The sequence below is a fragment of the Lygodium microphyllum genome, chromosome 4 (genome assembly GCF_053477565.2).
Source record: "Lygodium microphyllum isolate KBCC chromosome 4, Lygodium_microphyllum_v1.1.10, whole genome shotgun sequence".
Taxonomy (NCBI): Eukaryota; Viridiplantae; Streptophyta; class Polypodiopsida; order Schizaeales; family Lygodiaceae; genus Lygodium; species Lygodium microphyllum.
In genome coordinates this window covers 146317036-146389124 of record NC_141138.1, presented here as the reverse complement: position 1 = coordinate 146389124, position 72089 = coordinate 146317036, and the positions used below count along the sequence as shown (strand labels likewise).

The window sequence follows — 72089 nt, the reverse complement described above, 5'->3', positions numbered from 1 at the left end:
ATCCTCATCTACCCATGAAGCATCTTCTTTAGGATAATCCTTCCACTAGACAAGGTATTCTCTAAGGATTCTACTCCTTAATTTTCTCTCCCTTACATCAATTACTATGTCAGGTTGTAGCTCAAGGACTCCTTGGCTAGGTATTACAACTTGTTGATCATCAAGGATATGGTTAGGGTTAGCTATGTATGCTTTCAATAAGCTAACATGAAATACATTATGGATTTTTATATTCTCAAGGAGTTGTATCTTGTAAGCACGTGGTCCTAAGCACTTGAGAATCTTATAGGGTCCACAATATCTTGGACTTGGCTTCTTAAATTCTCCTAAAGACAAAGAACTCTTTTTTGGATGGACACGAATGAAGACCATGTCTCTCTCTTTGAAGATTCGTTCTTGCCTTCTTAAATTAGCATATGCCTTTTGTCGGTCCTTGGCAACTTGAATATCCTGTCTGATAATCTTGATTTGATCATCCATTTCTTCTAAAAAAATTCTTGAGGCTTCTACCCTTAGAGTAGGATCAAAAAAATTAAGTGGCATACGACAATCTTGACCGTATAGTGCTTGAAATGGAGTCATCTGAATACTTCGATAATAGGAGGCATTATAGGTAAATTCCACTAAGGATAGATATTGAATCCACCTTTTAGGTTCCTTGCTACAATATGCACGTAGAATATCCTCAATTACTTGATTAAATCGTTCTGTCTGCCCCCATCAGTTTGTGGATGATAAGCAGTACTGAAACAAAGTTGGGTTTCAATGGCCTCAAATAAACTCTTCCAGAAGTGTGATGTGAAAAGAGAATCACGATCACTAATGATCCTTTTAGGTAACCCATGTAACCTAAAAATCTCTTTTACAAAAATTCTAGCAATATCTGAAGCTTTGTAATTAGTTTTTGTTGGGATAAGATGAGCGACCTTTGTTAGCATATCTACTATCACCATTACTAAGTTATATCCTCCTTGTACAGAAGGTAGCCTAACTACAAAGTCCATGCTAATAAATTCCCATTTCATCTGGGGAATGTCAAGTGGCTGGAGTTTTCATGGTATCTTGACACGTTCAGATTTTACCTTTTGGCAATTTAGACATTCAGTGACATACTTAAGTACATCACCCTTGAGTATTTGCCAGTAATAACTTTTTCTGACAGCATTAAGAGTTTTTGCATACCCTAGATGTCCTGAAAAAGGAGAATCATGTGCTTTCCAAAGTATCATTCTCTTGAGAGTCTGACTTGAAGGAATGCATAGTCTCATTCTGAAATAAACAAGTCCTTCGCCTAAACAAGTCTTTCGCCTTCATCTATAGAGAATTCCTGATACTTAGTCTTGAGTTTGGGATCTTGTTCCTTATTTTGAACTTCCCAAAGCAATTGTTGATAGTCTGGGCCCTTATTTGCTTCATCCTTGGTCAACTCAATGATAGGATTAGTTGGCATTGATACCATTGTAGCCAAAGTTTCTGACCTAGATGGTTCTTCAGTGATAAGAGCATTAAGGAAAGCTTTACAGCTAAGGGCATCTGCTACTACGTTTTCTTTACCGGGTCTGAACTTAATTTCAAAGTCATACTCCTGTAGAACCTCGATCCAACGTCGTTGCCTCATATTAAGATCAAGCTGAGTAAAAATCCACTTAAGACTTTTATGATTTGTGACTAAGGAAAATTTATTTCCAAGCAAGTAATGTCTCCATAATTTGAAAGCATGAATCACAGCTAATAACTCTAGGTCGCGAGTAGCATATTTTTGTTCATGGGTTTTCAAGTTTCTTGAAGAGTAAGCTACAGGATTTCCTTCCTGCATTAGTACACATCCCAATGCAAGAGAGCTAGCATCTGTGACAACTTCAAATTCCTTGCTTAAGTTAGGTAGCCTTAAGATAGGAGCAGTTACCAAACTATGCTTTAGTTGCTCAAAGCTAGACTGTTATATTGGCTTCCAATTAATGGCAACTTGCTTCTTAAGTAAATTTGTAAGAGGTCCTGCAATTTGAGCATAGTTTCTTATGAATACCCTATGCCATCGTGTTAGACCTAGAAAATTTCTCACTTCCTTGATAGTGGTTGGGGGTGGCCAATCTTCAACATCCTTGACCTTGGCAAGATCTACTGATATACCCTCAGCAGACACTATGAATCCCAAGTATTCAATCTTCCTTTTGAAGAACGCACACTTCTTCTTCTTGCCATACAACTTGTGTGTTCTCATTGTCTCTAGGACAATGTGAAGATGTGGTTGATGATCTTCTTCCTCCTTAGAATAAGTTAGGACATCATCAAAGAATACAAGAACAAAATCATCAAGATGAGGTCTAAAAATGTCCTGCATTAACTTGTTGAAGGTAGCTAGAGCATTTGTCAACCCAAATGACATCATGATGAATTCGAAATGACCTTATCTTATGTTGAAGGCAGTCTTTGGAATATGTTCATTCTTGACTCTAATCTGATAATATCCTGACAGAAGATCAATCTTAGAAAAGATATTATCAATCTTAGAAAAGATATTTGCTCCTTGTAGATGATCAAGAAGCTCATATATCCTCAGGATTGGAAACTTATTCTTTACTGTCACCTAGTTTAGCCCTTGGTAGTCGATACAAAGACGGAGAGTTCCATCTTTTTTCTTTTGCAATAATATTGGGGCTCCCCATGGTGAACTACTTGGCTGGATATACCCTCATTCTAGAGTTGCTTGAGTTGTTGTTTTAGTTCGATGGCTTCAGGAATAGAAATTTTGTAAGGTCTCATTGCCATGGAGCGGCTCCTGGAACAAGTTTGATCTCATGATCAACTTCTCTTTCCGGAGGTAACTCAATTAGCTCTTCAGGAAATATATCGGCATATTCTTTTAACCAGGATGGTTCTTCTTCTGCATGACCATCTTGATTTAACTTGTTAAGCTTAATCAAGTAAACAGGTAATCCTTTCTTCAAGCCTTTCACAGTTCGAGAAGCTTTTGCTAATTGAACTTTAGGTTTCCCTGTTTCACCTTGTGTAGTTGCTATTTCACCATTAAAATCTTGAAATGTGACTGGACCTTTTCCACAATGGATATGAGCATCATTGGGAATCAGCCAATCCATTCCTAGTAAACATTCATAGGGTCCTAAGTTCTTTACTCTAAACCTCATACTTGAAAGGTTTTCTCCTAGGTTAAACTCTACCTTGCCAGTTTGCTATGTAGAAAGTACTTCCTTTCCATTTGTTAATTCCACAAGTAGCTTTGATACATTTACTATATCTATTCCTATCTTTTTAGCACACTTGGGTGAAATAAACGAGTGTGTACTTCCATAGTCAATCAAAACTTTAAATGATTTACCTTGGTGATTAGCCGGTGTCTGTATTACCGAATATTGACGATTTGGTCCTTTCCTGTGGATGTAGTATGAATAGTTGCTCTTCCAATATTTTCTTCCATAGTAGGGTCTTCCTCCTTATTAGTCTCTTTTAGAGTAATATTTGACGTTCTTCCTCTTGCCATAGCTACTTGACCACGGCCTTGGGCAGCTCTGCCTTGACCTCGAAATTGGCATTGGTGACGGTTCCTACCAAGCTTTGGACAATCCCTCTTGAAATGTCCTGTCTCATTATAGTGGAAACACCTAAGACCATCCCTGTTTCCCTAGGTAGGAATAAAATTTCCAACTGTGTTGGATTTTGCCTTCTTCTTCTATCCTTGGAAAAATTGGCCTTGGGTTCTTTTTGATTGACCTTTGAATCCTCCTTTGTTATGGTTATTGTAGCTCCATAGCTTATTGTTGTTAGGCTTTGATTGTACTTCCCGCAAAATAGGAGCAGCTCGAATCAAAGCATCCTAGAGGTCTATGGGGCGCATTGATTCCAAACGAGTGTTCAGAAGATAATGTAGCCCATTGCAGAACTTGGGGGTGCATATTTAAGAAGAGAAACAAACTTGGAGTAGTATGCTTCCAAGGTCAATCCCATTTGCTTCAAATTGAAGAACTCGTTCAACTTTTGGGTGTGATAAGCTGGAGGTAAATACCTTCCTCTTACAGGTTCTTTCAACAAATCCCAAGTAATGGTATTTTCAAGGACACCTTGATCTCGGCACCACTGCTTCCACCAAAGTTGAGCTTTGCTGATTAATTTTAGCTTAGCTATCATGGCTTGGTTGGCTGGGACAGTTCCAGCAGCAGTAAAATAATCTTTCATAGATTCGATCCAAATCTCTGCATTGGCTTCCACATTTTCACCTTTCCCATCAAACTCTAAAGGTTTGACTTGCTTCAAAAGATTCCTTTTCTCTTGAGCTTCGTTGGGAATTATTATGGGTGCAAGATTCTGGGAAATTTCTAGCAATTCACGAGTTAAATTTTACAAGTCTATATAGTGTCAATAATAGAGTTCAACACTCACATTATCTCTCGCTTAGTTTATTGAAACAAATCGCTAATAAAACTCTCTTCCGATTCTAAAGTTAAATTGCAATTTCAGAGGTTTCAAGAAAAAAAAATAAGGTTGCACTATTTCTTTGATTGATAAAGTATCAATCAATCTTTTATTACAACGGATGGACAAGGTAACCAGATGGAAGGAAATACATTATTCAGATGGCTCGCAGGCTCATCTTATTTTCTTTCAGGAAAGGATTCCCTACTACAATCTAAGTATGACACTCGGATACATCCTTTATGAAGTAACTTGGATTTGGAGAGTAAATATGTAGGAATCTATATTTTTCAGGGAGTTCACGAAATCCATCTTTTTTGTAGTTGCGACAGCTAGAGCAACCTATGACTTTTATTCTGTCAACCGGAAGGATCTTTGTAATTTCCCCATAGATATATTGGTTTAGTTTGATCTTCTTGCCTCTAGTATACAGGGTTGATTTTACACTGGCCTCATGAAATAGATAAATCTTGACAACTTTAAGATCTTCCATCCATTTTACCCTTTTCAGATTATTTTGAAGATAAGCTAGACGGCTTGCGTCGATATAGCAATATCCTCCGCTAATCATCCACTGCCTTTCATGATATAGAGGCGAGGGGTTCTACAATTGATCTAGTATCCGCATCATCTGAATTCTCCAAGCAAAATTGGACGAATACATAGATGACATAAACATTACTCGAAAGATCAAGAATCACTTCCAAGATTCGTTATTCTGCCATAATTCAAAACATACATTAATAATGACAAGAAAACATGTCCTAGGCTATGCTTCGAAAAAATATTTTTCTTAAGCTTACATCGTAATCTATACTAACATGCGCTCTGATTATAACAACTGTGAGGTGTTCGCTAGTCTCAATCCACGGCACACCTTTTAGTAGTCCATCAGTAGGTTTTCCAAAAATGATGCTACCAGGTGCTCCCTTGGGACATCACGAGGTTTGTCACTTAGGCCCTACTGAGTCTACTTTGCAACAGGAGAGTTCCGGGCAAACCCACTAGGATCGACTTGAAGTTTTGGGTTCCTAAAATTGGATGGGTCTCCTAGCAGCCAGCTAGCATCAGTAATTTCGAGTCCCACTTTTAGAGGATTACTCGATCTGAAGCGGACTTGCCATTACACTTGGTTCAAAGAGAATGGGAGTTGGAGGGGAGTGCAGTATATCAACCCTCCTGCCCATAGGGCAAAATCCCATTTCGGCCCCCTAAAACAATGCAAGTCGATTCTACCTAACGACTAGTTTCTATTACCGATTTAGAAAAGCTCCCAGCTAACCGGGACCACCCTACCATTGGATGGACCCATCGGGGGTTACGCCCACCCGCTTTCCTCTGATGATGGGTCATATTTAGTTTTTTAATTACCTACAACACATTTATTGGAACATATACAACCAGCTTCCTTAATTAGTCCATTAAGTCACAGGTTCCTTCACATAATTTATCTCACCAACACGCATACAATTTGAATAGTAAAGCAACTTCTTTATTATATTGGAAGCTTATTACAATTTCCATCTTTCTGCCCCAGTGAAAGATACATAGAATTCCATAAGGATATTCTGTCCACCAAGATTCTACCCTCATAACTAGTATTTAGGGTTCCAGGATCCCATCTTGGTCACAAAGGGGCTCGTCAGATTCTTGGAACAATGCAGGATTTACAGTCAAAGCCCCCTCTGGCACCTACAATTCCTACTATCCGAGACTATCCCTACTGACACACCTTTCGCCTACAGAGCCGGTCCAAGTCTCTCGTAGCAATAATCATGACCCCCTTGGAGTAGGGTCTCGCCGCTAGCTTGGGGGTAGCCTAGCGCGATCCTTCCTTTTATTCAGTTTGACAATAATTTCAATCAAAGTCTTTGCTCGCGCTCTCATTAGCCACACCCGATGTTTCGTTGGTAGTGGCAACTTTCGCAACCTCAGCCACTCATGTATCATTGACAATACCCATTGCTTGACTAATTGCATTGGTCCCCATGGGTTTTCCACTTCGTCGCTTTGAAGCCATCTTCCACGAGTGGTTTGAGAGATAAGGAAGGTGGAATAGATTTGAGATGAGAGAGCATAAGAGAATATGGATTAGTTAAAGATCAAGACAAGGGATTCTCTCTCTCTCTCTCTCTCTCTCTCTCTCTCTCTCTCTCTCTCTCTCTCTCTCTCTCTCTCTCTCTCTCTCTCTCTCTCTCTCTCTCTCTCTCTCTCTCTCTCTCTAGCTTCTTCTCCCCGACTCACATTTGCTTCAACTCTACTTTGAATTCCTACAACAAAGATTTTCATGGCAGCCATAGCTCAAGCTTCGAATGGTATGTGCTCTTGTTTCCCTCCTCCCCGCCCTTTTTCCTTTACTCCCGCACTTCAATGAGCTCTCTTAAGCTTGGTTTGGAGCTACATTTTAGCTCAGTCACAAAGGCAGTTCAGATCTGGAAGAACATAGGGCAGCCATTACACTCCCATCTCTCATTTCATATGTGGGCTGCTCTCCCCTGTTGCTGGAGCTTGTTTGAGGCCTTCCATGGCCTTAACTAGACCCCTCTGAAGCTTGGCCACCATTTTTTGCAGCCCCAGGACCAGCATTTACAGTTGGCGCAATCACGCAACCCTCCCATATGTGTCTTCAGCATTAACAATCATAACATCAACTCTCCCCCTCCTTTGGCACTTGATTTTGACTCATTTGGAAATCTCGGGCACTTGGCATTGAGCATTGACACTTGCATTTGACTTGGGTGATGTTTTGGGTCTGATTTGCACAGTCCCAGGACTGTTTACAATAGCTCACAGACATTACACAGCAGTGGTACATTGGCATTTGTTGCTTGGGCTTAGTGGCATTGGCATTTGATGCCTAAATGATCCCATTTGGTGCTCGGATACTTTGAGGATGATGCGCCATTGTTTGGTTATGATTTTGGGGCTAGATTGAGCCACTATTTGCTCTATTTGCTCAGGATTTTACATGCTGAAATCAACAGGGTTGAAGGTCTTTTATAGGGTATTTCATATGCCTATGGCTTACCAGCTATGCTTCGAGTACTATGCATGATGTATTGATGCTTCCCATGGATGGAATGTACCCGGCTATGCCTTTGGGGATATTTTGGGACTGAAATTGAGCTTGGTATTTATGACATTGGTTGTGGTTAAATGCTATTACAGGTTGTTATGAGCTTGAAGATGCTTATGTGGTCTATGCTTTCGCTTTATGCTCCATGGTTGATCATGTCTCCTTCATGCTTTGGGCCGACATTGGAGAGTTTATTGGGATGTATGTCTTACTCATGGATGCTACCTACAGTTGCTTTGTAGCCGTCATGCTCTTGGGATGCTATTGAGGTATTGTCTTGGTCACCTGTCTTTGGAATTTTGACTTGGTTTGATTGAGTTGTTGAGCTTGTTTATCCGCCTTTTGTGCCAGTGGGAGAATCTTGTATGCTTGACTGACATTGAGCAGGAAGTTTATGCTATTTAAGCATTTTGCAGATACTTGAGACTTTGGGATCTCTTACACTTGGATGTTGCATGGTTCATGCACTAATGTCTTGGAGTTGCTTTTGACTTGAGCTTGGGCTTTGCACTCTTGTGAGCATACACCTACTAGTGTCAAGTCTTGCCAGTGTTATGTATACTTTGCCCTATTGTATAGGGGATATGCCTACTCATCACTGACGGATGCTTTGGTGACATGTTTGGGTGTTTGCTCAGGGTCTTGATGACTATTTGGTGCTGATTTATGCCCGTTTATGGCTGGTCATGTCTTGGCTGTCATTTATTGACTTGGTGTAGTGATTTGGTCAGCAGTTGCCTCTCACAGTACCCTGCTGTCATTTATTACAGCAAGCATATAACTCCGGACTGACATGGATTTTTCATGCTTAAATATTTTGAAATGGTGTACTTTCACTAGTAATTGGTGGGTTGCAGCTTTGATTCACTTTTCTCGCCATTTTCTCTCGATTTTTGTGATTTTTTAGTCATTTTCTGTAGTAAACAGCAAGAAGTTTTGAACTGTCTACAATCTTCCAGCCTGCATTATGGCGAGTTCGTCCACTGATCATGCTATTTTTAATATCACTAAGCTTGATGGTATGAATTACTCTTATTGGAAGAGCTAGATTTGGCAGGTATTGGTGCAAAAATCGCATATCAGACCTTTGAGGTTGAGCGGGCATCCACCTAGAACTATGCCAAATGAGGAATGGCTTGAGCTTGATGAGTTATGCAAGTCCACTATTCTATTATCTCTCACAGAACAGGTTCATTACAATGTATTTGAGGAAGAACAGAGTGCATGGCAGTTGTGGGATAAAATCAAGAATCTCTATGACAAGAAAAGTCCAGCGAGTCAGATGTATTGGCTGAAGTAGCTTATGGATGTGCGCATGAAGGAGAATGTGACCATGTCTACTCACTTGAGCCAGTTCTATGCTATACTCAAGAACTTGACTTTGTAGGACATCACTTTTTCAGAGGATGTCACTCCTCTTTTCTTGCTTGGTACTCTTAATGAGTCATGGGATATATTCCGCACTGCATTATCTGATGTTGAGAGTGCTCTTCTGCAGGAAGAGGTTAACCGTAAGAATTTGGATGCCTCTCATGTGTCGCATGCTATGACAGTTAGAGGCAGGAATGATGGATATGGAAATCATGGCAGTGGCCGTGGACGTGATTCTCAGAAATCTCGGTCCAAGTCTCGTGGGAAGTCACGTAGCAAATCCCGTGGCAGAAATGTAGATGTTACTTGTCACCATTGTGGGAAAAAGGGCCATATTAGGCCACAATGCCATGAACTGCGCAATGAAAGGCGCAAAGATAAGGGGAAAGACAAAGTGCGGGATAAGTCTTCTGATCACAGAATAGTGCCTGCAAAGTCCAATGTTAAAATTGAAGAGATCAATGTTATGCAACCTGAGGATATTGATGATGATGATTATATCCTTGTAGCTTCTTCTAATGCTTTGCAGATGACAGAGATACACTCTATGTATGCACAGTGTTGGCTCTTGGACTCATGTGCATCCTTTCATGTGACACCTTGCCAAGAGTGGTTTCATTCATACCGTATTGTTTCGGGCTCTGTGCGCTTGGGTGATGATAGCTCTCTTGATATTGTGGGCATTGGTGCTATTAGGTTGCAATTTCCTTCTGGCAGTAGTTTTGTTATGCAGGATGTACATCATGTACCTGCTTTGACATGCAGTCTCATGTCACCTGGACAGCTTGATGCAGGATATCGTGTATGTTTTGGAGACTCTGCATGGAAGATCACTCGTAGAAGACTTGTGATTGCAAGAGGTGCTAAGGCTAGCAGCCTCTATCCCTTGATTGTATCAGCTTCTTCCCTTGATCATGTTTTGTCTGTGGGTTCTATCCCACATGTATCTCTTTGGCATGCCCATTTGGGCCATATGTCTTTGAAGGGAATGAAAATGCTTTCTGGTTTGCAGTACTTACTGCCCCTTGATTATGCATGTTTTGATTCATGTGAGCATTGTCTTTATGTGACAAGTATCTAGGTCTATGCATAAGAAGTCTAGTAGGCTACGCATGAGTGAGCCCTTGGCATTGGTACATTCGGATGTCTGTGGGCCCATGCCTTGTCAGTCTATGGGTGGTGCCAAGTATTTTGTTACTTTCATAGATGATTTTTCATGAAAAGTTTGGGATTATCCCATTAAGCTGAAATCCGATGTCTTGGTTGTGTTTTAGAGATGGCTTGCATTGGTTGAGAACCAGTCTGGGTATAGGCTAAAATGCCAAAGGACAGATAATGGGGGTGAGTATGTCTCACGTGTTTTTGAGCAATTATGTACTAAGAGGGGTATTAAGCGTTAGTTGACCGCCCCCTACGCCCCCCCCAGAATGGTTTGGCTGAGCGGATGAATAGAACCATCCAGGAGCATGTTCGCAGTATGCTTAGCCATGCAGGCCTACCATAGAGCTTTTGGGCTGAGGCAGTTAGTACAGTTGTGCATGTCATAAACAGATCACCTTCTAGTGGTTTGGATTTCCAGGTTGCAAAGGAGGTATGGACTGGAAAACCTCCCTCTCATGCGCATCTCCGTGTCTTTGGATGTGAGGCATTTTGCCATGTATCCAGGGACAAGAGAAGTAAGTTGGATCTTAAAAGTGTCAAATGCATTTTCCTTGGTTATGGGGATGCATGCGAGATGGGTTACCGTCGCTGGGATCCGCATGCGCGGAAAGTCATCCGCAATCATGATGTAGTCTTCCATGAAGACAAGATGCATCAACAGCCTGAGAGAGCTGTTAAGATCCGCAGGGTCATATTTCAAGAGGAGTCGAGAGCTCCCGCACAGCCAGTTGGACAGCCTACAGCTACAATAGATGCTCATGGTCAGGGTGTTGGACAGGCAGTTGGGCAAGCAGCAGAGTCTGCCGTGGTCTACTAGAGACAGACATCCACCTGATAGATTTCAACCCTCAATGCATTATGTCTTGGTTATAGATGCAGGAGAGCCTTTCACTTATGATGAGGCTATGCGCAGGGGTGACAGTCACTCCTGGGAGAGGGCTATGTAGTCTGAGATAGACTCCTTGCATAAGAATGACACTTGGGATTTGGTTTCCTTGCCTATGGGCAAGAAGGCTTTGCCATGCAAGTGGGTGTACAAGCTGAAAAGTACCCTTGGACACCCCAAGCTGGCATACAAGGCTAGATTGGTAGCAAATGGTTTTAAGCAGGAGCATGGTGTGGACTTTTATGAGGTCTTGTCTCCTATGGTTAAGATGACCACCTTACGCTTAGTCTTGGCTTTGGTTGCTCAGCTTGACTTGGATTTATACCAGATGGATGTCAAGATGGATTTCTTACATGGGGACTTGCATGATGAGATTTATATGGAGCAGCCTAAGGGCTTTGCAGAACTTGGCAGGGAGCACCTAGTGTGCAAATTGAAGAAAAGTCTTTATGGCAGGCACCTAGGGAGTGGTATCATAAATTTGATGTATTTATGCAGTCACAAGGCTACAGCAGGAGTGCTATGGATCCGTTTCTTTACATGAAGAAATCCTGTGATGATTCTTTATTGTTTTTGGTCCTCTATGTGGATGATATGCTGATAGCAGGGAAAGCTCGTGATGAGCTAGATGCTCTTAAGGCTCAGCTCAAGAAGAGCTTTGAGATGAAAGATCTGGGACAGGCCGCTCACATACTTGGTATGCGCATTAGATGCGACAGGCATCAGGGACTCCTCTACTTGTCATAGAGAGAGTACATTCATAAAGTCCTTGAGCGCTTCTACATGCAAGACGTAAAGCATATTGGCTATCCATTTCCTTCTTATGTGAAGGTATCACAAGCTGATTGTCCACAGATAGATGAGTAGAGGGCCGAGATGGCAAAGATTCCCTATGCATCCACAGTGGGCAATCTTATGTATGCCATGATAGCCACTCGTCCAGATATTGTCTTTGCAGTTGGTGTTGTGGCACACTATATGGCTACACCTGGCAAGAAGCATTGGGATGCCATGAGGGGTATCATGAGGTACTTGAAGGGCACTGTAGATATGTGCATATGCTATGGCAGACAAGATACAGGAGTCGTGGGGTACACTGACTCTGATTATGAAGGACATGCAGATAGTAGGAAGTCCACTTCCGGCTATGTATTCACCTATGCTGGAGGTGATGTTTCTTGGATGTCTAGGTTGCAAAAATGCACGGCCCTTTCTACTACAGAGGCCAAGTATGTTGCAGCCACACTGAGGCTTGCAATGAGGCCATTTGGTTGGGTCGTTTGGTTGCTGACCTTGGTATTGATGCTATCCCTACACTGCATTCGGATTCTATGAGTGCTATTCAGTTAGCCAAGAATCTGGTCTTCCATGCCAAGAATCTGATATTCCATGCGAAGACGAAACACATTGAGGTGAGGTATCACTTCATACATGGGGTCATTGAGGACAAGTATGTTGATCTTGTCAAGATCTCGACTGATCAGAATCCTGCAGATTTGCTCAGGAAAAGCCTCTCTACAGAGCACTTTGTCTTCCTCAGGAGGTTGATGGGCGGGATGAGATGACGTCTTTCCTCATCCTGTTGTACATGTGTACATGTTGTATTTTCTTTTTCTTTTTCTTTTCACTCCTCACTAGGGCAGATTTTCCTTTAAGTGGGATATTGTTGGAGATAAAGGCGCCTCTGCCTAGCTGCCCGTGTATTACTACACTGACAGTCACCGCCACTGCACACTGCAGGTGGTGGGCGCCCGTCACCATCACTTTATTCTTTATTCTTTTAGTGACAGTTTGAATAAAGGAAGGCCTGATCACACATTGTGACTGTTGGAGTTCCCATTTCTTGTCTCTCTCTTTCTTGCTCTTGCTCTCCCGCCATAGCTCTAGAGTGCAAGCTTCAATCCTTCTCACCTTTCAATTGAGGTTTGTTGTTGTTCTATAGTCATTTATTGTAGCATGCACTCTTGAGTTTTACATTGGTATCTTTTTATTATGGCTAGTTCTTCGAATGGTAGTGTCATTTTCAATATTGAAAAGCTTGATGCCACTAATTTCACCTAATAGAAGATGCAAGTGTGGCAAGTATTGGTTCAAAAGAAGCATGTTAAACCTTTAAAAATCAAGACTGTAAAACCCAAAGGCATTGATCAAGATACTTGGGATGAGTAGGATGAGCTATGTAAATCCACTCTTATATTGTCACTATCTAAATAGGTTTATTTCAATATGGTGGCATATAACAATAATGCTTGGAAGTTATGGAAAAAGATTTGCAATCTTTATGTCAAAGCAAAGTCTCGATTTTTCGCAAACATATTGGTTGAAACATCTAATGGACCTTCATGTGAAGGAAGAGACATATGTCTACATATTTGAATGAGTTGCATTCGATTTTTAGCTAGTCAACTTCATAGAGCATTAAGTTTAAGGATAATCTTCCTCTCTTATTCTTTCTTGTGACACTTCTTGGGCCATAGAACAATGTTTGTACTACCATGTGTACTAATATACCTAGAGATGGTTTGAAACTCCAAGATGTTGAGGGTGCCTTACTCATAGAGGAGATAAAACATGAAGAATGTGGATGCAACCCGTACTTCTCTTGTATGACTATTAGGGGAAAACATGATGATAAGAGTGATAAAAATCACCATGGTAGAGACTCACAGACATCTCAATCTCAAGGCACTCTTGCAATAAGTCCTATAGTCATAAGGCCCCTCTTACATGTCATTATTGTGGGAAGTAGGGTCATTTTAAACATTAGTACCATAAGATGCATGATTATAAGCACAAAGAGAAAGGCAAGGGAAAAGTGCAAGATAAGTCTAATGATCGTAGCATTTTCTGTAGTAAGTCCAATGTAAGAATTGAGAAGATAAATGAAGTGCAACATGAGTCCAATGATGAGTACATATTTACAGCTTCTTCTCTTAATGCTAGTTAGTTGGATAATACTTCATCCACTTTTCCTTGGTATAGGATAATTGATTCGGGTGCTTCTTTCCATGTTACCCCACATGGGGATTGGTTTCATTCCTATCGTAGCATGATAGGTTCTATTAGACTAGGAAATGACTTGACATTGGGGATGTAGGGCTGATGTTTACTTCAAGCAGTACTTTTGTTTTGCATGATGTATGCCATGTTTCAACTTTGACCAAAAGCTAGCTAGAAAGTTGGATGATGCAACCTATCATGTATCTTTCTGCATGGAAGATTACCCATGGGAATCTTGCCTTTTCTCAAGGTGCCAAGGTTGGCAACTTCTATCCCTTGCTTGTACCTTGGTCTATAGACCATGTTTTAGTTGCAGCTAACATACCACATGTATCTTTATACCATGGTTTCCTTGGATACATATCCTTAAAGGGAATGAAAATGATTACTCGTTTGTAGTATCTTTTGCCTCTCTTGATTACAAATTTTTTTATTCTTGTGACCATTGTCTTTATGGTAGGTAGACGTGCAATTCTCACAGAAAGTCTAGCATTATGCACATGGGTGAGCCTCTGGCTCTTGTTCATTTTGATGTATGTGGTCCCATGCCCTATCAATCACTAGGTGTCACAAGTATTTTGTGACTTTCATTGTTCATTATTTGCATAAGGTCTAGGCATATCCTATTAAATAGAAATCGGAAGTCTTATCTACGATTCAGCATTGGCTTGCTCTTGTTGAGGACTAGTCTAGGTATAGGTTGAAGTGCCTAAGGTTTAACAATGGGGGTAAATATGTCTCTAAGGTATTTGTTCAGTTTTGCAATGAGAGGGGTACTAAGCATCAGTTGATCACTCCCTACACCCCACCCTAGGATGGTATTGCAGAGTGCATGAATAAGACGATTCAAAAGAGAGTTTATAGTATGCTTAGCCCAGTAAGCTTACTATAGCATTTTTGGTTTGAGGTAGTTACTACTACTATACTTGTGATAAACAAATCCCCATGCACTCCTATTGGTTTGTCAGGTTACAGAGAAGGTATGGTTTGGAAAACCTTCATCATATACTCATTTGTGTATCTTTGGATATACGAGGCTTTTGCTATGTTCCTAGTGCTATATGGCTACACCTAGCCAATGGCATTGGGACATTGTGAAGGGTATCATGAGGTACTTGAAAGGCACTACATATATATATGCATTTGCTATGGTGGTCAAAATACTACATTCATGGGTTACACTAACTCCAACTATGTAGGACATGCAGATAGTAGGAAGTCCACCTCTAGTTATGTCCACCTTTCCTAGAGGGGTTGTTTCTTGGATGTCTAGGGTGAAGAAATGCACGGCCTTATCTACTACTAATGAGGCAGATTATATTACAGCCACACTGAGGCTTGCAAGGAGACCTTATGGTTAGGCCATCTGACCTTGGTATTACTGTTACTTTTGCATTACATCAGATTCTATGAGTGCTATTTAGTTGGCCAAGAATCCAATCTTCCATGCAACGACAAAGCACATTGAGGTGTGCTATTACTTCATCAAGGAGGTGGTAGAGGACAAGTCCGTTGAGCTTGTCAAGACTGATAAGAATCCTGCATATTTGCTCACTAAAAGTCTCTCAACAGAATAATTTGCCTTCCTTAGAAAGGCGATGAGTATAGGATGAGATGAAGTTTTTCCTCATTCTATTGTACCTTATGTAAATTTATACATTGTCACTTTTTTCTTATTCTCATCTTCCCACTAGAGACACATTTACCTTTAAATGGAAGGTTATTTGGGAATAAAGGTGCATGTACCTACATCGCCTGTATTTATTTCACACATGGTAATTGCACAAATGTATACTACATGTGGCAGGTCACTTTATTATTTATTCTTTTAGTGACTATTGAATAAGGGAAGGCCAATCACACACTGTGATTGTTAGAGTCCCACATATGGTGTCTCTCTCTCTTGCTCTCTTATTCCATCTGCCATAGCTTGCATCTCTCTTGCTTTCGCTTGCTTATGCTTCTACTCAGGCTTCTCCCTTTAAGTGACATTAACTCTTTCAATTTTAATCCTTTGACATAGACATACAAAGATGTTAGAGGAAAGTAGGTAGCTTAGTGTGTGAAGATAGGATGGATAGGCACATAGATATGTCAATGGAAATAAAATAGTTGAGTGTGAAGATAAGAGTGCATAGGAATAAAATACATAGACTAGATAGTTGAGTGTGAAGTTAGAGAGGTCAAGGAGGGAAATAGATAGTTCACTTTGTCAAGGTAGACTAGATAGATGCAAAGAAGAGGTCACAGTAGAGCTATGAGAGAGTATGGAATGGAGCAAAATAGCTCAGAGAGAGAAGGGATGTCTAAGAGTTCTCATATGTTAGAAATTTCTATTTTACCTCCAAATACATTTCTAAAAAATGAAAAATTTGACTAATGAAATTGTTTCTAAACCAAAAGATAGAATATGAAAGTCTCCCAAAATCTTAAAAGTAGCTCTTGAAATTTTATTTCTCTTGTTTTTTGTTAAAAATGAGTGCTCCATATTTACTAATGATCTTACATTGAAATTCAAGCACCACACTCCTATAACTAATTTCTATCTGAATATAAAATTTGGTTGAAAAAGGATCATTGAATGAGATGACAGAAGGAATTTGATCAAATCCTTTGTGGATAACATCAAATAGACAAAGCAAGATTGGAAAAGTGGAGAGATATGAGGATTATTATACTATTCTTCTCTCCACTCTTCCTTGTTTTAAGGAGGGGAAAGGGGGGAGGGCTAAGAGTCCCAAAAGAGAGTTCCTTTTTCTTCTAATAAGATTAATGATATACTATAACAATACTTGCAAAAAACATGCCAAGAATTGGCAACTATGTCATTGTCTAAGGGGTTTTTTTTTAATTCTTGGTTGTGGATATCCAAATCTTTCCTTGTCATTGTCTAGTTTGTGGCCACAAAGCACATTTAATTGCTACATTAGAGTATTGATAAAACCTATTTCCTCTTTGTCTCTTTAAATACTACATTACTTTGTTAGCTCCACATATTCTTAGTGTGTCTTTCATATTGGCTCTATGGACAGGGTCTATTGGTTCTTCTAGATAGGTATCATTCTTGACACCTCTATCATGTCTTGTATGGATGAAATAACCAAAAGGAGCTTGATAATGGGTTTTTTCTTCATTCCTTGAGTTGATCAAAGTGGCAAACCATCACATTCATTAGCAAACCAATGGGTGTAATTATATATAACGGGTTGTAAAAGCATTAAAAATGTGTGAATTATTAAAGCAATTGGAGTCAAACAATTGAAAACTTTAAGAACATAAAGTACATGTACCAAGTGACCTTTTGATCTATCCATGCACTAATCATTGACTTTTTGAACTCATCCAATGTTGTTTCAAGGGCTTGATAGTCATGTCTATTCTATATTTTTGTGTCATAATACTTAAAAGATTTATCCAAAGACTTTCAGACACTAGTCTTCAATGATCGTGCTTCACCATTGTTGACATAGTCTACAACTACACTATGATGAATGCACTTTTATCTATTGCATTGAATCCTTTAAGTGGATTGTATTCCTTAATGGAGGGCTATTATCTAAGGCTTGTATTTTCACAACTCTATTGGAAAGATTCTTAGTCAAGTCTAAATCATCCTTCTATCATCCTTTTCAATCTTTGTATTTCCATTATATAAACCAATGTGTGACAAGGCCTTCTGAAGTGTTGTAATTGCCTTAACTTGTGTTGACTTAGGTCATGAAATTTGGGCAAAACAAATGTACAAGAACAATAGTGTCTCAATGTTGTGTATGGAGCATATATTATGTAAATATGGACTCTCAAAAATGGAATATCCATAATGGCCCTAAATTTTGGATATTTTAATGTCTATCAAGTATCTTTTTTCAATTCCTCTTATCAAGTACCTTTTCTCTACACATGCAATGTATACCTACACTCTTTGGATTGATACCATTTGAAACACCTTACAAGCCTTCCATCTCCAAGATTCTCCCATTTCTTAGCTCATTAATGATTTTGGGATATTAGTCTTATGGAAAACCCAATGTAAGATATCGAAATTCTTGGATGCAACCTATAATCCACACAAATTATAAGCATCTACCACTCTTCATTTGGCACATTCAAACCATAAAGACAAGAAAACCTCCAATATAAATGCATTGTTTATCTCAAAGGACCTTAGAGAAAAATGTTGTGGACACTAAATCATTTTGTATCTTTATTTATACTTGTTGGATCAAGTGCCATGTTTGTGAAGGTGAAGGTAACCTGTTCTAGCATGTTCTCCTTCACAATTTACATTCATCGCGCTTCAACACAAATTTAGAACACCATTGCATTCATCCATAGTCACTTCAAATGCCTCTAAGTTTGTAAAATATATCAAAGCTCATGTTTCTCTATAGCATGTATCTTCAATGTGGAATGGAGCTCCCAAGACTTGTTAATGAATTTCTTATTTCACTTGTTTTCACATTCTTTTGAGTGATTTTGGATTTAGCAATGTCAATCCATGCATCCTAGATTCTTTCATCTTTGATTGAAGAGATGTGTAAATAAGTGCATACCCTCTATTGGATAGACATGTCTCATCCACCCACCGATACCTACATGTCACATGGGTCAAGTTGGTTCTCTTTTATGAAGGTCTTGATCTCCTATTTCGTAAGCATGTAATAATTTTGATTCTTTAGGATTGCCTTGATAGTTTCCCTTTCCACAGCATTTTGATTTGTGCAATTGATGGCTCTAGGCTTGAATGCGCTTATTCATTGGAATGCAAGATATCTCTCTATTTTCAAAAGAAAAATGCTTAGTTATCATATAAGAAATCAAGATAATGCAAAATCTTTTTTTTAGATACAAAAACAATGAACAAAGAGCTTACTTTATTGCATGTATCTTTTTCTTTACTCCATCACTTCACAACTTCAATATACACAAGTTTTCCATATCATTTGCACCAAAAAAAAAAATCCTTAATTGATCCCTTTGTTTCTTGAGCTCTAAAATGGTCTCCCTATTTTGTAATTTATTTTTCTTGTATTGCTCTAATATTAGCCTCAAATCAGGAATTCTCTCTCTTTAATAGATTTCTTTCAAACATGTCCATATTGTTGATTGCATCTAAATGTTGTATATATCCTAGGAAGCCATTACACCCATCTCCAACAAAGCTAATCAAGGATATTATATCCCTGAACAAACTTGTAGATTTTTGTAGAAGATAATTTGGATGCAATTTCACCTCAGTCCATAGATCTATCTTCCTAGCTAATCAAGGATATTACATCATTGAACAAAGGTGTAGAGTTTTGTAGAGGATCATTTGGATACAATTTCCCTTCATCCATAGTTCTATATTCCTTTATTCTTGTCATCCACACATTTCTTTGGCCGTGGAAGACAAAAGATAGGGTTTATTTGTCTTATACAATGGCTCTTAATCACGATTAAGCTTGAAGTGGAGATAATACAAATCTCTCTTATACCTCTTTAATGATATGATGTTGGTTTGGCTCCAACCATCTTCCTCAAGATCCTATATGGTTTTTGAAGTTGCTTCCAAAAAATGAAAACATGTCAATTGAGAATGTGTGAAAGTATAGCTCGAGCCTTTGCACCAAGTTTTGACTCAAGATTTGATAAAAAGAGAGTGCACCATTAAGCCAAGTCAATGTAGATACACGCCATCAAAATTTGAGTACTAACAATATCTATTCTAAATATTGAACCTTAGACTCTTAATTAAGGCACATGATAGCTTGAAAGTTCATGTTGATTTGTGCTTGTTGAAAAAAAGGAAGATAATTTGATTTCTATGTTATTTTATTAATGTTTTAATTAGCTCTCTTTATGTTGAGGTGGAGTTTCTTACAAGGCCCAAACATGAGTCCAAGTTTTCTCTAACGTATACGTGCGCGCGCGTGCGTGCGTGCGTGCGTGTGTGTGTGATAAGGTGCAAATTGGTCACCAAGGTTTGTCTAGGTGAAGTCAAACAGTCTATTGTAATGACCAAGGTTTGTTTAGGTGAAGTAAAATAGTTTATTGTCATGAAAACATATAAACATGGCAGAGGCAATGTTTGAGATCTTGTTTTGACCATAATTATATGTATTCAGGATTTGGTGTGGCCTAAAGATCTCAATGATTTGTTATGTTCGCATTTGTGAATCCTAAACTTCCCCATTCATAGTATTAAATCATGATTACAAGCACATATCATTGCAATAAGCACCTAATTACAATGAAACTTTGCTCATTCATGTTGGAGTAGCCATTCATATCAACTTTGTTTGTAGACTCTAACGGGAAGTCCTAGGTAAGCTTGATATGGAGCTATTCCAAGGACTCACCAAATCTATCTCTACCATTTCGCCCCGAGTGGCCTCCAGCTCTTCCAGCAATTGAGCAATGGTTTGCCATGCCTCATCTCTTCCTCTATAGGCATCAACAACTTTCTCTTTGAGGTCAACAAGCTCCCTAAGTTGATCCATCTCATTTTGGAAAGTGTCATAATGCTCCTATGACATTGTAATTGCATGATGTGCATGGGTGGTCAATTCTACCTTTGCCTACATTAGTAGGCCTTCCTCTTGTAGATGTATTGAAGAGATAACTGGATCACTATCTTGTAGGCATTGAAGTGTGTCATTTCTTACACAATTTTGGTATAGTGATGTATATGATATCTTTTAACATTGTATTTGAAAGGACCCTCTCTTGCTTTTCTTTAAACCTCTATCCCTTTGTGGTTTTTCTATTACTATCTACTTGAAAAGGATACCCTAATATTTAAGAAAAGTATTTTGAAAGATTTCTTATAATTGTTTGTTGTTGCATTTGCAATGACTGATGAGCCCTATTTTAAGCATGGAGAATATGAATTTACCATATACATGAAAAGTTACTTATCACTACGAATGTTATCCTAACAAGAAATAGTATAAAACCAAAACCTTGCTACTTTGGCTTCAAGATTCTATTGTTGATTTTTCTTCTTTTTTTTAGCAAAGCTAGACAATTTGTTTGTGTTTGGAAGGACTTACAAACATGTTTCACATAATATATTTTCTAGACAGTGGGTTTATCACAAATCATGAAGGGATCACTTTATCCCTCATCCACAGACTTGAAAAGTTTGAATCCCCTAAACTAAACAAAGTGCAAAGGTGTGTGGGATAATACATTTCTGAGTCAAACAACATAAGATGAAGTTGGAGAGGAAATCCCTTTTTCTAACCTTTTTGCAATCAATATAAGGACACATCTTGCAAATTTTTTTGGACTTGCAAGGTTGGGAGTTACATAACATATGCTCACTCTCAAAACTTATTTATGTGAGGTAGTAGAGTGGGTTTTTGCCTTCCTTTGTGGCTCTCAATATCCTAGGCTTAAAAATCGATGTCTAACCATCTTAAGAGCTTAAGCAATTTTCTGTTGTTTGCTCAATCCATTTAATTGATGGAAGTTCATTTGACTTGTCTATCTCCCCTAATTTTTGTCTAAATGACAAAAACAAAAAAATAAATAAAGGCACACCACAATGATCCTGCATACCATATGTTCTCTTCCCAACTACAAACTAGTTTTCACCCATATTCAAGTACAATTCACCCACTTCACATTTGAGCTCCATTCCACTAGGAGACTCAATATATTCATGCAAATAACATGGCACATACAAGCTCAAATTCATTTCTATAAGAGTGTGCAATAGAAGATACAGTTTCTAAAATAAGTTTGGAGATTGGGAAAATAATAACCTCTAGAACCAAGCCCTTGACAATGGACAAGTTCTCTTCAACATCACAAAATATCATGTAAATACTAGAACATGGCGCGAAAATATTGGGAAACCTTTCGAGCCTTTAACCAGCCCCAAAAACAATTTTTGGATCCTTGCATGCATGTCTAAGCCTCTAGAAATCTAGGAAGACATCTTCTATTACCTCTGTTATCACAAAGGTGAAACAAGGATATCAAAGGTGTGAAATCCTCACTAACTGGTCATTTTAAATTGGGGATCTTTTTAATGCATTTTCCTATGACTGACTGCCCAATAGAGGTGGGCCAGCCTTGTGCTACCCCTAGGGCTTGAACTCAAGACCTAATCAAACTCACGCCCCCATTTATCAATTGGCCTATACAGCTGGTGAAACTGGAGCTTTTGAGTAAGTACCACATAAATGAAACCAATAATTCAATGTTCTTTCACATAAACAAGCACTGCCTTTTACCTATGTCCAAAACAGTTGCTTCTTTAAGAGAACATGGCAACAGTTGTTGAGCAAAATTGGGGAATCTGTCCGTGCCAACCCTTTCCTTGGTATGAACACCCTCTACTATCACAGAAGTGAAACTGATGCTTCACACGGCCAAGGCACAAACATCATCTCAAAAAGATCAGCTTTTCAAGGTCTGAACTTTCAGAGTTGTACATGCACAAGACTACAGCCCCCTTTGGCCATACAATGTGTGAGAATCAACTACGCTCTACACATTTCGTTTCCTGTAGGATGTTGCACTTAGAGTCCACGGCCGGAGAACAGTACAGACAAATTACAGTTTATCGCAAGTATGAAATCCAAACAAGTTGCACAACTGCAATATATTTTGTTCAAAGCTCAAAAAACCACCTTCATTTGTCATTATCTAGAAGACAGCACCAGCTTTAAAAATCAGAAATTGCAAGATCACAAAGTTAGGAATCAAGAGAACTCAAGGACTAGATAGTCCGAAAATCGCAATAAGACCAAAATTTTGGAATTTTCATCAGTTATAAAGCTCAAAAACATTCACACTAACCCCCACCAATTCCACCACCTACGCATTGTGTCCTGCAAGAAGTAGGATCCACAGAAGGTAGAGGCATGCCTAGTCTGACTAGTCACCTAAAAGGTGAAAACAATACTTGGATGCAAATTTAAGACACTCTGAACACTTAAGAAAAAGTTCAAAGTAACCCCATTACAAGATCTCATCGGGCATTAATATGGACCTCTCAGATTTTGAAAAGAATAACAATGCTAAATACCCATAGCATTGGAACTTGCAGAACCTGAGGAAAATTTTGTTTTCAGACCAAAGCTGTAATCAGGGTCAAAGCCCCGACTTTCAACTGTTGAAAACCTGAAGCCTCAGGATGTAAAACTTTTTCCCATTGCAAACAAGACTTTGGACTACCTACATACTACATGTCCCTTGGGATATTGAAAGCGGTCAAAGCTTAAACTTTAGTTGAGAAGAGGACCATGGGACTTCTGTAGAATGGTCCTTCAATACTTTTAAGGGACTCATGGCAAGCGTGCAACTACTCGCAAGCCTCCAGCCATTTTTAATACTTGCAATGAGTAAACCATTGTGCTGCACTGCAAGTATCTGCAATATATGGCTGAGACAGAGGAGAACATCTTGAATGATGAGCAGTAATTGCCTGCCTCTTGCTATAAACATCCAGATAGAATGCTTCCTGTGCATAAGCACCATGTCATTGAGGCTCTGCAGGTACAAGTTTCAAGCTTCGCATCCACTCGCAAAAACTCAAATCATCCACATGATAAAACTTGCTTTTCAGCTTAGCCCTTTGGTCTGGTTTCAATGTGCGCAGCTGGGGAAACCTTGCCTCCTGTTAAACACACACAGACCAACAATGAGTTACATGAATGCCCCAGTGAACTTCAGAACAACCATAATCTTTTGCACATGCTTTTGCCCATTATTATAACCTCCTGGATATCAAAATGAAGGAACTAACATTATAAAAGCAGTTTTGCCTAATACCTGTTCATAAGGAGGATCTTTGTGTGCAGGTATGAGTCGTGCTTGCAGATACCTTGCCTGTGAGGTCCCCTCCTGAAGCAAGAAAAGTAATATCAGAAGATAAAAGGTTGTGTGCTTTCTATCAATACTGTCATGCAATATATTCATATATCATGAAACAGTGTTTGGAAAAAGATGACTCAGAAGATCATTGTTTGAGGAAAGATGATCCTCAGACATCTCGACAATTTCCACTAAGATGATAATCTGTAGTAAATTTCACAAGAAAATTGAACCACTAAGAAACAGATCTAATGTTTGAAAAGTATGTTCAATGAACAATAACAACTGCTTAAGTAGCCTCAAATAAATTAAGTGTCAAAATTTTAGTTTATACAGCTGCTACATGAGCACCATTTGAAGGCAGTAAAATTATGGGGCCACTAACGTGGTGATTGGATTCTCCTAAGAAAACTAAGCTTTGTCCCAAGTCCCAAGCATGAAAAGCAGAAATAGACCTCCAAAATATTTTTCATGGAAACAGATGCAAAGGCCTAGGCAGCACAGAAGAACAGAATGTGAAGGCAGAAGCAACGAATGAAAAAGTGTCATCCAAGTGCACTGTATAGAGACAGCCTATAAATAGGCTAAAATATGGAAGACTGGACAACCAGAAAATGGGCTGTGAGCTAGCTGGTCAGGACCAGAACTAAGGGCCCATAATTGGGAAGCTGGACCTAAATAAATCTCTCAGGCTACTCCATAAAAACCTCCTCTAGTATTGCCCCACTCAAGAAGTCACTCTGTACATCCACATTACACATTGGTCAATGATGATGGGATGCTAGAGCAAATACCATATGGATGGTAGTCATATAGGCTGTAACCACTGTCGTCTTACAAAGTAGAGAACACCTTTTCTTGTAAGGACATGAAAATAGACAGCTGACACTCCCCCTCAAGCTCATAGGACCCGCACACATTGATAACTATAACTCCCCCTTAATCCAGGTTATTAGATCCAAGATTGATCCATGGTTGCATTGGCTACTAGGATATTTATGGTAGCCAATCTTGTACATTATAGCTGGTGTGTCCCTCTACCTCTTCTTCCTCTATCTCTACCTTTATCTCTCATTTTCCTTCCCATTCATCTACCTCAAACATAACGAGGAACAAGAGGTCATCTTCAAGGAACCTTATATGGAGCTCAAGGAGATAGACTGTCAAGTGTCTCGTATCTGATAGGGGTGTAGAGTCATCGTTTGAGTTGCAAACACACACTAAACATCACAATCTATGTGAGGTGTATCTTTGGGAGCTCCTCAAGTACAATAGCTCTTGTTGAACAAGATGCTCCAATTGGAGAGCTTGAGTATGATAATGACAGAGATATCATTATTAATGGTGATTTTTGTGAGACTTCTAAGGCTTCTTCTAGTGAGCATGAGTTTCTTCCTACTTATGCGTTTGAGACTAAGGATTCTACATGATGTGATGGTTGACTACTTAGTCTTTTGTATGTTGTATCATTTCAGTATGTATTCTTTTTCATAGTACGATGAGCCCATGGCTTAATGGCAGTTGAAACATGCCTTTTTGTATGAGATTTTTTGAAATGAATCATGATTCATGTGATTGGATTCTTTGTGTGTTTGAACTTCAACTAATAAGGTACATGTTTTTATGTATATCTTTAACATTACATATGTAGAGGATACTTGTATAATGCATGTTATTTGTAAAGATTGACTTTATACATAATGTTTAACGAATGTATGAAACAACATACTTTATTCACAAAAATTTTGAAAACATTCCATACCATACAAGTTCATGAACTAAACATATCATATGAATCATATCTAATTACCTTGTCGCTCTTTATTACATGTATGTGCATAGTGACCACACTCTCCACATTTTTAACAGCACAGCTTGTAACATTGAGAAGTGTAATGTCCATTTCTTTTGCAATAACTACATACGATCAACCTAGGTCTTGCATTGCAAGTATGCCACATTATTATTATGTCTACATCCACATGAATTCCATTTGCTATGACAGTCTATTTGATCTTGATAGCACTTAGCATTTCTGTAATGGAATCTTTTTCTAGCTGCATCATGATTTTGGTGACTATCATTCTTTGTCATAACTGTAGTCATTCCTTCAAGCACAACTACCGTTTTGATCAAGGTTTCACTTTCCTAGGACCTTAATTTTCCGGGAGTATTCACTCTTTATCATCGACAAGTGATTTCTTTTTGGATTCCAACTTCTCTTCAGCCCACATGGGTAGCTTTTTTCTTGCAAAATTTTCATAAGCATTGAGTGCATTCTCTTTTTCTTTGACATGCAAGCTCTCTCAGTTGATGGTAGCCTTAAGGTTTTTTATTGCAAACTTCATTTTGACCAACTCCGCAGTTTTCTTGGTCCATTCTTGTTCCCAATGATCCATAGTATCATGATTATTTGTAGACCATTATGCATATCATTTTCTCATACTCCTGTTATGCATAGCATACATCCATATCATTATTATGTTTCACATTCTCAAGCTTCAAGCATCTGTCTCACACTTTTTTCTTGCCCATGATTTTGATATTTGTAGACTAAGAGAGTTGTATCGGATTGTAAATGTGAAAACCACAATGGCAATCCTACTATGGCAATGGCAATGCCAATCAGCAATCAAAAATAAGTGCTCACTCATGGATACATGAAAAACCTCTAAAATGCAATTAAAAAAGCTGCCAGATTAAGTTGTCTAAAACCTGCCCAAACAAGCCATAAGCAATGGCCAATCGTCGCATGAGCCAAGTACAAGATGCACTCCAAAATAGCAACTCTAATACCATGTTGGAACTCAAGAAGATGAGAGAGAGATGTTGGGAATTAAGGGCCACCGTGCCTTTTATACGTGCTCAAGTGTGAACACAGCACTTGTACTTTAGTGCTTTACATATAACTATCACAAAAACCTAAGAGAGGTACAACTCTTTGTACCCACACGTCGTGCATCTCACTCTCTCACTCTCCACTGCTGCTCACTAGCTGAAGGTTGCTCAAATCCCGAGTTCTATGCAAGCAAGTGACAGACAAACAGGTCACCACAAACTGGTATCAGAGCTGAAGATTGCTCACCTCTGGAGTTCCATGCAAAGCTGAATGTTGCTCGCCTCCGGAGTTCTATGCAAACAAGTGACAGACAGACAAGCCGCCACAAGAGACACTCCATGGCTTGTATCCCCTAGAATGAATTGGACTCTCCCTAATTGAATACAATGCACAACCATCCTTTTACACTCTAGAGTCAAGGTTAGGGTATTCACATAGGACACCCACTTTGGGCCCTGCCAAACACAAACTTTATTTTCATTGTGCCAACAATCTTTAGACATACAACTTGCACTTTGGTTCACTCTTGTAAAAATAAAGTGACTCTTCATGGCCTTCTTCACCACAATGATTCACAAGTTTGTTTCATCCTCTGGCTACCAAATGGAAGAAAAAATATCTTTGTCCTGATTGGCATAGTAAAAGTTGCTCTATTTAGCTCCTTTTCTTTGAGTTATAAAGTTGATAAACAATGTTCCAAAGTGATTCTTTCCATGTTCCTTAAGAGTATCCTTTGTCAAGTCATACTCGAGGGAAAGGCTCACTAATAGCATGGTAATTGTATTTTTTGGTACTTTGCTCCAATGCTATCTAATTGTGCCATAATGCTCTCCATTTTGTTGATCTACTCTATTAGAGTCTTTGTAGGTATGTTTTAAGCCCTTGAACTCTATTTTCCAATGTAGTTCTTGCTTTTTGGCTTTAGGCCCATATATTTTTATTGATTTGTGTTCATATATCCCTAGCAATGCCTTGCAAATTAATGTGATGAACTAGTCTTAGAGCAAGGCACAAGCCTATTGTAATTTATTAGCAGATTAGTCGGTTCATGCATGAGTCTACATGTGGTTTAGTGGGCTAGGCACAACATTTTGTATATTTTCCTAGTGCCTGATGTATTAGGTTTTTGTCATTTGTGGCTGGCCAACCAGTCATTGTTTTATTGTTTTATATTGGCTGGTTTTTTCTTGATTTATGGCCTATTTATTTGTCTAGGCTCTCTCCTCCAATCATTCATTACTTGCAAGCATCCTGAGCAATCCTGTTGGAGAGAGGGACCCAATGCCGACACCAGTGCCCACTCAGCTAGTGATTCACTGTTGTATTCAATTGTCTCATATCAAAGTGTATGGATTCCATTTCCTCCTTTTCTTTTGCAGTCTTTCTTCTGTCTTGTGTTGTGCAATCTATTACAACAGATTCTCACGCTTCCATCGCTGCACCACTTTTGACATTGTATCAAACACCTATGTTTAGGCTTTGGGTGCTGTTTTCTACTGTGGCAAGTCTGCCCTCACACAACTCGACTGTTGATCAGTCCTCTGTCCACGACAGCCTGGGCAACCAGTTTATTGGTAATTTCAGCCGGTTTCCAGCCTTCAGCTATTTGCATTTATGTACTCCAATCTTTATTTAGGGTTTTTGCACTCTGTTCTTTTAGGACAGCTGCATTTAATGTTAACTCAGCCTGCATTTTGTGATCCACATCTGCTTTTTTCACCTTTAATGCACCTGCAAGCTAGACGACAGTATTTTCAGGCCTCTAATAGTGCCTGTTGGCTGTACTCTGCCCAATTCTCCCTTTCTGGGTGATTTTTACTTGTCTAACCCGATTTTCTCTATTTGCAACAGTTGTCCAGTGATCAGCTGTCCTCTCCACTGTGTGTGAACTCATGCCATTCAATATGTACTATGTTTTGGCTGTACTCTGTGTGTGTGTGTGTGTGTGTGTGTGTGTGTGTTTTTTGCGTGTGTGTGTGTCTCTCTCTTCTTTCCTTTATCTTCTCCTTAAATCCTCTCCAAATGGCATCCCCAATCATTCCACTAATGATAAACTTCATGGCCCTCATTGCCTAACTTGGAGTGTTGTTATAGAAGTATGATTTGTGCAAAAGTGATTGTGGTATATGGCATTAAGAGCTATTGTGCAATATTGGACTCCAAACTCCTCTTCCAAATGATTGGGACTGACACTGTGAGAAAGTTGTGCTTATATAAGATAAAGATGATGCCTGTGTATTTTGCTCTTCTCCAATGCATTTCTAAAGAGGTTCTACCGGCAGTCACCTCCTACAAGATAGCTTCAAAGGTGTGGGAGAAGCTCCAGATGCCACATTTGGCATCCCCAATCATTCCACTAATGATAAACTTCATGGCCCTCATTGCCTAACTTGGAGTGTTGTTATGGAAGTATGATTTGTGCAAAAGTGATTGTGGTATTTGGTCTTAAGAGCTATTGTGCAACATTGGACTCCAAACTCCTCTTCCAAATGATTGGAACTGACACTACGAGGAAGTTGTGCTTATATAAGATAAAGATGATGCTTGTGTGTATTCCGCTCTTCTCCAATGCATTTCTAAAGAGATTCTACCAGCAGCCACCTCCTACAGGATAGATTCAAAGGTGTGGGAGAAGCTCCAGATATTATGAAACTAGCCGTGGGAAGCCCAAAGGGTAGTAGGCCACATTTGGCAAGCACTTAATTTAGCTTAACAATAAATTCAGCAAGAAAAGTTCACACACAACTAGAGCTAGAGTATTCATGCACCACACATGGCACCTATTGGCCCCAAATCTTGGCATGTCTTTCGGTAGTTCTTTAGCTACTAATGTATGCTCGAAATTGGATACAAATGGCTGTATTTCAACAATTTCTCACAGCACAACTGATCCACGGGTGCACAATGACCTTGTCACCTTCAATGCTAACCTCCAACAACTATAGTGTTCCAAATACGAATGAACACTTCAACCTACCAAACCCTAAAAATTACAGCCAACATTAAACCCAAGAAGAGAAGAATGGCTATCTCCCAACTTGGGACACTCAAAGTGAGAGAGGAGCAATCCCAAATAGCTAAGATAAGCTTTCCAAATAAGTACATCTGCTTCTGAATCAGATCTCATTTCTTAGTAAGGCTAATTAATGACTTCATCATTAATTATAAGAGAGTTGCTCATTGGATAAAACTTTGGTTAAGGCCTAATGTGCCCTGAGTGAGTGAGTTACTAGGCGAAACTTTCAATGTAACTTAGTATAAGGTGCAAACTTTTAATTTAATAAAAGTTTCACATTGCACCTTGTTACTTTTGCCTTGCTCTTGTACCTCATAGTCTATACACTTATCCACTGCATCTCCAATTGCATGCCCAATGTTAAATCCTTCACTACCTGTGCAATAGTCACCATGCTAAGAGCTAGAGATACCAAAATTAAATTGTAATTAAAAATCTTTGTGAAGTTTAATCAAATCATTAGGTTCATTTTGCATTTTGGTGACATAACCCCCCCTCTTGAAACATTGCAAGCAACCCCAATTACTCACAATTAGGATCCAACAAAAAATGACCAATACATGTTTTTCAACGACCAAGAATACTGCTATTACCGCATGTTTTCCAACAACCAAGCATATTGCTATTACTACATATATTATCAAAGTACAATTGTTCATAAATGTTTCCAAATAACCAAGCGCATTGTTGTTACTCCATGTAATACCAATGTACAATTATCCATACATGTTTCGAAGTAACCAAGCACTCTGTTGTTACTCCATGTTCTCGTAATGTATGTTTTTTTCCAAGATAGTAGTTACTGCACTAGTATACAACCACTCACGATTGTATAATCCACATCTATTAAAATGGTACTTGCTGCACTACTAAATAATCAAGCATAATTGTAGAAACAAAGTGTCTAGTAGACTGATCATAGAAACACCTATATAGAATCTAAAAGATCTCCAAACAACCTCTAAATACATGAGCATATTTGAAACCAAGAAAGTAGAAGCAATATCCCCCTCTTGAGTATCATGCAATGCTCCAAATTTGCACTCTGCTTAGCCTAACTAAGCTTGGCTCCAACTAAAAAGCATCAAGGTAAAGTTGTAAGAAATGAGGTGATTCTACCAAATCATTCTCCTCTGTCCATTTTGCATTAAGCGGTGCATAGTTTTGAAACTTCACCAAATAGCAACGGGAGACTTTACCCTTGACCTTCCTTGTGCCAATATCTACTCAGGAACCAAGATTTCATCAATTTTGTCAACATTTGGTTGCATCTCATCACAGATATTCTTAGGTACATCACCACGAAAAGGCCTAGGAAGACTCACATGAAACGCATTGTGAATCTTCCAATGATCAAGTTTCAACCTGTAAGCCACTTCATTGATCCTTTGCAATACTTGGAAAGGCCCATAATACCTCATGCTGAGTTTAGGGAAAAGACGTTCTTTACCCTTCATTTTCTTTAACTTGGCCTTTTCAAAGCGTAACAAGACCCAATCATGAAGAGATATCTTTAGTTTATGATAAGCTTTATCCATACTCTCAACATACTTGTCACATGCTCCTCAACTCACTCCAGTCGTAGGTTGATACACATTCCTTCCACCAAATACAGCCCTTCATTGCTCTAATACCATGTTGGCGTGCCTCAAATTGGTCACACTTCTAGAGTAGTCTCCCTCTCACTCTAAAAGGATAGTCAGTTAGGGCTTTCCCCGTCTCATCAATTAGGTTGCTTCATCACCAAAGGTGATGAGGACAGAAAATTTGCTCTTGAGGCTGAAAATACAGCCTTTTAAGCACTTCTCCCACTAACTCTCTTGCAAAAATCAGGTCCAAAAGCTTCCTCCTAATGCCATGCCAATCCAAGCAGCCCTCTTGATCAACAAACGCAGCCAATCTTCCTCCAATCACATGCTCCCTAGCTCACTCTAGCTGTAGGTTGGTGTGATGCTCTTCCACTCAATACAACCCTTCACTGCTCTGACACCATCTTAGAGTGCCACATCGCAGAAGTGGATGCACGGGTTGAGAGAGACAAAACTCAAAAAATAGTAAATGCTGAAAACTAAAATCCAAAAGCAAAGTATATACACAGTGAGTGATAGAAATATGCACTCAGTCAACCTCACAATGACCACATGGGTCAAATGGCTGCTAAATAGGCTGAAGAAGACAAAAATAATGATAGCATAAATGTTGCTACATGTCCATCAACCTGTTCGACTACTACTGACCTGCCCTACCGTCTACTTACTAGCCACCTAACTACACACATTGCCCAAAATCCTACCTGCGATGCCCAACTGTGTCCGCCTCTCCACCACCATTACCCAACCACCCAAGGACCCTCCACCTCCGCACTATCCATTCATGGGATGGTCCTCTTATAGTAAGGCCCCAATTATAAGGAGAAGCCATGGGCATGACCAAACATTGTTTAGGACCTAACTTTATATGTTAGATGAGATCTCATATAACCGGATGGTAAAGAAGTGATCCATGTGGGTCTAGGCTATGGATTAGATGAGGCAAGCTAGTAGCAACTCACGGCGAATGGCATTGAGTTGAGGAGTATAGGAGTTATCAAGGACCCTTGGTTTGGGTCCCAAGGGCAACTTCCTCAACCCCTGGCTGGCTGAGAGTCCAAGGGGGGCCAACAGCACCCTTGGAGCAACAGCCTCGACTTTTCTTTTTCCCAAAGAAAAGTAAAACTTCCATTGCCACACCTAAGAGCAAAATGTCACAAGGCAAAAAACCAAGTACAAAGCAGCCCAATAAGGGACTTCCATATCAAAAATTATAGCAAGGGGAAGTCAGTTATAAAGCTTGAGTGAATAGCCCGTTAGAAGGTCTACAATGCTAGACCATGTGAGATTGGAAGAGGAACAAGGTGCCAAAATCCCATGTCTTGAGAAAAGTATCTCTCCTCTTCCTCATAGTCTTTGGATTGCCTTGTATTCTCTCCCATCTCCCATGAAGAGTATGCACAATCTCTATCCGAATCCTGAAAAGAGTCTTTGCAATAGATATATCCAAAAAGTCAATAGCCTAGCTACATCTGGCTGTCCATATGTACCAAGCAATAATGCTAGCTAGGAACTTCCATCTGTGACAATGCCCTTTAGTCCATACTATCTGTGAGAAACCTAGCATGAAAGTCCTACTCACAAGCTACCCTGAGATGAGATAAGCCTAGCACCCCTGTACATCCATATACCACCAAGCTAGGCCCCTCTCAATGACCCATGCAACTGCGCTTCACATGGCAATCATAGAATTTGTAGTGCCATGAAACACCATCCTAAGGGCTCTCCTCCAAACCTCCTAAGCCCACGGGCAATCCCATATGCAATGCCTTTGAGTCTCCTCATGCTTCCCACATCTAACGCAAGGAATAGGGTCTCTACCATGGCCAAGCCCTATACCAACTACTACACTCTTGTATACTTGTAACCAAAGAAAAAGTGAAATCTTTCTTGGTCTAAAGCTGTCCTCCAATCTCCTCCAAAAGTCTACAAGAAAAGGCTGTGATATACCCTAGATAGTCCAATGCTCAACTATTGGCACCACTCTAATCTTGCTCATCTGTATTATCTTCCCCAACCTAGTGGTATAGCCAAAGAAGGGCCCACTCCCCAAGATCCTAGTGAAGTCTCTATAGTGGCCTCCTCCTATATGCCCAATGTCTCCATCCATCTTCCATACAAGTCTAAGGGTTTGGGTCAGAGTGCCAAGTCCTATTGCAATATGCCACAACTTTGATCCTTTGTCGAGAGCATCATGTGAACTCTAACTAATCCAAATCCTCTTGCCTAAGTCTGCCATCCATCTCTATTGAAAAAGTAAACACACACACTCAACTGGTGGCTACCACTTCAAGAAGGATCTCTCCTCTAGTAAAGAGCCCAATCCATGTCTAATTTGTCACACTGTCATTCCTCCATTCAAGGGGTACCACCTCCCTGATGCTCTCCATTATGATTTTGGCCCCCCTAAACTTCGAAGTCTTTGTCTTTGTATATGGGCCAACATCTCCAAAAAGGCAAGCCACTTCCCCATTGTAGAAGCAACCTCTGCAAAGAACCTCCCCAAGATAGGAGGGTCCTCTCTCCAATGGTCTAGCTAATTAAAGAAAAGTCTTGAGTAGCTGATTAAAAAGAAGTAACTACCTCAACTTCTCTTCAACACTCACCGGATCAATCTGATGAAGTCTTATAGATACTTATCTCCATGCCCGTATAATAGATGCAGCAAATCTGACCTCAAAACTGTTCCCAAACCTTGTAGCTTGGATATGTTGAAATAGCCAATGTGTGCTAGGTTGCCACGGTCCTCCATGAGCAAAGCAATGGTCCCTAATCTTCATAATAGTAGCTTCTTCCTTGGCTCCTCACCCGGAATAAGGTTGTTCACAATGAGCTTTACCATTAGTACTCTACTTTGACTATCTAGGTCAATAACTACCAAACCACCCCTAGATCTAGGCTGGATGATAACATCCCAAGCTACCTTAGCCCTCGTAGGACTACCATCTCTGCTTGACCAAATAAAATTCCTAATGAGTCGCTTCACTTGGCCACTGCATGACCTAGAGAAGACCCAATGAGAAGTTATGTACCACATGGTAGCCAAGAGAACTTGATTTGCACGTACCACCTTGCCTACAAGTGATAGTCTTGTTGTGCTCCATTGAAAGAGGATTCGTGCAGTCTCAAGTTTGGGCATACATATAAATTGTGGCTAGAATTTCTAAAGAAGATAAACAAAGATAAATTGAATCTATTTAGCACAAATTCTACCACTTTGAGAACTTTGTACATTCTGGTGTGGTAAACTAGAGTGTGACTCCTTAGAAGATATGTCAAGAAAAATAGGAACGTGGCACTTGCTCTATTTGTTCTAGGCCAACACAAAGACCACCATGAATCCCTCTAGAAGACTACAAAGAAAGATTCAAAGACATATTGATACATTAGGGCAAAGGTGGGTTAAAAAGAAGCATTTTGCTTAGCTTTTCGTTAGGAAAAAAAAAAATCCCCAGCTTATCAAAGAAAAGATGGGAGAGGGCATGTTTTTCCAACATGACTGTGTTGAAAAAGGGCATGGGATTTTGCTTGGCACTAAAATGTTAAAATTTTAATAGTTTTTATTTCTTACATTTTTTCTTTGGAAAGGAAAATTTGTGGGGATAGATAGTGGGAGATATTGTAGCACACCAACCTCCGACAAATTTGGAGTTTATATGCTCAAGTTATGGCCTCCCAACCAAAAAGTAACCTTAAAAGTTTTGTAACAATAGCCTAACCCTCATTTGTCCCTATGGAATATTCCCTAGAATCTAAAAGAGGTTAAAAGATCCAAAAGTGAGTCCAAATCTGCCCTAATGAATGGGAGTGAAGAGGATGGGATAGGCAATGGCACGCTATAGGCATTGGACAAACGGTACTAATCGTTGGTGAACAAGATGAGGATAACGACTATCAAGTCTTTCAATGCCTGCATCGATGGTCAGTCACCTACCAATCAAGAAGCCAGAGATGACCCCTCTAAGGCCACCACTCTATCTCTAATGTCAAGCTTTGTGTCAAGATAGAACCTGATCTATGGGATGGTATTGGTCGTGGGAGCTATGGGGGCTGCATAGGAGTCCCCAAAGGTGGAGGATGGACCGGCTACTGTCTCATGGATCAAATTTTCTCCTTCTGGCTGCTATCCGGGATCTTGTGATGCTGAATTTTTGGCACTGTGCTAATCCTATGGTAAGTCTTGTGAGGAGGGAATGAGTGATGAGGAAAGGGCAGCCATCGCTTGGAACAGTGCTGGTAGGGCGTGGGGAGTAGAGGCCATGGGTTCAACGAAGCAGGTGGTGACCTACTCTTTGTGTGTAGGCCTGAAACCCTACCTATAGCAAATTTTGGGAGATGGCACCATGGCTGGTGAGGAAGTAGGCCCTCAGCTTGAGCAACCCCCCTGCTTCTGACAAGCAGCCCCCCTGCTTCTAACAAAATGTGACGTAACAAAATTTTGACTTGCGCTGACCTTACAGAGCTGACGCGACACCTATGCACGACCTCATTCAGTCCTGTATCACACCAGCAGCACACATGACCTCCATCCTTTGCTTTCTGACGACCTTGATCCTGCGACCTCAGTCCTGTGACCAAGAGATTGTACAGTGCCCTAACCAAGCAAAGCGCACATCATCATCATCCACCTAGTCAAAGTTCATCTAGCAAGCCTTAATCTGTTCACTTGGAATCTACCTAGATCACCATATAAGCTTCACTGTGGAAGCACACCAGTGGACAGAGCCATCTTTGTATGGCTTTGTTTGCAATTAAAAAAATCTCAATTCTTCTCCAATTTGTTGTATACTCTCTATTCCTTTCTCAAATTTTGTTCGCTATGCCATGTACTTTTACAAAATATAACCTACCACCCACCTGGCAAGGGCCAGAATCATAATGGGGAAACTCCAAGTAGGTGTAACACATGCAAGAGAAGAGACAGAGTGGAAGGAAGAGGGATGGCATACAAAACTAGTGCAAATTGATATGGAAACATGGCCAACTGCCACAGCCATGAAAGCATCAGCAAAACAATGCAAATGATCGAAAATACCTTAAAAGAAAGTATCCTTGGTGCTGGAAAACGTTGTTCTGTCAGTTCCTCCACAAGTGTCCTGCATGCAGCTAGAGCAGCAGCACTGAGTGTTTCATCAGCTGCCAGATCCGAACCCTGTATGTAAACGAACTTCAGCCTGAGAAGGTATCTAAGCAGATGCAAGGGAAGAAAGAGACCTGTATCAAACACTTCAAGAACAGGATGCAGCCAGATACGTTATATTACCATCCAGATAAATATGTCAGTGCCATGGTCAAGGACAATGGCAGCATCAGACTGCATTGCAAGGTCATAGGCAGGAAGTTCTTCAAAGGTACCACCTTCCCGATGCATAAGGACTCTAGGAGACAACATCCGTAGGGCCACATCAAAGGAAGCCTGCAGGAAAATGTTTCTCAGCACCATCCTTTCATCTTCATGACCAACAATGCTACCCAACAAAGGACCCCTCCTCAGGTGAAATAATATTTCTGCCAGCTTTGGTAACTCCCTTGGAAAACAGCGCAACCTAGAATTACTTAGTTGCCTGCCCAGCTTCAGAGCCATCTGCTTGAGCCGTTCATCAATTGAAGCATGCATATCCAAAGCATCTGATGGTCCTTTCGCAAATGCTACAGTGCGCTTCCCTATTGCAACAGCTGCAACTTCATCATCCACACTTTCTGCATAGCTTGATAGGTTGTCAGTTGTTGGAAGTCTTACAGTAATTACTCGAGTAACATTCACCTGGTAAGAGTTTACATAATGGACTGCAAATTGGAAATACACACTCTCTATTTTTATGTCCTTGTTCAACTCCATGAGCATGGTGAAGCTTTGGCACTCTTCCAAGCTTGGAACTTCCATTGCCACTGACCTGTCATTTCTAGCAGTTTCATGTGCATCTGAAGATGCCTCTTTTCCTGGGCCTATGACATGAGTGACATTGAAACACTCCGAAAATCGAGCTTCAAACAAGGCCCGAAACCCCGAGGTTCTCTTTGCTGCTCTTTGTAGATTGAGGCCAAATGTCTCACCAAAATCATCAAGAAGAATAAATACACCCCCTGACACAGTGGCCAAAGGCTGTATCACTGGTACTCTCACAGGACAAGTGCCTGCACAAAGGACATCCACTACAGCATCTTGACGTCGGGCTTCTTGACCAAGATGTTCCATTTGCTTGACAGCCTTTCTTTCCATATATGCATAGTTTGGATGTGATTGAGAATGAGGCACAGAACCTCGGCCCAAGGTATTAGGACCTCCTGCACAAACTATGATGCGACTACAACCACTTGACCGCTTAACCATGCTTCTGGGCATATCAGTAGAGGGCCCTTGGATGAGAAAGAGTGCAATCTCAACAGCAGTGCCAAGGCATCGATCTCTTGCTGCTTCTGCCAGCTGCCCTCTATATGGACGTAATGATGAGATTATACCTTGCACCACTGAAAGGCAAACATGTAAGGGGGCAAGGTAAACCCCTGTGCCATAAAGCAAGGTCTTTTGCAGCTCCATGTTTGGGAGGGTATCACCAGGGAAGACATCTGCTGCTGCTACCCCAGACTGAGAAAAATCATATACCGAAACAGCCCTCCCATAGGTGATAATTCCTACTCGTGTTGCAGGTGGCAATGCATCGATTAGGCCGTGCAGAGAACTTTGCAGATGTTGCAGGTGAGAATCGTCCAAACAGGCATCGATAAGGATCATTAATGGAGCTGCCATTATCGTATCTGAGACAGGCACAAAACCTGGCTGGCGAGTGCTAACTTCCACGTAATCCACAACAGATGTCACTAGCTCTGGCCAATTTTGTAGGTCCTCTTTGCTTGCAGCTCTGTATTCGCCGGAGCTGCTGTTCATTTTCTCACAAAACACACATTTCCATTGTCCTGTGGTAGGAGCTATACTAGAATACAAGTTAGAATATGCTCCACAGTTTTGGCATCGAGAAGCAGACCGTCGTATGGTGGGGGGACCAGGGATCACCTCCCTCCCTGGACAAATCAATGCACCAAACCCAAGACTTGGAATGTTGAATGCCTTCTTGTCTTTCAATACCTGTTAGATTCATTGTACAAATATCTCAGCTGGCAGAAACATACCCGACCATCCCTGCACAACATAAATGCAAGATTGAACATGATCCCTAAATTGGCAGATTGTCATACCCGGTGTGCGGAGAACAAGACAAACGACGATGCTGCTGACCAAGAGTCGAACTGATTGTACTGCGACTGAAGATGGCCGGCGTGATCTATTGTGGCCTGAATGTGTGCACCTTCATCGGGAAACTGCCTGTTCTCAGTACCTGAGACAGGGATCTCTGCAAAGGCAGGCGAGCCCGAGAGCGAAGAGGAGAGACTGGTGTGGGGCGGGGAGGAGAAGGTCGGGGGCGCAGGGGGGGCGAACATTGATTGGCCTGCTGATCTGAAGCTAGGGGGAGGAGGGGGGAGGATGTTGTTGAAGGAATCGAGATCTCCGTGGCGATCCAACCCCTGCTGTTGCTGCAGAGCTCTGTCCATGGGGGGGTAGAAATGAGCCGAGGGGGGGGTAACGGTGGCAGTGGCAGGGAGCAGGTATGGCGGCGGCGAAGAGGACGACAACCAGAAGCCATTGGACAAGGGGATCTCTGCGCCGTCAGAGGGGGATCGGTGAGGATGGGTAGGTGGAGGGGGGGTGGATGATGCAGGGGTGGGGGAGGAGAAGTGTCTGGCGAGGGGAGGGGGAGGGGGGGGCGTGGAGAAGGATGGGTATGATGTGGGCAGGGGAGGCTGGCTGGGTGAAGAAGAAGGAGGAGGAGGGACGGGCCTCAGGTGAGATGCTGCAGGAGAGGAGCGAGGAAGCGGGGCGTCCCCCATCGCCTGATTTTCTTCCCTTCTCTGCTACGGCTTGGGCTTCCTTCCGCTGCTGCTGCTGCTTCTCTCGATCGTCCTGTGTGCGTGGATGAGCGAGTGGGATTTTTGATCAGCCAGCAGCGGCGGCGGCAGCGTGGCAGCCGGCCGGAGGCTTACAAGACTCCACTCCGGCCATTAGATTAACGAGAAGTTGTTTTTGACACTTTCCCACGTGGGAAAAGGCACTATTTCCCCCTTGTTTTTACCCTATAACCTGCACTTCATCAAGGGAGGAACCGCACATGTAGCTAGGTTCGATTGGGTAAGGCCCGGTTCAGACAATGGCGGACGGATGCACGCTTTTTTTGCACTATGTGTGAATATATTTAACAGCTAGCAACAAATATCACACATTCTTGCTTGGATTGTTGGTTTATGTGGCTTGATAGAGCCCGCATGATCTTGGCAGGAGTTCAAATCTCACAGCTCCTTTTTATTCCGAAAAGGTAATGGGCCTTGTCCGATATATTAAGGTCGGACATGTATATCTTCGCACGGAAATCATCTTGACGAATCCCTTTTCAACACGTCAGCATCACGAGCCTGCACTTATGTGGCCGTCCACACAGTTTGAACCTGGCCTAAGGGTGGGTTCAGACCCAGCAGACAAACAGGCATCCCAAATACAGATGGCCAATCAAATTTCAGCATGGAAAATTGTATGTTCACACACATGGTGAAAGGCCAAAAAAAATAGGGGCCTTTTTTAACATGTCATGGCCAAGTTTTTGCTCCTCTCTTCCAGCCTGCCCAGCACGGATACTTCTCCTTCATGCCATGTCTTCTCTTTGGCTCCTTTCCTTGTCCACCACTAATGTGAATGAGATGGCAGACAACTCGTGGGAATTCCTTGTAGATGGGTGGAAAAGGGGATTTTTCACCCTTTTGTCCACTGTGCAAGTGTGAACCCACCCTAAGCTACTTTTGCCAATTCTCCATTGCGAATTTCTCCTCAAGAGGAATACGTTCCTAAGTAGGTGCACTTGGTGGCAAGGCGCTACTAGCCTAGGGTTTTTCTAACGTGTTCAACATCATGAGCTTCTCCTTGAGAGGCATCATAGTCCTAGCTAGGTGTGATTGGGGGTACATGCCAGGTCGATAGTCCCCCTATAGCCAACTACACCTAACTAGGCAAGTGGTCCCCCCCCCCCCTTGTAGAAGCTTCAGATGTCGTTGTAATTCACAAGGTGGAAATTATACTGGGAATTTGTCTAAAGCTTTTTGCAATTGTTAGTGATAACTCATGAATCCTATAACTCATTCATTGCTTGTTGCAAACACCCATCCCTCTACCCTCATCCAATCATCACCCTTGCAATGCTCAATCACAACAACCACCACAAGTCTCGTTCTTGCCAACATGGGCTTTTGCACGACCACTATCACACGCCTACTAGCCACCTATTGTACATTCAAGGCCACTTGCACCCACTCAATTCCTAGTCACAACCCCCATAAAAGACTTAATGTTGCCACCACTAGCATTTGTAGTAAATATACTATTCGCCAACTTTTCATTCAAGCCATTATATATCGTAGAAAGTACAAAAAACTTGTATGGTGTAGCTCCCAGAAAGTACAAGCCCATCACGTGGTCCTTATTCTCAAAATGAATTGTCATGGGGCTAAAGATTATAGCGAAGTAAGAAATTGAGGCAAGCATTTATCAATATGCTTTTGAAAACATGTGCTTGCCCATCATGTGGTCCAATCACCATTTTCAATATTTGGCAAGCATGTTTATGCCACTACATTGGGAGGCAAGAGATTGAGGTAGCCCTTCATTAGTCTAGTTTGGAATAACAAATGCTTGCTCATCAACTTTAGGTTACCTATATGGGAATCACCTTTAGGTTCTTTCAAGGCAACTACCTAGCTACTTTGGAAAACAAATACTTGATAGTCAAATATCTAGTTTACACATATGATTGCAAGGCAAACCCTTGTGTAAGCACCTCCAAACTTTTAGTGCTAGTTGCCAATGCTCATGCTTGGACCCCAAGGGCATCCTTCTCCTTCACACCCATATGAAGAAACCATCAATGTGAGACCCACAAGGGTAAGCTTGAAGGTTATACCAGATCACTGCAATAACCATAAGTGTCAATAGTCAATATAGCTAGCCTTATTTCTACGTCCAATCAGTCCTAGTGTCTATGTTACCTATTACATGCCTTTTGTTGGGAACATTGTCTGCCCTCTATTGATTGCCCATCTATTTTGGGGTGTTTGACATTATTGAGTTCCCTCTACATGTTCTAAATGCCTTATTCCATCATTTTGGCAAGGGTTTTGTTGATAAAAGGCCACACACATGAAAGGCATGCTCAACCTAAGGATTGTACAAATGGCTTGTTGCCATCACTAAATGATTTATTTGTTACTAATCTCCTTTTTCTATCCTTCATAGAAATACTTTTATGCATGGATTAGAAGATTTAAGAATTGGATCTTTTTATAACCTAGAGTATTGTCTATTCTCATATAATACTTATGGATTTGTAAGTCTTTCGGTATAAATTTACCCATCATATGGAGGCTAGATTAGGTAAGAAAGTAACATCTTCATATCGTGTTATAACTTCAAAGGGTTCATGGCATTAGCTTTATCCATTGTTTTGGTATGCTTTTTCATCGTCTTATGAAAGTGGGTTGAAAAGATTCTCTCTTTGAATAATCTCAATACCTTCTCTAATATCCCAAGAAGGTTTTGTCTTAATTTTATCATTAGTTTGTTAGAAGTTTTCAAATAAGTAAGCAAGGAAAGATTAAGATGCAACCGTAATTTATGTAGTGCTTTGTCTTTAAACTTTCTTTTTGTCATATTTGGCCTCAATATGTATTGCAACTTCTATAGCCCTCTTTCTTCAAACTTGTTTATGATCATATTTGGCCTCAACAATTGAGCAATGTTTGGCTATAATAACATATGGGTCAAACTTCACTTTTAGAGAGAGAGAATGAGGGACATTATTACTGAGAGGGGGGGATAAGAAGGGCATGTTCCACGATGGGCTTGCATTTTATCAAAAATCGAATGAATTAGAAACACATATACAAGTAAGACTTAGAAATAACAAATACATAGAGTTAATTATTTCTAATGGCATAAATTGGGAGAGTAGCAATGGTAGTTCAAGTGGATCCAAATAGATTTCATAAAAGGTTCTCACACATCCAATAATTTGTGTTGGTCTTGCATCACTATTTGTCACTCACCAGGCTTCTTGTTTGTCCACACACACACACACAAGAGAAGAAGAAGAAGAAGAAAAAGAAAATATATTAATGTTTGCCACAGACCAAATCGAGATATGAGACATATCCATGTAAAACGGAATATCCTCATAATGTCATGAAAGTGAAAAATAAAGAATGAAAAATCCTATTTAAATGTGCAATAAGCGTAGGCGTCACCTTTTGGGCAAGCCCAAAATGTATACAAGTGTGTCCGTCTAGAAGCATGAAGCTATATGGATTGGAGAAACATTGATGCCATGCAGTTCTAACACCATCCAATGAGTATAAGGAAATGTAAAATGTGATAACTAGGTGGGGGCTCCGAGAACAAGCTCTTAAGGAGCTCCTAGGGGCCAACACTGGTCTAGTGCCCTAGGTATGTCTCATGCCCCTATTGAATTTGGACGACCTCTCGCTAGTGGGAGTATGGCCTTCTCCTGCTAACCTCTATTTGATAGCACTTATCCTTTCACTTGTTGAATTACCTTCACATTGATCCATCTTGTTAGACATATTGCCAGCATAGAATGATTTCTCCACCCATGTTAGTTGATCCATCTTGTTAGACATATTATAAGCATAGAATGATTTCTCCACCCATGTTAATAGGTCCAAGCATTCTATATCTCTACTCTAGGAGTGTCCAGCCACGCATCAATTGCATTGACAACTTGATGACCCTAGACTCCCATGTGTTTTTTTGTTTGGACCCCATTAGTGTGTACTTCCATTGACCAACCACTAGTAGAGGCTATCACACCCACCATGCAATCACATTTATCCCATAAATAGTTACATTAGTGTACACCACTCACATAAGTTGCCACACTGAGACTGTCAATCATGTCTATCCTATACATAGATACATCTCATTATTATAAGCCATGTTATGAATAAGGTCAAGCTTCTCCCCCCTTAAAAAGCACTTTCATCCTTGATAACAACATGGGGATATCTCTATTGAATAATAGTACTTGCTCCCAAGTTGGTGCTCACAAGTTAAGCACCATGTTGTGAATAAGATCACACTTCTCCCATTTAAAAAGTGTTTTCATCCTTTAGAAGAACATAAGGATACCTTTGTTGAATCACATCCCTTGCTCCTACGTTGAACTATCATCAAGTTGTCTTCCCACTTAAAGGAACACCCTTTATACATGACGCCTACCCCTCCACTCACTAATGGCACATATATGTTCTAATACATACAATAGTAAAGGGTAACCAAAATATTCATACCGATTCTTGTGACCATCCAAGGTTGCATCATCACCTGGTTTCATCATGCTTACTCACATTGGAAAACTAGGTGAACCTTGCTCATGTGTGGAAGCACTAGCTAGTAAATGACTTGTCCAATATTCCTTAGCATTGTGGATGGACCACAATATCTAGGTGATAGCTTAGATCCCTTTTCCTTAAATACTCATTTTTCAAGAAAAACAGCATAATGTTTCCTTTTGTAGCCACAAATTTCCTCAAGCAAGTGAATGGATTTAAATGCTTTGAAGATACTTTCAAGACACTTGGGAGGCTATCATTAATGTGCATTTTGGGAAAAACTATTCTCAATGGAGACATAAAAAGCATTATGGATCTTTGGGTAGGTCTTAGAATATGGTTTTTGAGAAGCATTTAACTTCCCATATACCTAGCAAATGAACTCTAGTCAAAGCAATGCAGGCATTATGAAGCCATTTGTCAAAAGGAAACTCTTGCTTGATCAAAGTGTTGATGAACATTAGCTACTTTTCCATGTAGCAAAGCTTTCATAGTGCTAATGAAAATTAAAACTAGGGCTACTTTTCCATGTAGCAAAACTTTCATAGTGCCAATGAAAATTAGAACTAGGACTACTTTTCCATGTAGCAAAACTTTGACTAAGGATGCTCATTTATCTATAAACTTCAAAATATTACATGTATTTGTATTGTGTTTCACCAAAATTAGCATGAAACTAGCATTAGATCCTCTATATGTCAATTCCTAATGCCTTGATTGAATTCTCTTCTTGTTCATCAGTCTTGATGCTTGACAATTCCTAATGGCTTGATTGAATTCTCTTGTTCAATGCATTGAATAAGTTCCTTTAGTTGACCATGAGAATAATTTGCCATTTTGCTTTGCAATGCCAAGGAGCAAGACCTTGGATTAAATGCATAAGTATATAACTTGATACATACATAATTGAACATTAACAAACTCACTTAATACATCCTTAGCTTGACTAAAATGAATCATGACCAATCCTACAACATTTAATAGGTGATATACAGGTGTGTCCAAGCACATTTTGGAATGTTCCATTATCTTGTTGGGCTTAACAGTTCGTTGTTGTAGAACTCCAATTTTGTTTAAGAATATTCATACATTGGCTTCTCAAACTATTGCTTGATGTTTTTCATAATTGACAATTGCATTATGAAAGTGGCTTCACTAGTCAAATCTAATGGGTGAAACTCTTCATCATCTTCATCGAGCACTAGGGGTATTGGTACACATGGGGAAAGGGCAAGAAGCAGGCTTTTTTTGGCAATGCCTCTATTATTGTTTTACACTTTCTCATTCTCTCTGTTACGCTGAATAATTCTCTCTCTCTCTCTCTCTCTCTCTCTCTCTCTCTCTCTCTCTCTCTCTCTCTCTCTCTCTCTCTCTCTCTCTCTCTCTCTCTCTCTCTCTCTCTCTCTCTCTCTCTCTCTCTCTCTCTCTCTCTCTCTATCTCTCTCTCTCTCATTGGCAAGAGAGAATCATTTGTGTGAGCACTCCGGATTAGAAGATTTTTTACTACATTGTCTTATTACAAGTGTTGTAACAAACATTGTCAAAATCGTGTTAGAGATCCAAGAGCTAATTTAATGAGTTGTGTAAGTATTTTCTTAACAAAATAAAATGCATTTGTGTTGTGTTGTGCTTCTAATTGATTTCTTACATTTTCCTTGTCAAACCCCCAACCATCCTTGACATTGGACACATCTATGAGCTCGAATCCTTCTTATGGCTTAGACTATCATGCAAGTTGGTCTCCACTGATGCCACTTCCTTTAAAGAAATCAGAGACACATACCCTTGGTTGGTTTGATGGTGAAGAGCCCTTGAAATATACTTTTCTTATACCCTTCTTTTAGGTTGATTCTCAGTTACATATTTTGGCATGTGAGAGGCATTTGCTTCTGCTAACTCCACTTTATCATCAATCGTTTGTTTCCTTGCTACAGTTATGTTGTCACCTCTAAAATCAGGATGTTGATCCATTTGAGCTCTAGTTATCATCTCCTCCACCATCCTGTCTGCAACCCATGGTGTGGGGCTACTCCCTTGTTGTAGTCAACTTAGAAGCTTCTCTATTCTAGGTCTTGCACCATCGAACTTTCCTCTAATGAATGCATGTCATTTTGTGCTTTGTAGTAAAGCACTAGACAAATCACTAACACATGCATCATACAAATGGATAGCACCTTTGAATCCATGCACTAGCTCTACCAGGTTTGTGGCTGGCATATGAGCAATGTCCTTTATCACTTGCATAAAACCAACATGAATTCGTATGGAGTGTAAGAAAAGAATTAGAGAACATATCACACTACCTATTCTTATGGATTAGACTTACTCTAGCGGTCAAGTATTATTTGTAGCATGGATATCTAAGATGCCACCAACTAAGCCAACAACCCATTGTAGGACTATTGTGGTCTATAACTTTACTTGAGGTCCACCAGGCACGAATGAATTAGTATTGTGTAGTTGTATCATCTTTTATAGATGCATGTTGTTGTTTGGGTAGGTAGCTGCTTGATGACCCACACAAAAGTGTTTTTGGTAGCTCCTTTAGTATATGCAAAGAAATGTATTGGATTGTCATGGAATACTTTTTGGAAGATCAACCTTTAATATACACCCATCATGGATGGAGCACTTTCAAATCATTGTGATCAATGAGAATTATAGATCAATTGTACTTGTTAGCTTTTGAGTATATTTTTTTGCAATATTTATGTATTAGATCTACTTGTACCGATATAAGAGTGATGGTGGACTCTACCATAGCCCACTTTACCAAGATAAGTTATGATGTGTATCTAAGTATCTACATGCCTTTATATCCTAACTACATGCCTACACTACTTGATACATTGCTTACATAATTATACACATATTGACGGGTCACATGAGCAATCGTTCATATACTCCTCCAAGTTCTTGAATAATAAGAAATATATTTGAATTAGCATAGGCCTCTTAACCTCAATTAAACAATCACCTTCTCCATAGTAATCTAGCCCCCTTTAAGGTTGTCATTGCCACCATCACTACCATAGCTAGATGCAATTCTTTGCAAACTTAGTGGCCCCTATTGCATCTTGATTTGCTTCCCAAACTTATGAATACTAGGAAGGTGCATCGAATAAGATCTATTAGGAGAGCTGGGCCTCCTTCCTCTACCATAACATGACATACTTTCTCAATACAAGATGGTACTAATTGTGAATTTCTAAGCCCACAAGGTCCTCATTGGTTTGAGTTGTTGAATCATGCCATCAAGTCTAAAAAGGAAAGTTGCATTCATAAATGCATGGGATGGTGTTGAGGGTCTTAGATACTATTGTTAGGATTTTTCTAAATGGTTGACTTGTTGTTCTTTATAAGTTTATTCAACGACTTCATTGGGTTTATCAGATGCACGATCCTCCTTTTCATCTTGAAAACCAAGTAAAAGCAGATAGACTTCTAAGCCTTACACTTGGCGTACTCATGATGAGACACTTGGTATTTCCATGATATTTACAACCTAATACTTGCTAAATAGATGCCATTCCTATGTAACAATATAACTATTATATTGGGTGTCTTGTGAACCTATAAACACCATATTCATAAAATTTGCAAATTAGATGAAGCATAACATGATGTTCAGTGGTCTATAGAGGAAGCTTGAACTTGTTTTAATAATCAAGGAGCGTATGTCTTTGCTATATAACTAAAGTTCCCTTCAATGAAACAATGGCAATACATTGTCTTTAATTGTGAGGTAAATCCTCAATTTATGGGTAGAACCTAAGATATAGTTTCTACTATAGATACAAACTCACTACGGTCTATTTCTTAGCAGCATGTTTCTTAGTATTTGATAAAATTAGGGATACACATGCGTACAAAGTATACTTGACTTCTTGTTATAAGGCATGTTTCCCATGTTGGCACACTTGGCACACTAGGTTATACACTCATGCATACAACTACTTTGCGGGAGTACTTTATTACACACACACACACACACACACACACACACACACACACACACACACACACACACACACACACACACACACACACACACACACACACACACACACACACACACACACACACACACACACACACACACACACACACACACACACACACACACACACACACACACACACACACACACACACACACACACACACACACACACACACACACACACACACACACACACACACACACACACACACACACACACACACACACACACACACACACACACACACACACACACACACACACACACACACACACACACACACACACACACACACACACACACACACACACACACACACACACACACACACACACACACACACACACACACACACACACACACACACACACACACACACACACATGCACGCACGCTCGGGTGCACATAGTCAATACACCCCTAGAAGTGTACCTAACATTTGAAGGTTTAGTGCCAATGTGCCCCACTGTATTTCTCTTTAATACATGGACTAGAATTGTGAGTTTCTTTAGTTTATTATAGAAAGTCTTAAAGGTCTCTTAGATGCCTATTGTGAGGATCTACCTTGGCTTCTTTTGGAGATGTTGTATTTGGATACTAAGGCATAGTTGTATTTGTGGTACTAGATGAATCCCAAGTGCTTTAATATGTAAATATTCCAAAAAAAGGTAAGACCATGGAATATTCTAAGAGTTCTCTAGTGAGGGTTTTTATCATGTTGAGGAGACACAAATATACGGTTAAAGGTACACATGCAAATGTCTAGCATGATTTAGAACTATAAGGAAAATGGAAATATATTTTGTTCTTTCAATGATGCCCTATAGCTAAACCATTTATAGTTTTCCTTCTATACATTATGCCTAAAAGGTACTAGCTACTATGTCAAGTTGTCTTTCTAAGTCTAACCATTAGTATCGATGACTAGTTCTTATCTAACCTCTTATTCACTTATTATCTAAGTAGATAGATTCTTAATGAAGTCTTATTAGACAAATATATTTTAGTTCGTTGATAGATGCATTTAACAAGGTTATTACCTTCTTAAATTTGATCAATGGTCAATTATATTTGTTATCTTAACTATGCAATATTTAGAAATATTGACATAAACCTTAGGGTTAAGCTTTTTCTACCATCTTTTTCTCCAAGTAAACATAGTTACTCGGTCTTACAACCATATCCTATATGGTTTTTTGCACTAAGTAAATATAGTTCCTTGGTCCTGCAATACATCTATGAGTTTGTGTGGTCCAAGAAAATAGAGGTTTTTTTTAGTGGAGAATGGTGCAAGGAGGAGGTTTGGACAAATTTAAGTGCACGTCAACATTTCCACACTAAACACCTACATCCATCTATTGGGCTATTGTAACACTAAAACACACACACACACACACACACACACACACACACACACGCACGCACGCACGCACGCACGCACGCACGAACACACACAACTGCTTTCTTCCATATGGCAACACATGACTATGTCCATCGTCTTAAGGACGTCAAGAACGACAACTTTTGGTTGCTTCTTGTTCTAGCCTTTTGCTTAACATAGCCTTTTGCCTAACATCATTAGCTAGTATCCCAACCATCACAAAGTATCATGATTATGACGAACTACATTTCTATTAATGAAGACACACGCATGGCATACATAAGCTCTACCCATGCTTGGCTTATCAATGGGAGCTTTAGTTTCCAGTATATTTATTGTGCTACTTTCCAAACAAGTCTTACATACATATAAACTAAGGAGTTATGTCTTCTACATCTTGAAGATTGGTGAGATTAATGGGGGTATTACATGTTTTTCACCACTTATAATACACTAGAGCTAAGACTTTTTACCACTCAACCTTTGCAATATAGTTGAGTGCAAATTGGAGCCTTAGTCTTGGACAACTAACTTTGTAGCCAAGCCAAGGGATTGGCACTTGCACGCACTCTAGTTGGTGGGTACCATGGGATTGCCTCTTTGTATGGAGGCACTCCCCTCTTGTTCCATTGAAGGATTGAATATTTACATGATTACTTACAACTTTTTGTAATTAGGGTGTGGGATTACTATGTCAGCATGTCTACATTGATTTTTGATCACTCTTGAGAAGGTAAAAGGTAACTTAAAAAATGACTGAAACCCCAATGGGCTTTTTAATTTTCTTGATAGTCCCACATGGAGTATGAGATAGCTTGGCAAGCCCAACAAAAAGCCAAGTGAGATTCAAACTCTATAAAAGCAAAGCCTAGGGGGCCCATAGTGTTGCATTCTATTTTGTGTGTGTGTGTGTGTGTGTTACACACACATACATATATCTTCTCTCTCTCTCTCTCTCTCTATGCATGGTAGGATAGGCCTACAAATTGGTATACATTGTGAATTTGGTGTATGCATGTCATGATGTAATCCTGTCCTACCACTTTATGTGTGTATGTGTGTGTGTGTGTTTGTGTGTGTGTGCATATACATACATACATGTGCATGTTAGAAGGGGCCCTCCGATTGGTGTGCATTGTGAATTCAACATAAGCACCATGAAGATTGATGATGCAATCCCCTACTATCACTCACTGTTTGTGTGTGTACACTTCACACATATGTGTATGTGAAGGAAGATATTGTTGATTGGCATGCATTATGCATGTCACAAAGTAGTTCTCCCTTGTCATACATTACTTGCATGTGTTGTATATGTATTGTATTGTAACTTGTTGGACACGTGGATTGGCATGTGTTATATATTTGACATATACAAGTCATGATACCTCTATCATGTGATGTGTGCGAGTAAGGTTGTGAGCTACTTGTCAAACAAGCACTTAGTCCATGAATTATGCAAGTGATTGTCTTTTGACAAGCATGTCTCAATCATTTGGCACTATGTCGTGAACTCGCCATAGAGGTATCATTTTGATTGTTTGTGTGGTGCCTCCTCTAAGTAGACTTCAAGGAGTCCTCTTAGTAGTCGATTGAAATTCATATCCATGCACATCACCATCCCGTCTCTCCATGGGAAACCTTGGACTTAGTTGAACATGGGAATCTTAGTTCTACTTCACAGGGGAAGTGTGGACAAATCACCCCTAATAGCAATCTAATGCCCACCTAAGAATGACCACTTTGTAATTAATTAAAGGCAGGAGTGAGGTTAACACTGTACATGGTTCAAAGAGAGGGAGATGAGAGAGAGTGTAACTTGATCCCCCTACCCATAATGTAAAATCTCAACTCCGGCCTCCTAAAACGATATTAAACCTAGTAACTAATCCTATCGGTATTGGGAGGGTCAAGATTTAATCAGCTCTATCTAGTGTTGGACTTACCGGATCCACCCAGCCATAGGCCTCCAATCGTCAGGATCGAAGCCTCCCACTTTCCTCGATGGGGTTTGCTTAGTTTTCTAATTAGCAAAGCATACTACCACACTATTTGGACATATAAAATCAACTTCATTTTATTACTCCATTAAACTAGTTTTGTTAAACTCAATCTTTAGCACATAACAAACAATTCAGAAATCAAATACTTTATTTCACAATTACTCTGCAGAGTGGTACAAAACCATATTTCTGCAGAAAGACACCATCCAGCCTAGGATAGGACCTTCCAATCCCTTGGGATTGGGCTGTATGTGATTGCACTCCATCCGCGATCAACAGGGAATTTACTGGCTTAGAGCCCCTGTAAGCTTCCTTGAGCCTCTGGAGCTGTCCTACATAATAGGGGCACTTATCACTCGGCCCTTTGCCCTCTCAGGTGCTCAAGTGATCAAATATCAAAAACACCTATCTCCCTCAAGAGCATAGGACCCAAATGTAGGTGAGTTTTTCCACACTTCGAGAGTGTAAGGGAGCATTGGGTTGGGGACCCCAATGCCCCAAACCACCATAATCCACAACTCGTCCGTCTATGCAAGCCCAGAATCGTAAGAGCCATAAGTCATCATTCACAAATCCAAAAGCAATCATAACCATAAAACATTTTTAACACAGTTGTCAATGTATGTGATGCATAGAATCTATCCCCTTCATCAATTTCCATGTCCCTTCCTAAAAAGCATTTGATAATACTAACCTGATTATCTCCGTTTGGCCATCCATCGTGATTACAATTTATAGTCACAACCTCAGTTTGTTGTGGAATAACCAGTCCTTCGGTTGAATGGATTCAGGGTTAACTTTCGCTTGCACTTTAGTAACAGTGACTACTTCCTCACATTGGGGAGCTCTCTGAGTGTGACCTCGCTCTAGGCTGTCAACGTCTCCTGGGAGCCATGGAAGAAGCTTGATGGATTCGAGCAGCGCTTCGGTGTAAGGAGATAGAGAGAGAGAGAGAGAGAGAGAGAGAGAGAGAGAGAGAGAGAGAGAGAGAGAGAGAGAGAGAGAGAGAGAGAGAGAGAGAGAGAGAGGCTGATTGTTGCAACAGAGCTTCGTCACGTCAACAATAGAGAGACTTCTACATGGGTCGTTGTGTGTGTACTGTGCTTGACGTGACACTCTACCCCTATTTATATAGTAACCGGGGGAGGGGGGAAGAGAAAACACTTACTTTTTTGTGTTTTTTATGATGTCATCAATGATAAAGAGAGGACACTTTCTTTTAGCATTTTTTACGACATCAAGGAGGGGGCTCCATTTTTGTAGCACGAAGATAAAAATTGACAAATATATGGGCATACGACTAAGGCAGTGACCAAGGCATAGACCTTGGCATCTTGGCCTTGGCATACTTGGCAATGGGCTACGAAGGCTTTGTTGTGCCATTGGCTGCACATGAGAAGCTCCCACTAGCTTGTAGGAAAATCTTCTCAGCAGGTCACCCATTTCGGCAGTGTTATCACCGAAGTGCACTTAACTGCCAAGTGACTATCCACTAGCCTAGTTCTTTTTGTTGTTCTATACTACAAACATAGTTTTAATAAGCTAGTCTTGGGAGGGTTTCCCAAGTCTTTCTTCCATGAACTGGCATATAATACCTCATTAATAATAACAATTATCTTCATAATTAGAGCCAGTTTCATAATTAGAGCTAGTTTTTAAAAATGTGCAACATAAATCAATTTTCTTTGGAATGTATACGTACATTGTTTATTAAAATAAACTTAGTAATGGGGACATTACATTGTTACACCCTCCCTTTCCCCTTGGGCATGGATGGATACTTGCTTGTGATTTTGGCTAGATAGTGCCTTGAGGGGCTAGATATAAATAAATTGATGGCCATTTAGTGATGTATTTGGCTAAGTAATGTCATGATATATAATTTTTTTTTATATTACTTGATGGTTGGGCATTGTAGGTCATGTATTTGGCTTGAATATGTCCTCGCTTATGTGTTGTTTTATTTCAAATCATGCAATAATTTTGCATTCTTGAACTTAATAATGAACTTATACGATTGCACTTTTTAAATTGAATAATATATATACATCCCCAAACTTAATTTGAAATCTCAAAAATATAGTTTTAATTGAATATTATATGCAGTTTTTGTTAATTGACCAAAAATCATTTCATGCAATCATGTTTTTCAACTAAAACTAATATTATATATCTTAAGAATGAAATAGGACACATACATATGTACACATATTTTTATACTCTGTCTGTCTGTGTGTGTGAACGTGAATAGCAATGACAACATACAATTAACATCAAGCACATAAGCACCTAATGTTATAGCAATTCCAATGATACTATAAACATTATGTAAATTTAACCAAGAATATAAATATGACACCTCTCTCTCTCTCTCTCTCTCTCTCTCTCTCTCTCTCTCTCTCTCTTTTTAAATATGAATAGCAATAGTTGTCATTGTGTGTACCAACTACACATGTAGTCAATGTTTTGTTTTATTATGCAAATTTAAATGTTTTTATAAATGTTATGTACTCGAGTTGTTTTGATAAAAATAGAAATATGGCTCTGTCTCTCTGTCTCTCTCTCTTTCTCTCTCTCGATCATGCTTTTTAACTCAATGTGGAACAAGTTGATGTATTTTACATGGCATTTTCAAAACCTATTATATTGTGCACTTGAAAATTATAATTGAAAGTTATAGAAATCTCTTTCATGTATTTTTCATTTATTGTTTTGTACACTTGTTTTCCTTTGTTGTGGAACATTGTAAGAAATTTATTTTTGTATTGTAAAAAATGATTAGAAATTGTAAGACATTGTTTTCATACTTATTCTCGTTTACTATAGAAACTAAAGAGTTTGCGAGGCATTAAGATGAGGCTAAATCTAATAAAAGTTGTCCACATTTTCTTAGTGCAAGCTATATCCTTGAGCACAAATTAACAAATAAGGTTCATCAATAGCAATGAGGTCACACTTGTGAACTTTTGCAATAGGGCATGTATGATTATGTGCTCACTATTGCAGCAATGTGGCCTTGGTCGCTATTGTTGAGGGTGTTTGAAACACCAAGAGGAATTTGCATTTATGCTTCACATTGTTTAGAAAACACAACAAAGATATTGGAGGACCTTAAGGAGTTAGCATCAACGTCAACTTTGAGGGAGAAGTTGGTACTTTGGGATGAAAATTGGAAAGAGAAGGTGTACGCTTTGAGCATGCAAAAGACCTATCAGAGGAAACCTCTCTCCCCAAGCGACTCAAGGTCACCATAGGTGGTAGTTCATCCTCAAGTCTTGCAGGACAAGCAGCCTATGCATTAGTGGCAATTGCAATCATATACACTCTTCAAAACCATCAATGTGCATTGACCATTGGTATCCCATATGATGCCCTCAATCTTGGTAAGCTCATGGGCCAAGGTGCCTTCGAAAAGTGTGTTAACGTCAACGTGGAGGGGATCACCTACTTCCCTTAGAATATAGTGCACTATGCCAAGATTTTCAAGGGCCTGGACAATACAACACTGTACAATTCCAACTAGAGCACATAATACAGAAGGTAATCCATTAATTGTGCAATACATTAGCTTCACCTACAAGTCCCCTTGGGTTATTGTTTTTCCCTTATTCAATGGTGGCATGTTGAGTGATATATTCAAGTGGGCTTCATTTGACAAGTGGATAATAGAAGGACATCTAAGTGCCTTTACAAGCCTTTGATTAGATATAGGACAAATTTTGATGTGCTGCCTAGTCACAAGATGCAAGCTAGAATCATAGGTGTGACTAAAAGCATGCTTAGTGTCATTTATGCACTTATGGATGGGATGAAGGCTATGCACAATGCTACTATCATCCATTCGGACCTTCATAAAAACAACATAGTATTAGACTTTAGTAGGGATAATACCTTGAGAGTGGGTATTATTAGTTGGGGCTTGATGCTCATATTTGGCATGGTAAGGCCAACTTTGAAATGTATTGCTAATATGCTCGATGCAGAGCCACATGTACTAGAAGAGCGCCAATGGAGAGGTGAAGTAGAAAGGAGAAAAAGATCATGGATTGTGCCCAAGATCTATGATCCACTCTAGCAATCCTTATATAGCTAGGAGTTAGATGTCTATGCACTGGTTGCCTCTTCATCTGCCTTGTTAAATTTTGGTTCTTTGAGTAAGAGCAAGAGAGAGAGAGAGACTCACAATGTGGGAACTCCAACAGTCAGAATGTGTGACCAACCTTCCCTTTATTCATTTATCACCAAAAGAACAAAGAATAAAGTGACGGTGAGACGGGAGTCCATTGCCTGCAGTGTGCATGCGCGGGTACTGTCCGTGTGATAATACATGGGCGGCTAGGCGGAAGTGCCTTTACCCCCAACAACCTCCCACACTTAAAGGTAAATTTGCCCCAACGAGGAGTGAAAAAGAAAAAGAAAAGATAGTACAACATGTACACATGTACAACAAGATGAGGAAAGACGTCATCTCATCCCATGCCCATCAATCTCTTGAGGAAGGCAAAGTGCTCCATAGAGAGGCTTTTGGTGAGTAGATCTGCAATATTCTGGTTAGTCGAGATCTTGACAAGGTCAACGGACTTGTCTTCAATGACCCCACGTATGAAGTGATACCTCATCTCAATGTGTTTCGTCTTCGCATGAAAGACTGAACTCTTGGCTAACTAAATAGCACTCATAGAATCCAAATGCAATGTAGGGATAGCATCAATACCAAGTTCATGAACCAAACAGCCCAACCATATGGCCTCCTTGCAAGCCTTAGTCGTTGCAACATACTCAGCCTCAATGGTGGAAAGAGCCATACACTTTTGCACCCTGGACATCCAAGAGACAGCACCTCCAACATAGGTGAACACATAGCCACAAGTGGATTCTTACTATCTGCATGTCCTGGATAATCAGAGTCGGTGTACCCCATGACTCTTGTATCCTATCTGCCATAGCATATGCACATATTTGCAATGCCCTTCAGGTACCTCATGATACCCTTCACAGCATCCCAATGCTTCTTGCCAGGTGTAGCCATATAGCGTGCCACAACACCAACTGCAAAGGCAATATTTGGACGAGTGGCTATCATGGCATACATAAGACTGCCCACTGCAGATGCATAGGGAATCTTGGCCATCTTGTCTCTCTGCTGATCTGTTTGCAAACGTGTCTGCAGATAATCGGCCTATAATACCTTCACATAAGAAGGCAATGGACAGCCAATAGGCTTCACGTCATGCATGCAAAAGCGCCCAAAGACTTTATGAATGTACTCCCTCTATGACAAATAGAGGAGTCCCTAATGCTTGTCGCGTCTAATGCGCATACCGAGTATATGAGAGGCCTGCCCCAGATCCTTCATCTCAAAGCTCTTCTTGAGCTGAGCCTTAAGAGCATCTAGCTCATCATGAGCTTTCCTTGCTATAATAGCATGTCATCCACATAGAGTACCAAAATAAGCAAAGATCCATCATGGGCTTTCTTCGCATATAAGCACATATCCATAGCACTACGGCTGTAGCCCTGTGACTGCATAAAAGCATCAAACTTATGGTACCATTCCCTAGGTGCGTGCTTCAAGCCATAAAGACTATTCTTCAACCTGCATAGGTGCTCCTTGCCAGGCTCTGCAAAGCCCTTAGGCTGCTCCATGTAAATCTCATCATGCAAATCCCCATGTAAAAATGTCATCTCGAGATCCATCTGATACAAGTCCAAGTCAAGCTGTCGGACTACCTTCCAATGAGTGATGATGGCTGCATTCTAAAATCATCTACATGATTTCATTGAGGTATACCTACTAGATGACTTCTGTGTCTATAGCGGCCTAATCCATGAGCATTGGGGATACCTAGAGTAGTGCTTTGACAGATGCCGAGAGTATGGGATCTCTCTTAACCATGATAAATGCATCTTTAGAGTCTCTTCAAGAGTTTTGCTACTACTGCTACTGGGTCACATTGTCTCTGTATAAGGGATACCAATAGACTCTACAAAGATTGAGAAGATTGTGGCCTTGAAAAAACCAACTAACCTCAAACGATTGAGAGGATTCCTTGGCCATGTGGGCTATTACAGAAGGTTTATTGTACACTTTGCAACAAAGGTAGCCCCCTGCCTAAGATCATGAGGAAAGATGTAGAGTTTATGTGGAGCACTGATTGTGACAAAACATTCAATATCCTAAAGCAGTGTCTAATTAAAGCACCCATCTTGTAGCCTCCTGATTGGATGAAGGAGTTCCATGTGCACATTGATGCATCTGTAGAAGGGCTAGGATAGTCTTATGCCAAAAAAACTCCTCAAAGTTAGATTAAGCTATCTATTATGCAAGCCAAAAAGTAACTGATTGAGAACAAAACTATACAGTGACAGAGCTTGAGTGCTTGGAAATGGTGTTTACCTTAGAGAAGTTTTAACACTACATCTTGTCAATGCATTTCAAATTCTATGTTGACCATGAGGCCTTGTTCTTCATGAACAAGGCATATGTGAAGGGAAGAATAATGAGATGGCTTCTTTTGTTCTAGGAGTTTGATTTTGAAGTGGTTACCAAGCCTGGTCAGTACCATGTCTTGGTTGATCATCTGTCATGAATCCCTCAGAGCAATGAAGAGGAGCAGGATGACCCAAATCTCCTTGATGCTTCCATTTTTCTAGTCGAAGCTATAACCCCATGGTATGCAGACATATCCGACCTCTTGGCTACTCAACAATATCCTCTTGGTACTTCTAGCTATAAGAAGAAGAAGCTTCTATTGGAATCAACCCCCTACACCTTGTTAGGTGGGGCTTCATACAAGAAGGGCAAAGATGAAGTACTGAGAAGATGTATAGTAGGACACAAGATTGGAATAGTGCTTTGAAAGCATGCCATGATGAGCCCTGTGGAGGACACTTTGCAGGAGAAGCAATAGTCAGAAAGGCCTTGCTTGCGCATGATATTAGTGGCCGACCCTCCACAAGGATACCCATGACTAATGTAAACATTGTGATGCTTATCAGATAATGGGAAAGCCTACCAAAACTAGTGCTATGCCACTACAACCCATCCTTCCCCTAAAGCCATTCAAGTAGTGGGAATTGACTTCGTTGGCCCCATTGATCCACCAACCAGAAGGAAGCAAAATATATATATTTTGGTTTGTGCAGACTATGTGACAAAGTGGTGTGAAGCCAAAGATTTGAAGTAGGATGATGGCAATAGTGTGGCTCTATTCCTGTACAAGAACATCATCACCTGTTTTGATAGTCCCTTAGAGCTGGTAAGTGATAGAGGTACTCACTTCCGTAACAAGATTATGGAAAAATTGATAGAGTTGTATAAGATTCACCATCGCAAGTCCACAGCTTACTATCCTGGAGCTAACGTCTAAGTCAAAGTTACCAATTGCATCCTCTATTCTATTCTAATAAGGACAATTTTTACACATTGTTGTGATTGGGATGATCAACTTACAGAGGTCCCCTGGGCATACAGAACCTCCTATAAGGCTGCTACAGGACATACCCCTTTCCAGGTGGTGTATGGCACAGAGGCTGTCTTCCCTGTTGAATTGGAATCGCTCTCTCTATGTGTGCCTACCAAAGAGCGCTTGGGAGATGATGAGTCCTCGCAGCATCGTCTCTTGAACTTGGAATGTCTGGATGAGACCGCAGGATGGACCTATTGTGTATGGAATCCACACAAGCTCGACGAAAGGTCTATCGTGATAGCTTCACCAAGCATAAGGAGTTTAAGGAAGGTGGCTTAGTCCTTGCTTATGATTCACGTTTTGGCAAGTTTCTAGGCAAGCTTCAACATCATTAGATGGGCCCCTATAAGGTACTTGTTGTCAATCCTAATGGCTCTGTCCAAGTGCAGACAATTGATGTGATGACCAGGAAATCAATACAAATAAAGGCACCAAAATGTGCTTGTCATGGAAACATCTTTTGTAAAATGATCCATTGCAAATGTAATTTTTGTCAAAAATCATTTATGAAGCAATGTCACAATGAGTCCTTAGGCTCACATCTAAAAATATGGAAAGGAAAAGGGAAGGTCAAACACCTTTTGTCTCATTCCAAAAATTGAAGGGTCTTTAGACCTTAGCCAATATGTATGCATTTCAATTTTATAATATCAAGAAAAAGAAAAGGAGGAGGCTTGTTGGGTGATTTGAGGAGGTGGGAGGTTGAGGTGGTTACACCCTCTCTTTTCCGTTATCTTCTCCTCTCACGCTTCATTTCCCTCTCTCCCTCATTTGGCACAACTCTCATTTTTCTTGTTCTTGCTCCTTTCTCTTGTGCTTCATTGCCAAATCTAATGGAGAGTGAGGAAGAGGAAGAGGGAGAGAGCGAGGATGGTTTGAATCTATAAATCTCTTGTGTGCCTCTCTCTTGTGAGTTTGGAGAGTATGGATTCTTGGTGAGAAGAAGGTTTCTTGCAGGTTTTTGTGGCCAACAAGTGTGCTTGCAACCTCTCTTGGCCGGTTCGTGGTTCAATTTGTGCCGTGGGCAGGGTGCTGTTCATGATGCCTCTGATGATCCTTTCCCGATTAATGGCTATTGCTTCAAGAAGTATTTCCCTCCTTTGGGGGTCCTGACAATCTCAATCAACTGACCCTTTCCTCTTTGGGCATCTCATTGTACTTCTTCTTATGCTGCTACTGATAATCATCATGCTCTTTTTAATGAGGTGGCCTTGTTCCACTAGCCCTTTACTGTCACCTCCCACCCCTATTTTGTTCCCTTTCCGTCTGATCCAGCAAAGGTGGTGCGGATGGTTCTGATACATGATATTCTTGCTATTCTCTTTTTTGAGAAAAAAAAGAAAAAGAAAATAAATTTAAATATATAACAGTAATGGGAGAAAAGGACTTCAATCCTCGTCATGCCGATCTATTCTTCAAGAAAAGGTGAAAACACCCTCGGGAGTATGAGAAAGAAGAAGAATAAGAACACAAAAAAAAAGAGAAAGAAAAAAAAAACAATAAAAACTATTATGGAAGAAAAGGAAGAAATTCCTTGTCATAACAGGCCTTGTTTCAAGAAAAGGTGGCAAACACCCTTAGACGAAAAGTTGATTGTGGAAAAGGTGGCAACACCCCACAGTCTTCGGATTAGCTAAATCATTAGTCCACCTTCTAGGATGCAGTTTTGAAGTCGCCTCCCTTGGTGCATTGTCTCATGCAACTCCATCAGTGCCTCTCTGACTCCTATAGAGTAGATGATATTTTCAATACGCAATCTAAGTACTAAACTTGTTGGCTATCCCCTTGGGTATGCCTCTTCATCAACTGATACAAGCTGACATCATTAACTTGACGAAGTTGATCTTCATTGATAATCCTTTGAGTGATGTGAGCTTTCATCCTAACTAGATGGGGATGTGAGTGTGGGCTACCCTCATATTTATCAGAAAAGTGTGAGACAGAGGGTGGGGTGAGTGACCAGTCTTTGTCCTTTGAATCCAATAGAGAGGTGAGATATGTGAATGGAGTGTTGCATGCACTGGATGGGCCTCTCAATGCACAAAGCACAATTTGTTCTTGCGCATTGCACTATAAGGCTTCATGGCCTTCCTTCTCACACCGTATGCTAACACAGGGTGGGATGCATTGCTGCATCATCAATTACGTAGTACAAGGCATACAATCTTCGCACAAGTGTGGCAGTGAGGATTACATTGATGGATGTGAGGAACTCACTTGCCCTCTTGTATCTATCAACAGAGCATGAGACAAAGGGGGGGGACTAAGCATGATTGATTTTTCCTTTATCGGCTAAGAGGTGAGGATCGAGGGATGTTATGAAAATTGGAGTCTGGTATGTTCTCGTTTCCCTATGCACACAAGGGACATGTCTCCATCATCAATACACATCTCACTCTATTGGTGCATTGCATGATAAGGCTCCTTGGCCTTCCTTCTTGCACTTATGCCAGATGGATTGGGATGCACTAATGCACCATCAACTGTGCACATTGGTATACTCCCTTTGAACCATCCCTCTTGTTCATTTCTAAACTAGGTGTGAGATATGGGTTTCAATTATTATCCATGGAGTGATGTGAGCCATGGGGCAAGTGCTTGATCTATCATCTTCACATGAGTGACTATTGCAATGAGTGGGCAATGAGTGTTGTATTCTTCATCACATCGACATGTGAATCTAGGTGTTGTTGTGTGGTCCTTGCCATGCTAGATGAGTGTGATGTGGTGAGTTGTGGTATCTCTTGTCGACGACTACGACCCTTCACATGTCAGCGGTGGTTCACCTCGACCATCTACAAATTAGGCCAAGTTTTTCTAACCCTACCTCTTTTGTTTACAAGTGTTGGTCTTGTTTTAAGTGTGGGGACATTAGAGTTTAGTTTGTTGTCAAGTGTTAAGTTCATGTTCATTAGTACCCCCTCCTCAATAAGGTCTTAAGTGTGGGGATGCATCCCTGTGTGTTTGTTTTGCATACCCTCATGAAAATGCCCCTATCTAATCAGTTATATATACCATGTCCTGATTTTGTCTTGATGGGGTCCCTTCCCCACCCACTGTCCCCTTTTCACTTCGTCCCTCTGGGGTCTTTCCTTGTCCATTTGTCTTTATCCTTTGTTTTACCGCTTTCTTATGTGAATGCATTATATGTTCATCGAAATCCATATTCCACTTTATAGGCATGTTTGTTTCTTTGAATTGCCCATTTTTCCTTTTTATGGCCCCTTGTTCTGATTAATGGTTTTTAAGATGTTAATGTTTGAATAATATTTTGCAAATTAGACATGTTTTCATGTGAACATGACTTTTTCGCTTCGGAACATGATCTGATGTCACAACCCTGACCTACACCTTTCCCTTTACATTTTTTCTTTTTAGTACTCGTCATTTCAATATGCAGTTTGTCCATTATTAAATTATTACGTGTTTTTAGGTATTCTCATGTGTGATTTTTGCTATTTTTCCATGTGAACGTACCCTATTCTCCTCTAAATTCAACTTTGATTCAATAGCCTTTTTTGGCCCACTACCTTGCATAGTTTTTCTTTTTTCTCCATCATGTTTCGGCCCACCAATTTTGTGTTATTAATTTTTACATGTGTTTTTGTGCTCGCTTTTGTTATTTTTTTTCATGTGAACGTGCCTTTTCGTTTTCATTTCTCTTAGTTTTGATCGACGGATCTTTCCATATAATTTTGATTCCCATTATTAGGTATGTTTTTATCATTTTTTCCATATGAGCTGATCCTATTCTCATTGGAGCTGTATTCTGATGGGATAGACATGTCTGACTCCTCATTATGGACAATTTTCCTTCTTTTCGCATTTCATCCCAACTGACAAATTTTGTGGAATTAAATTTTGTATGATTTTTCCTGGTTGATTTTTTTATCTTTTTCCATGTGAACTCGTCTTTGCTGACAAAGACAACACATATATTGTCCCTACCATTCCTCCCGTCACCTTGCACAGTTTTACTTTTTACGACATCTTCATTTGATGCCAAGATCTCTCGGAATTACTTTTCTCATTCAATTTTTCAAAATTTGCCCCTAGGGTATCGAGTAAACGGCCGGTTTTTTCCTCAATACACGTTCCTGACTTTCACCGTTTGGCATTCAGTCACCCATATTCTCATCCGCCCTTGACCATTCCCATCAACACAAAAAATTTTGCCCCTGCCCGTGCTCTTGCGCGGGACGGGGGGAGACATGCTTTACGTCTCTTTTTTTTTTCAAAAAAACAATTAAAAAAAAAATCTCACCCTCCCAACCATCTCCCCCATCCCTCTCCTCCTTCTCACTCCCCCCCCTCTCTGTCTCTCTGTCTCTCTACCTCTGTTTGTCTGTCTGTCTGTCTCTCTTTCTCTCCCCCTGACCCCCCCTTATGTGTGTTCTCTCCTCCTCTCTCCCCCTCCTTTCTCCTTCCTCACTTCCTGCCATATCCCTCACCCCTTCCCTCCCTCTCCTCTCCCCTTCCCTACACCCCTTGCCACCCCTTCTTCCACCCGCCGTCCTTGCCCTACCCCTCCCCCTTCCCCCACTTGCCCGCGCTATCTACCCTCCTACCTGCCATCTACCGTGCTACTCGCCCACCTAGTCCTTACCCCCTGCCCATTTGACTTGCTTGCCCATCGATTCCCCTCCCCTCCCTTGTTCCATCCCCCCCTCCCAACATTATTTACCACCCACATTACTTACCCCCTCAACATTAATATCCCCCATTTATTTAAACCCCCCACCCTTATCCTTACCCTCCATGCAAATGCCCCCTCCACCTCGTGACGAACGCCCCGTGTGCTATGTGTTAATTGTTGCTTGAGCTTCGGCGTTTCATACCTGTGTGATCGGCCTTTTGCAAGCTCCATGTCATGCACATGGTGGTCTTGCTTGTGATTTGTTGCTGTTCGTGTGTGGAAACGTGTGCTCATGCATTGTAAGCCCCCGTTCACGCACGAGGATGCACGTCCCATTTCGTCTTTGCCTCATAGTTGTTGTTCACACAGAGTCAAAACATAGTCCATATCCACCATCACAAGTGCACGCACTAACAAAAAAAAAGAACCTACACACATTATTAAAAATAAATAAACTTGCATTTAGAGACCCTCAGTCGTGATGTAGTCCAAGGACATTAATAGGCACTGTAAAACTCAATAAGTTTTTTTAATGGATAAAATGAACCACTGTTTTCTTATTAAGGTTTATCACCTAATAAAAGTTCACTCCTTGTTAATTAATTTATAAAATAAACATTTAATTAAAATTTTCCTTTCCCATCACATTGCATCATTCCCTTTTTCAATGAAGCGTTACATGGGATGGATGACGTGTTGTGATCAACTCGAGTCTTTATTGATCATTCAAGTCATTTGTGGTGTAGTCATTAGTGTATTGTGATTTGAATTAGTCCTTCTTTGGATCTATTTCTTTGAGTCAGGTTATAATGTGTATTCTTTTACTTTTTTGCGCCTGATACGGGGATATTGGGTGTCTATTCGTATACATTTCATGAAGCTTTCGGGTCGCATAAGTGGAGAGGTCATGCCATATTTTTCTTAAGATGTGGATTGCTTGGGGTGGTCAGTTAGTCGATCAAGTCCATGTGAGTTTTTTGTTGTTGATATCTTATCTGCTATTATTTTGCTATTTTGCAAGCATTTATTGTGATTGTCTATGCGTGTGTGTGGTGTGTGTATGAACTATTTGAATGGTGCCTTGTACTCTTCCCTTGGTCTAGTATGTTCCCTTAGTGTCGCATGATTATTCATTATTGCTCTTGCGAGTAACGGATGCGTGGTTTGCGCATAGCGAATGGAAGAAGCTCCCTCTTTCTCTCTTTTACTCATAAAATTACATACGACTCATAAGAAATTTAAAATAGACTAAAAGAGTAAGATGAAGCGACTCAAGATTGGGTTCAATCTCCCCTCGACATGAAGTAGGTAGCTCCCTTCATGCCGTATTTATAATAATATTATGAAATCTTCTTTGCCCAAGATTTAGGCCCTTTACAATCACTCTTTGCATAAATAGTTTGAGTGAACTGAAAAAGAGATAGAGTAATCTGAATTAATGGATGCTAGTAGTTGTGCATTCCACAACTCTCTAGAACCATTAATATTTTATTTGAACATATCTTTTAAAAATCTATTTTGCTAATAAATATTTACATAGAGGCTATGTGCACGCTTTATAAGAAATAGCAGTGTGTCTAATACAATAATGCAATAATTTTCTAATAAATTCTTGAGGAAATAATCTTTAGAATGCTTGCGCATGGCGCATCTTTCCAATTCTCCTTGCTCTACACATCAGCTTGCCAAAAATTCAGAAAATCATGTTAGAATAATAACCAACCGAATAATTGCAGGTAGCCACATAAATCAATTAATTTGGAATTCCATACAATAATTAGTTCACGAAGACGTTAATACTCGTGTGGATAAAATGGTACCACCCACGTTCACACTTGCATCGACACCGTGAAAGGATAGGCATCCCCATCGACCTTCCGCCTAAGACAATTTTTAGGAATGTGCCTCGCATTGACGGAGAACCATTTAAGGCGCTCATCCCGCTAATGTACACACAAAGGAGAACCATTTAAGGCGCTCATCCCTTTGCATAGGTGCCACTTGGCAACAGTTGCTGGATTTGGACCTTATTACTTAGGCTAGATTATTCAAATTTGTGACTCTTCCATTGCCACTTGTCCCAGATGACTCTGATATGCGTGATTAGTTCTTAACCTCTTACAATAAGAGGTCTGGCCCTATTCGTGGTAGAGTTATCCTCATGATGCCTAAGAGCCTAGGCAAAGCTCTTTCTTTACCATACCATGGAGAACCTTTTCTTGCTGTCCCTCACCTATTCTCTAATGAGGATATTTTGAAGTTGTTACAGAAGCATACCCAGGACATCTTGGATCCTAAACGGGTTATCACTACTTTAGGAGTTAGTGCATCTATGATTTCCAATCCTTTTTGGAAGCAATTGTGTGCGAGTTCATTCAAGACATATTTATGCCCAAAACCCCTTCGAATTATCTTTCAAAGTAGTTATCTATAGCTTCTTGCATGGTGCTAAAGGGTATCACCATTGATTGGAGTTCATATCTCCTGGCTAAAATGGATTAGCATTTTATCAGAGCCATGAGGGGTAATGTGACTAATGTCACATTTGGTTCTTACCTTTATGTTTTCTTGACATATGCTACCCTTGTGAAGGAAATTCCCACACTGCTAGTTGATCCTCCAAAGGTTCCTCCTCCTCCTACTAAAGATGAAGATGTTATTATTGAGGATGATGATTCTCCCCCTTCTTTGGTCATTCAAAGGAAGCATCTTAAGCGAGTGGCTAAATCAGTACCAGTTTCCACTTCTTCAATTTTAGATCTTGTTCAATCTTGGAGTCAATTGCTTGCTTTCCTTACAATGCCAAATATTTTAAGAACACATAGAGATGGTACTCTCAATATTTCCATTCCTTTTATGCAACGTATGGTGAGACAACAGGAGATGCAATTCCCTTTTTCTGCAAATACATCAAAAGCTCTATTGAACTCTTAGTTTTACTTATTGTATCCAGCAACTTTATTCTTCTTTTTATGAAGAGGTTCAGTAGTCTAAGGAAGAGTTGAATAAAGCTAATACTGAGCTAGCCTCTACTAAAGAAAATTTTTAAACCTTTGTTTATAGATGGAGCAACAGACTAAGGTCATTGATACCCAGAAAGAGGAGATCTCTACTTTGCAAGCTCAGTTGGTAGAGACTAAATCCCAAGTTGTTATTGTGATTGTGAGGATAGGGATAGGTTGTTGCTTACAAACTAAAAGCTTTGATAGCTACCCAGACAAAAAAGCTCAAATCAACTACAATTATCCTTGACTAGAGCAATACTCATATTCAATAGCTCAAGGAACAATTGGCTATGTTTTGTTTTGCTTCACATAGAGTCCTTCTATGTAGCTAGTTCTTTCCTTATCTTCTATAGATTAAGCTGTCCTTTAAAGAAATGCCACATTATACTCTTTATTCCAAGCAAGGTGGAAAGGCTTCAGTCAAGAATGGACTTGTTGTGCTCTTCATTTGAGCAATTCAAGGAGTTTGTTCCTCCACATCACTCCTTTGTGGATTATCAGCAACATAAGTTGGCATTTCATATTAAGATTTTTGCAATAGATTTGCCTATTCCAAAGGATGGTTAGGAGCTATCAGGAGCTTGGCATTTCTTCAGATGCAAGAGCTTGAAGTTGAAGAAGAGTTCACTGTGAAGAGTCTGCAGGCAAGCAACAAGGTTTGAAGCTTCTTCTTAAATCTTGAAGCTTCCCTCTTCATTTGAGCTTGTTGGCAGCCATCGTTGGCCACTTAGGGACCCTCCCCATCATCTCCAACACTTGGATCAACATTCTAATCCCTTTAGGGCTAAAGGCGCCATCAACATGGGTATGTAGATCTAGTTTACAGCATGCTTAAGACCTACAACAACTTGCTCCTCTTCATTTGGCATCATGGTTGTGCTCCAGACTTTGCATCTAATGCTTAGCATTGAGCATTGAAGTGTAGTATTACACTTGGGGATGATATACATTCATCTTCAGGTATGAAATACACAACATTCAGATCTAAAAATAAATACGGGAGCACATATCTTTGTGTGTCTGGTGCATACAGATCATGCTCATTTGATGGCTATTGGATATCTTGATGCTAGATGCTTTGGGAATCATGTGGCATTGTCTTGAGGCCATTTTGAGCTAATCTTGGAAAGGATTTGGCTCAGTTTGCATACGTGCTTGTGGCTGGAATACATAGTCCACATCTTGCAATTTATAGGCAGCTCTCTGTCCTTTAATGACATTGGTCCTTGGACATGCATGTTGATGCGTATACATGCTCAAGTGATGTCAAGACACTGAGGAATCATATGCCTATGTATTGAAGTGCATTTGGGCCGATTTTGATTGATATTTCACTCAATTTTGACATAGATTTGGCTAATGGAATAATAGGGCTGAATGACATTTTGACTGCATATCCATTATGTCTTGCTTCTAGACTTGGTCTCGGGCATTCTATACCATGTATTCATGCTTATGGTTGATGTTACATGCTTGGATTTGATTTCGAAATGCATTTGAGCAGTGATTAAATGTAATTTTTTGGATTAGCTTTACTTATAGGTCTACTGCTATACATTCATGATGATTTTCTGCATATCCAGGACAACATACCTCACTATCAAGAAACTTGATGTTTTGAGTAGCTTTGCATGGTCTTTGGAGCTCAATCTAAGTTAGGAGTCTGAGAGGTTATTTCAGTTCTGAATTTTCAGGATAGATTTTTCCTAAATGTCTGGGGGGGGGATTGCACTCCTGAATTGTAGGATAGCCACCTATATTGTTAGGAATTTCGGGACTGCACTCTTGAATTGCAAGACAACCACCTATATTGTCAGGAATTTTAGGACTACACTCTAATTTTGTTAGGAAATTGGTATTTTTACTATCATTGAATGCTTTTGAGGCATTTTGGGCAATGAATTGATATAAGTTCTTATTGTACATACTTGGGGATATTCCTAACATACTACTGAGTGGATTTTGGAGCTTTCATTGCTTGGGATTAGCTGTCATTTACTGTCATATAGTTATTTGGCTATGAATCATGGCTAGTAGCATTGACAATCATCTTATGCATATCAAGAAGCTTGAAGGAGCACACAACTTTGCAGTTTGGCAAAAGCAGTGCTATAACATCTTGTTGCAGAAGAAGCAAGCAAAGTTGATTAAAGTAAAGGGAACAAAACATCTAATGTAGAGAAGGATGACTGGGATGAGCTGAATGAGCATGCACGCTCGACCATTGACCTATCAATTTTTGATGCCTTGTTGTTTAACATTGAAGGGTTGGATTTTGCTTATGACATTTGGAAGCAATGACTGTATTGGAAGAGAGAGGGAGAGATACAATGTAATGGAGCAACAACCTTACCTTCAGGTCATTCATCATCTTCCATTATTTCATAGATTACTAACATAACATAAGTGTATACAATAGTACTAAGGTCCGTAGGACCATTCACACTGGGTCTAAGACCATCGACTTATTTAATGTCCCACACTTGCTGATATAGCTAGACACAGCTAATGTTGGTCATACATACTGACAGGAGAGTAATGGGAGCTTGATATTCTAACACTCCCCCTCAAGCTCAAATCATCTGATGAACTCCAAGTAGCTGTCTGAAACTACTAAACTTATCTTTGCCCAAAGACTTGGTAAAGATATCTGCAACCTATTCATTAGTCTTCACATGCATAAGATCTACTCTCCCTACAAGAACCATCTCTTTGATAAAATGGTAGTGTACCTCTATGTGTTTTATCTTGGCATGGTAAACTGGATTCATTTCCAGGAGTACGCTACTGAGATTGTCACATAATAAGGTCACTGGAGCATCCACCTGAATATCCAAATCAGCCATAAGCTTGAGCAGCTATGAAATCTCACATGCTACCAATGCAGCACCCCTGTACTCTGCCTCAGTGCTAGACAATGCAACCATTGGTTGCTTCTTGCGGCTCCAACTGATCGTGCCACTTCCAAGGCCAAAAGCATAACCACTCGTAGATCTGCGATCATATGAGCATTCTGCCCAATCCGCATCTGTGTATCCAACTAGTTTCAAGGGCTTATCTCTCATATAGAACAACCATAATCTACAGTGGACTTAACATATCTCATAATCCGCCTAACAGCATCCAAATGTGGCTTCCTCGACTTTTGCATAAACTGACTTATGAGCCCAACTGCATAACTCAAATCCGGCCTAGTGATGGTCAAGTAGATCAGACTTCCAACCATCTGCGTGTACATAGTCACATCCTGAATTTCAGCTCCAATGCTAATGTCCAGCTTGACATTCTGATCAAGGGGTGTATCCAATGGTTTGCATTCAGTCATGCCATACTTCTTCAGCATTTCCATGGCATAATGTTTCTACATCAGCCATAAACCATTTTCAGCCTTGATTACCTCAATACCCAAAAAGTATTTCAATTCACCTAGATCTTTCATGTCAAATTCAGATTTCAGCATCTTCATTACATGCTGTATGCCCAAGTCATCATCACCAGTGATTATCAAATCATCAACATATATGACCAGCACTACCAAGCCACTGTCGGTCTTCTTTGTAAATAGGCTATGATCAGCCCTACCAATAGTAAAACCCAACCTCTGCAAGTAGTTATTGATCCTAGCATGCCAAGCTCTCGGAGCCTGCTTCAGCCCATACAGTGCCTTTTTCAGCTTGCATACATAATGCTGAAAATCAGGGTGAACATACCCTTCTGGCTGAACCATATAGACATCCTCTGCTAAGTCACTGTTAAGAAATGCATTGTTAACGTCCATTTGTTGTAATTTCCATCCTCTAGCAGCAGCCAAAGCAATCGCAGTGCGTATGGTTGCCATTTTGGCAACAGGGCTGAATGTTTCCTCATAATCAAGTCCATATTGTTGGGCATACCCCTTAGCAACCAGCCTGGCTTTGTACCTTTCCACATTGCCATCTGACTTGCATTTGATTTTGTAGACCCATTTGCAGCCAATGGTCTTTTTTCCTTCAGGTAGTGGCACAAGATCCCGTGTCTTATTTTTAGCTAAGGCATTCATTTCTTCATCCATAGCTGCACACCAATTCTCATTTTCCACTGCTTTAGCATATGTACCTAGTTCTTTGATCTCCATCACTTTTGTCATGTAAGCATAATGCTTTGCAGTGTAGCCACTATATGTCAACCTGTCAACATGGTATCTAACCCTCTGTGAGTGTCTAAGCTGTGGTGCATTGCTCGATTCCCCTCTCTCATGAGGCAGAATGTACCTGCTCTACCTTGCACAAGGTGTATAGATAGTCGGAATACCAAGTTCACTGTCTAAAGTGTCAGTAGACTCATATCCAGAAGTCATCCTACCAGGTGTCATCATCCCAGATACATCCTCAGTAACTTTCTCTTTTCCTTTGTCCGCGACATCATATCTCCCCCTCACTGACATACTGGTGTCAGTGGACGGTGAGCTCCTCAATCTCCTTGTCCATGGAGATACTGTCTAACTACTAGGTCCTGTCATAGCAGTGCTCTGTTGCATATCAAGAACCCATCTCCGATGGCACTGTAGCCGGTGATATCCGATGGCACTGTAGCCGGTGATACATACCAAGAACCCATCTCATCAAAGATAACATCCATGCTCACCAAAGTTTCCCTGGTAGAGGGATCATAGCATTTGTATGCCTTCTTCTCCTGCGAATATCCAATGAAAACACACTTATGTGCTTTTGGATCCAACTTCTTCCTTTTTTCATTTGGAATATGCACATAAGCAAGACAACCAAAGATTTTCATGTGACTTACATCCGGCTTATAGCCATACAGCTTCTCAAACGGTGTCATACAGCTTATAGCCATACAGCTTATAGCCTCAGCCCAATAATAGAGCGGCATCATCTTCTCATTCATCATGGCACGAGCAGCTTCCATCAAAACCCTATTCTTTCTTTCAGCTACCCCATTCTGCTGAGGAGTGTAGCTGCAGGTAAGCTGCTTACGTATGCCATTTTCAACCAAATTGTTGTCAAACTCATTTGACACATACTCCCCACCGCTATCTGATCTCAAGCAAGAGATATAGTAGTCAAATTCCTTTTCAACCTGCTTTTTAAACTACTGAAAAATAGAAAACACCTCATCCTTTGTCTTTAGAATGTAAACCCAAGTATAGCAACTGTAATCATCAATGAATGTCACATAATACTTCGAGCCTCCCATGGATGCATTATGGGCTGGCCCCCAAGTCTCTAATAGTGCCAGAACCATGGGCAAACATAGCTGAATTCAGCTCTAGCAAGGTAGCATCAAGAGTAAACATCCTGCCATTCCTGTGCAGCCATTACCAAACTCCTCAATAAAGCACCCATGCTTATTAAACCTAACCTGCAAGTTTTGCTCGGTCATCTGGCCCATAGACAATAGATTTTTAGTAATTGACGGGACATGCAGTACATCATGTAAGTGCTTCTTCCTACCATCATGAATTACCAAAGGAACTTTGCCTTTATGCTCAATGCTATGCTGCGTGTCATCCCCTGTGCATACATAGCCATGCCTTTTAGGCACCATATCTGTAAGCCAGTCACTGTGAGGGGTCATGTGGTTCGATGCCCCTGAATCAATATACCAAACTGCATCATTAGTGGATTTTTCAGTAGCCCTGTCTTTTACATACTGCATGGCAAACGATCTATCTCTTGAAGTATCATCTGCTTGACTAGATGTAGCAAAGTGTCCATGTTGTTTGCCTTTCTGATTGCCTTGCTTCTTCCAGTAGTCCTTGGCAATATGCCCATACTTCCCGCAGTAATGACAATCCTTATCCTTATTCAGACTGTCATATGGATGCTGCTGTTGCCAGGAGCATATTGAAAGAGAGAGGGAGAGAGACAATGTAATGGAGCAGCAACCTTGTCTTCATCTTCAACCTGTGAACCAACAGATGCCAACTGATTCGCAATGGTCTTAAACTCCGTGACATAATCCTGTATAGATCT

At 40.3% G+C, this 72089-nt stretch overlaps 1 protein-coding gene across 1 annotated transcript; it reads right to left on the bottom strand.

Moving 5' to 3' along the window:
- Positions 1-22832: 22832 nt before the first annotated feature.
- LOC148037743 (Sec23/Sec24 protein transport family protein) lies at positions 22833-39259 on the bottom strand. The gene is made up of 5 exons (XM_087676703.1): positions 38371-39259; positions 36440-38260; positions 36212-36328; positions 23691-23762; positions 22833-23535 (listed from the first exon to the last, which is right to left on the bottom strand). Exons 1-5 carry the CDS (start codon positions 39058-39060, stop codon positions 23398-23400), a joined length of 2838 nt encoding a protein of 945 aa, XP_087532829.1. The 5' UTR covers positions 39061-39259; the 3' UTR covers positions 22833-23397.
- Positions 39260-72089: the final 32830 nt, after the last annotated feature.

Excerpts from the sequence above, each read along its gene's own strand:
- LOC148037743 (XM_087676703.1), bottom strand. The coding sequence starts at position 39,060 with ATGGGGGACGCCCCGCTTCCTCGCTCCTCTCCTGCAGCATCTCACCTG. Across the intron at positions 38,261-38,370 it reads TCTTGTTCTCCGCACACCGG|GTATTGAAAGACAAGAAGGC; the intron begins GTATGACAATCT and ends TGAATCTAACAG. Across the intron at positions 23,763-36,211 it reads CAAGGATACTTTCTTTTAAG|GAGGGGACCTCACAGGCAAG; the intron begins GTATTTTCGATC and ends TTCTTGCTTCAG.